This window comes from Kogia breviceps, chromosome 4 (genome assembly GCF_026419965.1).
Source record: "Kogia breviceps isolate mKogBre1 chromosome 4, mKogBre1 haplotype 1, whole genome shotgun sequence".
Classification (NCBI taxonomy): Eukaryota; Metazoa; Chordata; class Mammalia; order Artiodactyla; family Physeteridae; genus Kogia; species Kogia breviceps.
In genome coordinates, this window is record NC_081313.1 from 150,305,824 (window position 1) to 150,370,064 (window position 64,241).

At 39.4% G+C, this 64,241-nt stretch overlaps 1 protein-coding gene across 3 annotated transcripts; it reads left to right on the forward strand.

The window, feature by feature from the left end:
- Window positions 1-303: 303 nt before the first annotated feature.
- Window positions 304-30,970, forward strand: ZNF354B (zinc finger protein 354B). Of its 3 annotated transcripts, none has more exons than XM_059060525.2 (5): window positions 304-654; window positions 1,409-1,496; window positions 4,659-4,785; window positions 5,789-5,884; window positions 28,912-30,970. In XM_059060525.2, exons 2-5 carry the CDS (start codon window positions 1,464-1,466, stop codon window positions 30,492-30,494), a joined length of 1,839 nt encoding a protein of 612 aa, XP_058916508.1. In that variant the 5' UTR covers window positions 304-654; window positions 1,409-1,463; the 3' UTR covers window positions 30,495-30,970. The 3 variants fall into 3 exon arrangements, with proteins under 3 accessions (XP_058916508.1, XP_058916507.1, XP_066888302.1); XM_059060524.2 differs by having other exon boundaries at window positions 455-654; window positions 1,284-1,496; XM_067032201.1 differs by lacking the exon at window positions 5,789-5,884 and having other exon boundaries at window positions 455-654; window positions 1,284-1,496.
- Window positions 30,971-64,241: the final 33,271 nt, after the last annotated feature.

The window sequence follows — 64,241 nt, forward strand, 5'->3', positions numbered from 1 at the left end:
CTATATAATTATGTTCATGGCTTATTGTCTGCTCGCTCTCTTCTTCCCCCACCCCACCCCCCAAAAAAGCTCTCCAGAGCAATGATCTCTGTTTTGCTCACTGAGGTATTTCAAATTCTTTACAATAGGGCTTGGCGCGTAGCAGGTGCTCAATATACTTGTTGAAAGACTTAAGAGGAAATAGGTTTGTTTTTGGCGGTTGTCTACTTGCCTTACTATCATTTACGCAGATGCAGAGCTACAATACACTGTCCTCGGCGAAACTCCGTTTCCTCCCGGAAGAACAGGGAACCCAATAGCCGGCAACTCACGGAGCGCAGCCAGGAGCCCAGAACGAGTACCTGGGCACGTGACAGGCTCAGCCGGGCCTCTCCACACAGCAAGCCCGGAGAACTACACTTCCCAGAATCCTTGGGTTCTCGCGCGGACTACATTTCCCAGAGGGTTTAGCGACCGTTCCCCCGCCTACCCCACACTACCCAGCTCCGGAACCTGCACCGGGAGCCGGGCATTTGTTGCTGGCGTGAGCGGCGTTCTGGCCTGAGGTCGGCCCAGGCAGCACCCCGGGGGGTCCCGACCCGAAGTTGCTGTCCGGCCGTGGCAGTTCCGGAGCCTCCCGCCTGCGGCCCGCGGAACTCCCGAGGCCTGGGTGAGGTGAGCGGCGGAGGCTCGGCAGGATGCGGGAGGGAGGACCGGGCTTCGGGAAGATGCGGCGCCGGGGTATGGGACACAGGCCCAGGAGGCGCGAGCCGGGCCTTTGTGGGCGCCGGCGGGCCGAGGGCCGGGCACCCCGCTCTGTCCGCCTGCCGCCACCAGGCATCCCACAGTGCCCCTGAACGAGACAGGTGGGGCACTTCGTCCCCATTGGCTGGACCCGTTCCCACTGCGCTACCTGCCCAGCGCCTGCCGGACAGGAGGGGAAGGAATTGGGTGGGAAGGCTTGAGGTGGAGAAAAGTTGTCACATGCACGCAGGGAGGTTAGAGTAGATGCTCTGGAGCCCGCGGTGCTTGGAATCCTGGTGCCACCCTCTCTGGCTGTGTGGACTGGGGCAAGTTGCTCCCACTCTTCCCTCAGTTTCCTGATCTATAAAATGGGGTGCTGACAGTGCGAACTGTGCTGTGGGACTCGATGATGTATTGATAGGTAGTGCCTGACACGCGGTGAGGCTCAGGGAGTTGCTGTTACTGCTGATAAGAGTCCTAGGACCTTTTCCTCTGAGCCAGGGAAAGAACTGGCCCTGGACCAGGACCCAGCCCTTCTCTCTGGCCTTGTCTACTCCTAGCTCCTGACTTCCTTCCTGAGGGCATATGGCATCATTCTCAGGTGGTGTAAAAGTTTCAGAGCTGCTGATCCTGAGGGGTGCAAAGCAGAAGGGGCTTCCTCCTGGCTCCCATTTTCTTCTCTCAGATTTGGCTTCTGGAGACTTCTCCCATCCTAAGGGGAAACTGCCCAGAAAGAGGACATGGCTACTGAACAGAGGGAAGCAAGGTCTCAGGTGAGTGCATTACCATCTCAAGTCTTACGGACAGATAGGTTTGTTTTTTAACCCTCAAACTGAAGTTCTCTCCCCAGTACAGTCTTCGCCAGGATTTGGAGCCCATGTCCTTCTCCCTTTGAAGAGTTGATCCATCCTGGTGGATGGTGGATTGCATAGGGAATGCTTGCCTCCAACCCCCCAATCCATGTGTTGTGTTTCTCTTTTTTTTTTCTGATGGATATTCTTTTATTCATTAATCTCAATTCACTGTATGATTACTGAATTGACAGGTAAGATGCCACATGTCTTATACCACTTGGGGTCAGAACAAACAAACATGCGCACTTGGCAGACTTCCTTTCTGGCCTGCCTCCTTTGCTCACTAACGTCCCCCTCCCTACCCTTGGCCAGAATGCTTTTCTTTTTCTTTCCACCCCTGAGAATCCTCATGATACCTTATCCAGGCTTTTCCCAGTCCATAGTTTTTAGTTTTTTCTCCCTCTTAACTTTTTGGATCATGTGCTTTGCCTCTGTCACTCTCTTGAAAACTGATCTTGACCTGCCATTTTCATCTTTATTCTGTGGGAATGAGGGTGGGACCCCATCCAGGTGAGGCGGTGTGTGAACAAAGGATATCCATTTTGGTGGGGACACAGATGGAGAGGTCTCTTGACTTTAAGAGCTGAGAGAAGACTCCTCAGGAAGTGTCAGGGAGGGTTTTGTGGGATATCAGTAGTGGAGAAGCAAGGTATACAGGCTGTACAGTTAGAAGTGGGGCTCTCAAGCCAGACAGCCAAGTTTGAACCTGTATCTTCTGTTACCATTTATGGGCCTTAGGCAATTGCATCTCTGTGCCTCAGTTTCCTCACCTGTGGAATGGGAATAACAACCAGGCATACCTCATAGGGTAGATGAGAGGAATTGCAGCATGGCAAGTGTTTCGATAAGGGCCGGGCACATAGTTGATGTTCAATATGTGGTGGTTGTGGTAGTTGAACAATATTATTCTAGTACATGATACTATTACTGTTGATAGATAAAAATTAACTGTACAGTGTTTTTAGGACCCAGAAAATACTGTTCATTCTGTACTCATTTTCATCTAACAGTAATAGTTAATGTTGCTGGGGGAATATCCCAAGCGCTTTACCTTGGTTCTCACTCTCATAACAGCGCAGCAGTTATTACCTCCATTTTACACATGAGGAAACTGAGGCTTAAAGAAGTCAAGTGACCTGAAATCAAACCCAGATATGTCTGGCCTCTAAGTTCATGCTGGTTATTGTCCAGCGATTCCTCTGGTGCATCTCTCAGGACACGTGGCAGGCCCAGCCCCTGTGTTACCAGAGCTCTCTGCAGTGCGATGTTGTATATCATTTGGACACACGAAATGTGATGGTGGTTGATCTTCTGAGGCTATGGCTAGGACCTGCCTTTGCTTATTTGGACTGCTTTTTTCTAAGGCTTTTACATTCCATTTCAACAGAGCCAAGCTGCTCTCTTGCCCAGAATCTTCTCTGTCCCTGTGTGTGAGTCCTATGTGACATTTCTCCCTAACCTCACTTGCTGTGTGGACTTGTGTGTAAAACTCAGTAACAGGATGTTTAAGATCAGAGAGAGAGTATACCAAGTGCTGTGTTGAAAGAAAACTTCAGTTATCATCCTGTCTCTGCCATTAATAAAGTATGTGACCTGGAATCTTGACTGTCCTGGATCTTGTGTTCCTCGTCTCTAAAATGAGGATTAGCAGAGATGGTGTATGGTCCTACCCAGCTACACATTTTCCTTTTAGCGTTCAAATTCATGTACTTTTCTTGTCTGCTAGATTATAAGTTCTTTGAGAGCAGAGATCACTTCTTGTATTCCTCCCAATGTGCCAATAATTTAATGCTTTTTCTTACCATAAAAATATTGCATGATCATGGCGAAAAACTTTATAGAGAATAAAATATGCACATATATATGTATGGGTATATGTATATATGCTTGTAAACGTACATATGTGCATAGATGTGTGTATGTACATGTATTTGTCTATATATTTTTTCCGTATATGCAAAAAAAAAAGTAAAATCACCCTTAATCCCACCATCTGGAGATAATCGCTGTCAGCCATTGGTTATGCATCTCTCAGCATCACTTGCTATGTACATATATAATTTTTTTTCAAAAATGGGAACAAACTATACATACTGATATGTAACTTGCTTTTTATACTTAACATTATTATGAATGCCTTTTTAAGTCAAAAATATTAACTTACACCATCAATTGTAATGATTTCATAGTACTTTATATTGACATGATAATAGGTAAGATCTGAACCTTTAATATGAGCCATGTATGGTTTTAAGTACATTGTATGGATTATTTCATTTATTAACTAGTAGGTTTTGAGAGGCAGTTTTACAGAGTGGTTAAGAATAGAGCCTTAGACATCCACCTGGAATTGGAATCCCAGCACTACCACTGACCAATTGTGTGACTTTAGACAAATTTCTTATCCTCTCTGTGACTTCTTTTGTGTAAAACAAGGACAATAATAGTACCTTTTTCCTAGGATTGTTGTGAAGGTAAAATAAAGATTTACACTAAAGATTAATATAAAGCTCTAAGAATAGTACTTGTCCTGAAGAAAGCATTCAGTTAATGATCGCTGTTTTAATTTCCATTACTACTGTCCTCTGGCTTCAGAGAGCACACAGATAGTGTCTTAAATTATTTAACCGAGCCTCTGTCAGTGATTATTTAGGTTGTAGCTGTTTCCGTTTCTCTGCTGTTAACTAACACCATAATAAATGTCCTTGTGTGTGCATTTTTTTGCACTGTTCATTATCAAACAAATATAGTAATTGGAGAGTTAAAGAGTATGCACATTTTAAAGCTCTTAATATGTATTATCAAATTGCTATTAGAAAGATTATTCTAATTAACACTCCCACTAATGGTCTTAATATCTCCACCCATCTCTGTGTGGTTAACACAGGACCTGGTTCATACTTCATGCTACTCAGTGTGTATTTGTCACAGGTCAAGTGTTCATTAAACCAGTGACTTGAAACCTTAAGAACCTAGAGTAATATAGAAGCATTTCATGGTAGCCTGTCTACTTCCCACTGCCACCTTCTTCACCCTGTGTGATGGGTGGTCTTGCGTGAGCTGGGATGCTTGTCTCTACAGCTGTCAGTGACATTTGAAGATGTGGCTGTGCTCTTTACGCGGGATGAGTGGAGAAAGCTGGCTCCTTCACAGAGAAACTTGTACCAAGATGTGATGCTGGAGAACTATAGCAACTTGGTGTCATTGGGTAAGGAAATTTCCTGTTTAGAAATTGGGATAACTCAGCATCTGATTTCCTGGATAAAAGCCATGGATCATCAAAACTTTAGCTGAGTTTTGCCTTAGCACTGTACAAATTGGATCTCCACAAATAAATCTGAAAAACATTTTCCCCCTCATAGGCATGGATGCCTCATGCCCCACAGATGGGACAATCTACAGAGCTGCACATTAGAAATTCCCTCATAGTTCAGGCATTTCCCACTATGATTGTTCTATGATGTGTCTGCTCATCTCTAAGCAGAGAGCATCTTTCATCCCTCTTCTTTGACGCACCGCTTGCCTTTCCCATTCTCTTTTCCAGCTAGATGAACACTATATAATCCATATTTGAAAGGGAGCCAGATAGTGTTTTCTCAAAGTGTTTTCTCATTTTAAATAATCTACCTGGTATCCTCTCCATAGATACTTATTTATAAATATGAATTTAGTCTGTACATGTCATATATTTCCTCTTCTATAGAAAGCTAATGGTACCCTATTTCAAGGGTACATGTTTATTGTATTTCCCTGACGTGCAACTAATTATTACATTATTATGTTTTACAAGTCCCTTGCTTTTTCCCTAACACACCCCTCACATCATGAGGGCAGAACTTGAGCACCCTAAGGAGCTCTTTGTATCATCCTCTGAGTTTCCACTCAGATCTCAGATACCTCTTCGTGTCAAAACCAAGTTTGTTGTTTTGGGGTTTTTTTGTTTTTGTTTTTTGTGGTACGTGGGCCTCTCACCATTGTGGCCTCTCCCGTTGTGGAGCACAGGCTCCGTGGCCATGGCTCACGGGCCATGTGGGATTTTCCCGGGCCAGGGCATGAACCCTTGTCCCCTGCATCAGCAGGCAGACTCTCAACCACTGTGCCACCAGGGAAGCCCTTTGTTTTTTGTTGTTTGTTTGTGTGTGTGTGTGTGTGTGTGTGTGTGTGTGTGTGTTGTTTTTATTTTTTGTTTTTTGTTTTTTTTCTATGAGCAGGACTCCCATTTTCCAAACCTGAGGTGATCTCCCTGTTGCAGCAAGGAGAAGATCCCTGGAAGGTAGAGAAAGAAAGCCCTGGAGGCTCCTCTGTAGGTGAGTGGGTGGTGAATCTCTGCAGGCAGCAGTCTGGGAAAGGAGTACATGTGCAACTTGGAGATGTTGGTCAGCGAAATTTCTCTAAGTTCTCAGTCCTCAAGAAGTTGTGGAGAAGGGTCACAAACTTCTGCTTCATCTCTGATAATCACTTCACAGGTGAATCTCTCAGGATCTTTATTCTTTCCTCTTGTTTTGGAGGAGGGCTACATTTTCATATATTCATTGAGCAAACTTAGTCCATGTAAGGAACTGCAGATAATTCATTCTGACTGAAGCCCAGGGTTGTGGGAAAAGAAAGAGATGAGGAAAAGAAAGACATCAAAAAGCCAGGTGGGAGCCACATTCTGAAGTGCTTTGGTACAGTTCTTAGAGATGGGAACTGTCCGTGGGTGACTGGAAATAATTCAAGGATTTTAAGCAGAAGAATTACATGATCCTTGATATTGTAGAAAAAAATGGTCAAAGTCTGAAACACTTTAAATGTCCTTCAGTAAAGGCATAGCTAAAAGAAGCTGAGGTGGGTCCCTACACTGGCACACAGCACCACAGTCAGAAACAAGAAGAACTGGTGTGGGTGGAGCTCCAAGGCATGTGAAGGACTAAAGCAGGTTACGGCGAATGATTATGACATGTTGCCATTTATGTGTAAAAAAAATTATGTGGGTGTTTGTCTGTATGCATGATATACGTGTAAGTGCCGAGAGAAAGGTCGTGGGACACCTAAGGTGGTAACTAGTTATATTTGGATTAGGATCGAGAATGAGTATTGATGAAAGGGGACTTTATTTACATGTAATGTGATTAAAATTTTCACAGAGAATATATTCAAGAAGTCCTTATTATGCAATTTCAATTTAATAAGAATGGTCACTTTGGAAACACTGTTGGTCTTAGATTTGAAGTGAGGAAAAACTAGAGGTGGGAACCTTCTGGAGATTATTGTGTAATGCAGGCAAGATGTTACCTGCAGGAAAGCACGTGCAGTGGGTTCAGGAAAGAGGAGAGAGGGACTTCTCTGGTGGCGCACTGGTTAAGAATCTGCCTGCCAATGCAGGGGACATGGGTTCGATCCCTGGTCTGGGAAGATCCCACATCCTGCAGAACAGCTAAGCCCGTGTGTCACAACTACTGAAGCCGGCGTGCCTAGAGCCCGAGCTTCGCAACAAGAGAAGCCACCACAGTGAGAAGCCCACGCACTGCAACAGAGTAGCCCCCACTCGACGCAACTAGAGAAAGCCCGCGTGCAGCAACAAAGACCCAATGCAGCCATAAATAAATAAATAAAACATTTTTTTTAAAAAAGGAAAGAGGAGAGGTCCCTTTGTTAAGGGTTCAGGACGAGTTCGGTGTGGGATGGGTTTCATTTGAGATGTGAGTGACATATGGGTAGAGGTCACCAGTGGACAGCTGTAGAAGGTATACAGGGTTGGAACTCAACAGGGAGGTCAGGGAGCCATCAGTGAGAAGGTGGCATTTGAAACCTTGAGCTGAGCAGATGAGGGAACGGAGGAGAGGACAGAGTCCCAGGAAACCTCAATGTTTATGAGGTGGGTTGAGAAGGAAGAATCTGTGGCTGAGCCTGAAAAGAAGTCACCAGAGGAGAAAACTGGCAGATTCGGCTGTCATGGAAGTTGGGGACTGAGAGCTGTTGAACTGGGGAGGCCAGGGCTCTGGGGGAGCCAGGTTCTTACCCTCGCTCACTGCTTTCCTGTCCCATGATAAACAGCAGTGCAACCTTGGCCAGAAGGATGCAGGTCCTGCCCTGGCGGAGCTCAGTGGAGGGGAAGGCTAAGCGCATACAGGGCTGTGGAATGACAGACTCTGGTGAGGACCTCTGGGGAAGAGCCGCAGGTGCTGTGAGAACGTGGAACAGGAGGGGTGCTGTGGGCAAGGCTTCCCGAGGAAGGGCCAGATCACACATTGTGAGAAGTGTTCAGGCACAGGAAGAGCATGTCCGAGAGTCTAGACAAAGGAAGCCGGCATGTGGAGACGCGAGCAGGGAGAGGGGGACCAGGGACCTGAGAGCCAGGCACAGGCTCTGAGGAGTTGAAGTACCCTGGCCATGGGCCCAGGTTTATATTCTGCAAGGATCAGCCTGCAACCAATGTGGAGCCACCTGGCATAGACGTGGTAGGACTTGTCTGAGGTTGCTGTCGGGTCCAGACGAGTCAGTGATGACCCCTCACAATGCAGGTCCAGCAGAAGGGCTGTGGGACAGGCTGTCTCTATCCCTAAAGTGCCCTCTACCTTTAGTAGAGCTCATTCTTCCCCTTATAAGGTGAGATCTTTTGAGGTGGGAACCACACTTATCTCTCCTTATATCTTTTAACTGTCATTTGGGAGAAATATTCTAATTTTGTGGGAACTGCTGGAGACCACCACAAAGTAAACAGAGAACGCAGGCAGCAGGGAACCAGTGGAGAGTTTAGGAGGGATATTAGGTGTGGACTGAGTCTGATGTGAAAGATCAGAGGAAGAGAAGGAAGAATTGTTCACTTTCCCTTTGCCTCAGGAACCTCTGATCCCTGAGGGGTCCCCCTTCCTGAGTGAAGTGTTAGTTGGATTAAACTGAATAGAAAGTATGACTGGAGTCCAAAGCTGTCCAGAGATGAAGACACCTAGTGGTGATGTTAAGTCCTCAGGTTTGGGAAGCTGTCCCTGAAGGAAAACTCTGAGTGGGTGTCTGGAGGAGGTAAGGACATGAGAGCCAACTGTTGTGTGCATTTCTTTTGATGGGATGAACCTCCTCTCTTTGGTCAAAGGTGACAGTCAGATGGGGCGTCCTGGGAGTGCTGGCGTGTGGTTGTGTCTTCCTGCACCCCTGGCGAGTCTCCCATCTCCCTGGACTAAAGTGCCCTCAGAACAGTTTCCCTTCCAAGGTGAGCTCAGTTCCCTGTGAGCTCAGGTGAAGGATCTGGATGTTCTTGGAAGCACCTTGATCATTAACTCTAGACCAGAACCAAAAACCGACCCTTTGAACAGCCGGTGACGGAAAAGCTTATGCTTCCATGATAGGACTCCTAGAACCTCTAATTGCCTCCAAATGTGCTTTTAAAATATTATTTTCACATCAAAACTATTTACAACTAGGAAAAATAAAACGAACAGAGAAAACAAACTGTGTCACCCCTGGCTCTGTATGTTTTATATTCAGAGATGGGAGGAAATGGCTCAAAGAGACTCATCTGAGTCTCTTGCTTAAGAAATGAACCCAAAGTCTAATCACTTTTCTGGAATATTTTATATATATATGTATACATATATAGATATGTATTTCACATATATACATATATATAAAATATGAATAATGTGATTAAATCAGCTTGAGCATCTCATGAGTTTGGTTGACACCCAATGTGAAAATATTCTTTTTTTTTTTTTTTTTTTTTTTTTTTTTCCCGGTATGCGGGCCTCTCACTGTTGTGGCCTCTCCCGTTGCGGAGCACAGGCTCCGGACGCACAGGCCTAGCGGCCATGGCTCACGGGCTTAGTTGCTCTGCGGCATGTGGGATCTTCCCGGACCAGGGCACGAACCCGTGTTTCCTGCATCGGCAGGCGGATTCTCAACCACTGCGCCACCAGGGAAGCCCCGAAAATATTCTTAAAATCAAAAATTTTTTTAATTCAGGGATGATTAGGTAAATTATCTCCAATGAAAAAGTGTTTTTCTTTGTCTTTTTCTCTTTCTTTGTTATATTTATGCAAGAATTCATGGCAGACTGAACCTGGCAGGGTGGTCAGCTGGAGGGGTCCCTTGTGGGCTGCCTTCCACCCACCAAGATTTGCTGAGGCTGCATCTGCAAATTTTTTTAATTTGCAGAAAGGTGCTGTAAGGGTTAGAGCAGCAGTGGTTTTAAAATAACATGCAGTGGTTTTAAAGAGTTAATTTACAAGGTGAAAGTTGAGCCCAAATGCTCTGTAGTCCTGTTTAATGTTTGATTTAGTCTTGTTCTCATCCCCTGCCACCAACATCTATTGTCCTTGTAGCTGCCAGAATGGTCTATTTAAAAGGTAGGGCTTCCCTGGTGGCACAGTGGTTGAGAATCCGCCTGCCGATGCAGGGGTCATGGGTTTGTGCCCTGGTCTGGGAAGATCCCACATGCCGCGGAGCGGCTAGGCCCATGAGCCATGGCCTCTTGGCTTGCGCATCCGGAGCCTGTGCTCCGCAACGGGAGAGGCCACAACAGTGAGAGGCCCACGTAGCAAAAAAAAAAAAAAAAAAAAAAAAAAAAAAAGGTAGATCAGGTTATCTCACTCCCATGCTCAAAACCTTTAGTAGCTTCTATCACATAGAACACAACCCAAATCCCCTAGTGTGGCCTTCGTGGTCTGGCCTCGGCTACCTTTTCACCTTCACCTCCTTCCTCTCTGCCCTTCATTCAAGAACTCTAATCACCCTGGTCTCCTTGTAGTTCTTCAGACAGGCCACCTCAGGGCCTCTGCACTAGTTTTTTCCTCTCCTGGACCATTCTTCCTGAGCCACAAGCCCACATGACTGACTTCCTTGAGTTACCCAGGTTTCTGTTCAGATGGCACTTTGTCTATTAGACACAGCACATCTGAACATGGCCATCTGTCCTCCACATTCTTTTTTTTTTTAAATTGTATTGAAGTATAGTTGATTTACAATGTTATGTTAATTTTTGCTGTACAGCAGAGTGATTCAGTTATACATGTATGTATTCTTTTTCCTATTCTTTTCCATTATGGTTTATCACAGGATATTGATTATAGTCCCCTGTACTATATACAGTAGGACCTCGTTGTTTAGCCATTCTATATATAATAGTTTGCATCTGCTAATCCCAAACTCCTAATTTAACCCTCCCCCACCCCCTTCCCCCTTGACAACCACAAGTCTGTTCTCTATATCTGCAAATCTGTTTCATAGATAAGTTCATTTGCATCATACTTCAGATTCCACATGTAAGTGATATCATATGGTATTTGTCTTTCTCTTTCTGACTTACTTGACTTAGTATAATCTCTAGATCCATTTGTGTTGCTGCAAATGGCATTATTTTATTCTTTTTTATGGCTGAGTAGTATTCCATTGTGTATATATACCACATCTTCTTTATCCATTAAGCTGTTGATGGACATTTAGGTTGTTTCCTTGTCTTGGCTATTGTAAATATGAACATAGGGGTGCATGTATCATCTCTTTCTTTTTTTTTTTTTTGACAAAGGAAACACAACATTTTTATACTTAATGCATTCTTTAAAACATGCATGCAAGTTAAATGTGTAAAATCCAAGCAACAGACTTAAATGTTATAAGAAGGTCTCCATTCTCACAGAGCTAAAAAATAAATCTGGACATGAATTTTAGTGGTGTAATCTCCATTTCACTTATAGTTTTAATTTTGTTCATTTCCTTTACAGTTCCGTGACTTGACTCCTTTTTTGTGGAGGGGATGGCTAGCTGTCTATTTTTTTTTTTAATTTTTATTGGAGTATAGTTGCTTTACAATGTTGTGTTAGTTTCTACTGTATAACAGAGTGAATCAGCTGTACGTATACATATATCGCCTCTCTTTTGGATTCCTTCCCATTTAGGTCACCACAGAGCATTGAGTAGATTTCCCTGTGCTATACAGTAGGTTCTCATTAGTTATCTATTTTATACATAGTCTCAATATTGTATATATGTCAATCCCAATCTCCCAATTCATCCCACTCCCCTTTCCCCCTCGGTATCCATACATTTGTTCTCTACATCTGTGTCTCTATTTCTGCTTTGCAAATAAAATCATCTATACCATCTTTCTAGATTCCATATATATGCATTAATATACGATATTTGTTTTTCTCTTTCTGGATTACTTCACTCTGTATGACAGTCTCTGCATCCATCTAAGTCTCTATAAATTACCCAATTTCGCTCATGTTTATGTCTGAGTAATATCCCATTGTATATATGTACCATATCTTCTTTATCCATTCCTCTGTTGATGGACATTTAGGTTGCTTCCATGTGCTGGCTATTGTAAATAGTGCTGCAGTGAACATTGGAGTGCCTGTGTCTTTTTGAATTATGGTTCTTGGGGTATATGCACAGTAGTGGGATTGCTGGGTCATATGGTAGTTCTATTTTTAGTTTTTTAAGGAACCTCCATACTGTTCTCCATAGTGGCTGCATCAATTTACATTCCCACCAACAGTGCAATAGGGTTCCCTTTTCTCCACACCCTCTCCAGCATTTATTGTTTGTAGATTTTTTTTTGATGATGGGCCATTCTGACCAGTATGAGGTGATACCTCATTGTAGTTTTGATTTGCATTTCTCTAATAATTAGTGATGTTGAGCATCTTATCATGCATTTTGGGGCTGTCTGTATGTCTTTGGACAAATGTCTATTTAGGTCTTCCTCCCATTTTTTAAATTTTTTAATTTTTTTTTTGATACTGAGCTGCATGAGCTGTTTGTATATTTTGGAGATTAATCCTTTGTCAGTTGCTTCATTTGCAAATATTTTCTCCCATTCTGAGGGTTTTCATTTTGTTATGGTTTCCTTTGCTGTCAAAAGCTTTTAAGTTTAATTAGGTCCCATTTTTTATTTTTGTTTTTATTTTCATATCTTGCTGTGACTTATATCAAAGAGTGTTCTGCCTATGCTTTCCTCAAAGAATTTTATAGTGTCTGGCCTTACATTTAGGTCTTTAATCCATTTTGAGTTTATTTTTGTGTATGCTGTTAGGGAGTGTTCTAATTTTCTTCTTTCATATGTAGCTGTCCAGTTTTTCTAGCACCACTTATTGAAGAGGCTGTCTTTTCTCCATTGTATATTCTTGCTTCCTTTGTCATAGATTAGGTGACCATATGTGTGTGGGTTTATCTCTGGGCTTTCTATCCTGTTCCATTGATCTATATTTCTGTTTTTGTGCCAGTACCATACTATCTTGATTACTGTAGCTTTGTAGTATAGTCTGAAATCAGGGAGCCTGATTCCTCCAGCTCCCTTTTTCTTTCTCAAGATCACTTTGGCTATTCGGAGTCTTTCATGTTTCCATACAAATTGTAACAATTTTGGTTCTAATTCTGTGAAAAATGCCATTGGTAATTTGATAGGGATTGCACTGAATCTGTAGATTGCTTTGGGTAGTATAGTCATTTTCACAATGTTGATTCTTCCAATCCAAGAACATGATGTATCTCTCCATCTGTTTGTGTCATCTTTGATTTCTTTCATCAGTATCTTATAGTTTTCTGCCTACAGGTCTTTTGTCTCCTTAGGTAGGTTTATTTCTAGGTATTTTATTTTTTCTGTTGCAATGGTAAATGGAATTGTTTCCTTAATTTCTATTTCTGATCTTTCATTGTTAGTGTACAGGAATGCGAGATATTTCTGTGTATTAATTTTGTATACTGCAGCTTTACTAAATCCATTGATTAGCTCTAGCAGTTTTCTGGTGGCATCTGTTGGATTTTCTATGTATAGTATCATGTCATCTGCAAACAGTGACAGTTTTACTTTTTCTTTTCCAATTTGGATTCCTTTTATTTCTTTTTCTTCTCTAATTGCCGTGTCTAGGAGTTCCAAAACTATGTTGAATAATAGTGGCAAGAGTGGGCACTAGGGGTGCATGTATGTTTTCAAATTATAGTTTTTTCTGGATATATGCCCAGGAGTGGGATTGCTAGATAATATGGCAACTCTATTTTTAGTTTTTTGAAGAACCTCCATAATGTTTTCAATTGTGACTGCACCAATTTACATTCCCACCAACAGTGTAAGAGGGTTCCCTTTTCTTCACACCCTCTCCAGCATTCTTCCACAGTCTTTATGCCCTCACCATATGTTATTTTCTCTCAGAGTACTTATCACTGCAAAATAGTACATATTTATTTATAATCTGCTCTTCCTCTGAATTATAAACTCTCTTGTGCTGGGTTGTCTGTTTCATTTGTACCCATTTCTCCAGTACCTAAAATAGTGCTTGGTCAGAGTTGGCTTCCAGTTAATGAATGCATGAATGACTTGGCTAGGTTAGTGGTGATGGACACAGAAAGAAGGGAACCAGTTTCAGAGACATTTAAGAGATAAAGGCAGCAGGACTTAAAGATGAATTGGATATGGAAGATAAAGGAGATTGAGTTGTCAAGGATGCTTGCTTGGCTTGTGACTTGTTCAGGGATGGATAATGATATAATTCACTGAGATAGTGGTACTAGGAGATCAGATTTGGAGGAATGATGCCAATTTGATTTTTTACTTTAGAGGGAATTTTACTTTAAAAAAATTTTTTTTTTGATTTTAACATAATTGTAGATTCACATAAGAAGTAGTACAGAGAGATCCCATTGGTCCTTTACCCAATTCCAAAACTATAGTTCAAGACTGCAAACAAGATATTGATGTTGATACGGTAAAGATATGAAAGAATTCCTTCTGTCACCATAAGGATCCTTCCTGTTACCCATTTTTAGACACCCACTTTCTTCTTGTCCCTTGTCCCTGTTCCTCACCTCCTCTTGTTCTTAACCCTTTGTAACCACTAGTCCATTTCTATAATTTTGTCATTTCAGGAATGTTATTTAAATGGAGTCACACAATATGCAACCTTTTAGGACTGTTTTTTTTTTCACTCAGCATAATTCTCTGGAAATTTATTCAAGTAGTTCCTTGTCAGTATTTCCTTGTTCCTTATCAATATTTCATTCCTTTTGATTGCTGAATAGTTTTTTGTAAAATATATATACCACAGTTACATAACCATTCACTGTTGAAGGACATGAGTTGTCTCCAGTTTCTGCCAATTACAAGTAACATTGCTAGAAACATTTGTGTACAGGTTTTTGTGCAAAAGTAAGTTTTTATTTCTCTGTGATAAATGTGCAGGAGTGCAATTACTGTGTCATGTTGTAGTTGCATGTTTAGTTTGAAAGACACAGCTAAATTGTTTTCCAGAGTGGCTGTACCAATTTACATTCCACCAGCAATGCAGCAGCATATGAGTGATTCAGTTTCTGTGCATCCTTGCCAACATTTTGTGTTGTCAATACTTTTATTTTAGCCATTCTGATAGGTATATGGTGATATACACTGTGATTTTAATTTGCATCTTCCTAAGTTCTAATGATGTTGAACATATATCCATGTGCTTTTTTGCCATCTTTATATCTTTTTGATCAAATATCTGTTCGTGTCTTTTGTCCATTTTCTAATTGTATTGTTTGGTTTTTTGCTGTTGAGATTTGAGAGTTTTTTATATATTCTAGATGGTAGTCATTTGATGGATATGTGGTTTGCAAATATTTTTTCCTAGTCTTTAGTTTCCTTTCATCCTCTTAATTGTGTCTCTGAGGAACAAAAGTTTTAATTTTGAGAGGTCTGGTTCATCAGTGTTTCCTTTTATGGATTGTCCTTTTGTTGTCAAGTCTAAGAACTCTTTGCCTATCCTCAGATCTTGTAGATTTTCTTCTGTGTTTTTTTCTAAAAATGCTGTAGTTTTATGCTGTACATTTATTTCTGTGATTCTTTTGTATTTAATTTTTGTATTAGATGTAGGATTCGGTCAAGATTCTTTTTTTTTTGCTTATGGACAGTCAATTGTCCCAGCATTATTTGTTGAATAAGCTATCTTCCTCCACTCATTTCTTTTACACCTTTGTCAAAAAGCTGTTGAGCACATGTGTGAGTCTGTTTCTAGGTGTTCTGCTTCACTGATCTGTGTGTTTATCCCTCTACCCACATCACACAGTGTTGATTACTGTAGCTATATATAGGCTTTAATATTGGATGGGTTGATTATTTCGTTATTCTTTTTCAAAGTTGCTTTAACTATTCTAATTTCTTTGCTTTTCTATATAAATTTTGGAATAATCTTATTTATATCTACAAAAAAATCTTGCTGAGATATTGCAGTAAACCAAGTAAACTTGGAGACAATTGAGATCTTTACTATGCTGAATCTTCCAATCCATCAATATGGTGTATCTTACCATGTATTTAGCTCTTTCTTTTTTTTTTTATTTTATTTATTTATTTATTTATTTATTTATTTTTTTGCGGTACGCGGGCCTCTCACTGCTGTGAACTCTCCCTTTGCGGAGCACAGGCTCTGGGCGCGCAGGCTCAGCGGCCATGGCTCACGGGCCCAGCCACTCCGCGGCATGTGGGATCTTCCCGGACTGGGGCACGAACCCGTGTCCCCTGCATCGGCAGGCGGGCTCTCAACCACTGCGCCACCAGGGAAGCCCTTAGCTCTTTCTTGTTTTTGTTTTTGGCCACAATGTGCAGCTTATGGGATCTTAGTTCCCCAACCAGGGATTGAACCTGGGCCCTCAGGCCCTCAGCAGTGAAAGCGCTGAGTCCTAACCACTGGGCCACTACTAAATTCCCTATTTAGCTCTTACTTAATTTCTTTCATCAGTGTTTTGTAGTTTGCAGAATAAAGTCCTGTACATATTTTGTTACATTTATACCTAAGTATTTTTTGAGTAATTATAAATGGTATTGTAAATATAATTTCAGTGCCCACATGTCCATAGTAGATGGAAATAATATTGATTTTTGTATGTTTATCCTTGTATCCTGTGACCTTCCTAAACTCCTAATAGTTCTAGGAAATGTTTTGTAGATTCCTAGGGATTTTTTTAATGTACTATTATCTCAAGATACAGATAGTTTTATTTCTTCCTGATTGTATACTTTTTATTTCTTTTTCTTACCATATGGTACTAAGTAGGTTTTCAGTGCTATACTGATTAAGAGTGGTGAGAACAGACATTCTTGCCTTGTTCCCGACCTTAAGTATAAAGCATTTAGCCTTTCACCATCAACTATACTGTTAGCTCTAGGTTGTTGCAGATGCTCTTTATCAGGTTAAGATATTTTTCTGGGAGGCCAAATGACCTTCACTTCAGCAGATTACATTTATAACAATGATTAAAAGAGATTTAAGAGTCATACCAACCAAATGCAGTGGGTGAACCTTGATTGTTTCCTAATTGAAAAAATTTATGAAGCAATTAGGGAAGTTCAAACACTTCCATGTATATAAGATGCTACTAGTGAGTAGTGTTAATTTCATTGGCTGTGAGATGTTTTGCTTTTTTGTTTTTTTTTAAGACCTTATCCTTGAGAAATGCATTTGGAAACATTATTAGATGAAATGATATGATGTTTAGGATTTGCTTTAGCCAGTCTGATGGAGGAGGAGTAGAGCTTATATATGAAGTGTTGGTCGTCGTTGTTGCATTGTACAATTTTCTCTATTTTTGTATATATTGAAATTTTTCCATAATAAAAAGTTTTAAAAATTGGAGTTACAAAAAGCAAATTGTATAGACCAGCATTCCTTTTTTCACTAAGACACAGGATGTTCACAAATGTGCAGTACCACACCCATCTATAATTATACTGTTATGTGTAATTCCCAGCATACCAATTTTAAGTCTTTCAATCCTCTGGTTCTCAAGAAAGCCCTGTGAGAGTGCCAATTAAAGTCACATTTTTATTGAGATATGACTTTGAATCTGACCGATTATTGGATAAATCAGGGAAATACTTCAGGAAATAAGGCCAAAAAGCCATTTGGGGTAAAAAAAAATATTGATTCTGCCTTCAACCCTCACCCTTATTCCTGCATGTAATATTGGGGAAAGTTGGTTTTTTTTTTATCTCCTGCCAACCCAGAAAAACCTCTCCCAAAGACAGAAAACACTGTTACTATTGAATAAACAGTAAACCAGATTTCCGCATGCATCATAGGTAACCTGCTGATGAGATTTAAAAGGGTGGGGTTTCTTTCTGTTTATGTAATGTAGCTGAGCAATTATACATGTTCATGAGGTTAATTGTAATTTGTCCTCATTTAAGGGGACTGACAACACAGTTAGCGATACATTCTTTCATATTTATCCTAAATTCACCAGGCAGTTGGGCTGTCTGTGCTAGTGAAAAGAAAACTTCTGGTATAGTATGATGAGCAGGTGGTGACAGTTTGGAGCTAGGCACTAGGTAAACTTCCACAATGACAGAGAGATAGGATCACTATCTTTCTTGATGTTTACATTTCAAAGAGATGGCTCCCTGGCTTTCAAGAAAAACATTCCTCGTTTGTAATGCTCAGAGGCTTTACAAGTTTACATACGTATCAAAGGCATAGAGGAAGGATTTACAAATACAAAAGAAAAAGGGCAGGGGTGAGGGCACATATCTTTTCCCTTTTGGCAAAAGGGAAGATTCAATTTTTAAGTTTTCACTAGCAAACTGCTAATCCCCTAAAATCCTAGAAAACTGTAACCACTGCCTGTACCTCTTTCCTGCCTACAGGAAAGAGGTACTCTTTCCTTCCTACAGGAAAGAGGTACTCTTTCCTTCCTCCACTGTCTAAGGATAGTTTGGACTATTCAAAGCTCACATTTGCTTCTGTTTCTATCTTTTGTTTTTGTTGTAGAAATGATCACATTGTGTTGTGACTGCACGTTGAATTATTTGTTTCTAATGTTAAACTAGGCTCCTGGAGGAAATGAATTATTTCTTTTCATTACTAGATCCCTGGTGTCTTACAGAGCGCCAGTGCCTAGAATAGAGTCTGGCACATTGTAGCAACACAGTAAATATTTGTTGAATGAATAAAATAAAGAATAATCAGTGTCTTTTAAATAACAGAATGTAATAGGCTGAATAATGGCCCTTAAATATACTTGGGACCCTGTGATGTTACCTTTTGTTTTGTTTCTTTATTTATTTTTGTCTGCATTGGGTCTTCTTGGCTGCGCGCGGGCTTTCTCTAGTTGTGGTGAGCAGGGGTTACTCTTAGGTGGGGTGCACGGGTTTCTCATTGCGGAGCACAGGCTTCAGGAGTGCAGGCCTCAGTAGTTGTGGCACGTGGGCTCAGTAGTTGTGGCTCACGGGCTCCAGAGCACAGGCTCACTAGTTGCGGTGCACGGGCTTAGTTGCTCCATGGCATTTGGGATCTTCCCGGACCAGGGCTCAAATCCATGTCCCCTGCATTGGCAGGTGGATTATTAATGACTGTGCCTCCAGGGAAGTCCCTGTGATGTTAACTTAATATTGCCTTAAGTTACCTTAATATGATTGAATTAGGGATTTTAAGATGGTGAAGTTATCCTGGATTATCTAGGGGTGCCCAGGTGTAATCACAGTTGACTTTTTATGAGAGAGGCAGAAGGAAATTTAACAAGAAAGTAGAGGTAGTATAATGATGGAAGCAAAGAGAAATATTATGCTGTTGGCTTTCAAGATGGAAGAAGAGACCATGAGCAGCTCTAGTGGTTGGAAAAAGAAAGGGAGTGGATTCTCCCCTTGAGCTCTATTAACACCTTGGTTTCAGCCCAGTGAAACTGATTTCAGACTTTTGATCTCTAAACAGTAAGAGAATAAAATGCATTGTTTTAAGCCACCAAGTTTGTGATACTCTGTTACAGCAGCCATTGGAAACTAATACACAAGATGAGTTCTCTAAGGATAAAAACAGTGGAAAATAATACTGGATGGGTAGGAAACTGGGATCAAAGGTACATAGTGAGAGTCAGTAGCAGTAACCATTATAGGGTAGTGAGACCCTCAACCTAGGCATACTTTAGGGATGGCTGTTAGAGACATTTCGGTGATGGAATTTAATTAAGAGCATTTGGTGACTAGGCTTGGAATGCAGGGGGCAGAAAGTTTTGAGATGGGATTAAGAACTTATGACAGAGCAACTGTAAGGTTATGATGTCATTCTCAACTAGGGAAAATAGTAAAAAGGTTTGAAAAAAAGCATGTGCCAGGTTCAGATTTAGACAGACTGAATTTGAAGTATAAGAAAAATACTAAAATGGAAATGCTAGTAGTCAGTTAGAATTACCACTTGAAGTATTTTGAGGAAAGTTGGGATAGTCGTTCATGTAGCAGGTTTTAGAGTGGATAAAATCAACTAGGGAAAGAAGAAGGTTGAAAATAGAATCTCAGAGTCTTAAGAGCCAAGGAGAGAGAATCTAGACCTAATGACAGAAACTAGTCAGGGTGGTGACCATGCACAGATGACAACTGTTTGTCATTTGTTAGACCTTCTGCCCCCTGGCAGAGGAGAGATAAGCAAGATCATTTTGGTCTCTATAAACTTCTGACTTTTTCATGAGGTAGCTCAGGTTTGGTCTAAGATAGACCAATGTTTGATCTCCACTTCAGGAGATAGATTTGTAGGCCTTGCTAAAACCAAAATAAAAGGAAGAAAACCCTAAGCTGGTCATAAGGAACACTTAGGAGGGCTATGGTCCAAGGCTCTTCTTTGCTTCGGGGCATGGTCCAAGGCTCTTCTTTGCATGAATTTAGGACTCTGGTGTTGGCACTTTATGGTGTAGTTGGGATGAGTAGAACTGACACAGCACCTTGTAGATAGGCTTACAAGATTGGCATCCTATCTTGCAGATCATGACCTTTTTTCATCCAAGCCAATGATAAGGCCTCTTATCTGAATGGAATATCTTGATATGGTTTTTTAATGCTTTGTAATAGTCTACACCTTTATAATTTGGCATATAAAATGAGTATCCTTGACACTATTCCTTTTAGATTTTTGAAGCTGTTTTTTTCCCTTCAAACTTTTTATTAATGATGAATATACAAGTCTTTATGTGTGGGTAGTCATCTGTCAATCTTGATAACATACTTAAAACTGAATAATAATGTTCTCAAAAATATCAATCTAGTTATAGTTCCTTTTTTTAAATTAAGAATTGTATTTTTTTCTTTCTATTATTATTATAAACCCATGGCTTTTTATGATGTAGTATTTTTGATACAGCTTGTCGACTTAGTCATCAGGAACTCTTTTAAAGCTGGTCCCTATGTCCCTTGACACAGCCCTACACACACACACACACACACACACACACACACGTTTGTGTATATGTATTATATATTTTTGAATCTCAAGGGCAGAGGATTGAGTTAGCCATACTCTGTTTAATAACACATTTTTTACACTCACGTCTACAAGGCCCATTTTTTCATTCTTACATTTCTACTCCATTCTCTTCCCTATTCCCTATCTCACCCCACACCACACAATAGGCAAACATGCTAATGAATTTAATGTGTATCTTACTAACCTTATAAATTTTGTTAGCATCCTTGCTTTCTACCAATATCAGTATGTCCCACAGTCACTGTGTACCACCTTCCAAAGCCCATACAAAGAAATCTCACACGTATTTTGTACCTCTCATGGGCCATAAAGGAAATAGCCATCCTTCTAAGGAGTCCTCACTCATTTTAGTGTTAGAGATCAAAATCTTGAAGACTATAACATACGTGTACTGGTGGGGTGATATTGTTTAGAGCTCCTTTACAAAACAGAGCCAGAGATTTATTTACAGGATATTTTATTTTCCATTTTAATTCCAACATTACTTTAAAATTTACCTATTGAAATATAACTTTTTGTAAACTAAAACTGTGCTATCTTTTATAGTTCAGTGAACCATATAACTATCATTCTAACTGAAATCATTGAATTATGGCCTTAATAAAATTTTAATTGAATTCAGCTTTTTACTATTATCATGTTAGCCCTCCTTTACCTCCTTCTGTCCTTGGCTGTCCATATTACTGACCCTTGACTTTTCAGTGTTGCATGCAATTCATTATTGTCTCTTGCTTGAGGCACATACTGACTTTTCCTAGCCCACAACTTTTGGCTTCATCTTATATTTTGACACTTCCATACGCTACCTCAATAATGCCTACCTGTTTCCCTGCTTGGATTGGTCCTGAAACCTCCCCACAACCCAACTATTCTATAATGCAATTTCTAATATGAGCTTAAAAGATGTGTATATCAACTACGGGTATTTGACATTGTTCAAAAAGATTAAAAAACTGTGTTTAGAGAAGATTAGTAAAACAAAATTGTAATTTGAGTGCCATATTGAGGAATTTATAGTGAGTAGGAGATGATTTCTGGTCATAACCCACAGGGTAGAAGAGGAAACTATATGATATTAATGGATTTACTAATATTGAAGCAACTTTGCTTGCATTCCTGGAATAATGTGGTGTTGGAATCTGTTTGCTAAAGATAATTTTCTTAGAATGTTTGCATTGATATTGATAACTGATACTGTTACGTAGTTTTCTTTCTTTGTATTATCTGGTTTGTTTCCATATTATATTTCCTTCATAAAAGGAACTAGGAACTTTTCATTTATTTTAAATGCACTGGCATAATTTATAGAGCCTTGGGACTATCTGGTCCTTCAAGATTTGGTAGAATTCTCCAGTGCTTTTTTATAGGATTGCTCTTTAATAACTTAATTTTTTCAATGATAATTGGTCTGTCTCAGCTTTCTAATTGTAATGGGGTCAGTTCTGGTAACCTGCATTTCTCTAGAGAATTATCTGTTTCATATAGGTTTTCATAGATTTGAATAGAGATATCTATTCTCTTCATTATGAATTCCTGTTTTTATCCTTACTTTTTTCTTCCATGGTTTTCTTTTCATTTACTTAGTTTTTCTAGTGTTGTGAGCTGGGAATTTAAATTAAGCTGTACTTTATGTTTCCTGTGCTCCTGTTCTGATCTTCTTGGTTACTTTTTTCATATTTTTCAATTCAAAGTGGGATTAATCTTTCTGGTGGTCACTTCAGCTCTTCTTCAGGCTCTTTGCTAGAGTTCTTCCTTTCTTTGGCATTTTTTTTCAGTCTACCGTTGCTCATCACAGAGCCTTTTACCTGGGGAAGGGAGGATCAGGAGCATACAGGGCTATGATGCTGGGAATTGTTGCTTTTTCTCTGTCTCTTTTTTAAACAATTGTGTTGAGGTATAATTCACATACTATAAAATTCATGCTTTTAAAGTATACAATTTAATGGTTTTAAGTATGTTCACAAAGATCTTCAACCACGGCCACTAATTTTAGAACATTTTCATTACCCCAGAAAGAAATCCTGTACCAGTTAGCAATCACTCCACATTCCTGCATCCTCCTAACCCCTGGGAACTCCTAATCTACTTTCTGTCTTTATGGATTTGACTATTCTGGACATTTCATGTAAGTGGAATCATATAATATGTAGCTCTTTCTATCTTGCTTCTTTTACTTAGCATATTTTCAAGATTCATTCATGTTGTAATATGTGTCAGTACCTCATTCCTTTTTATGGATGACTAATATTCCATTGTATGGATATATCACCTTTTGTTTATTCATTCATCTGTTGATGGACATTTGAGTTTCCATTTTTGGTTATTATGAATAATGTTGCTATGACCATTTGTGTAAAAGTTTTTATTTTGACATATTTTTCATTTCTCATGGGTGTACACTTAGGATGAAATTACTGAGTCATGTGTTTAGGCTATGTTTAACTTTTTAAGTAACTACCAAACTGTTTCCCAGAGCAGTTGTATTTACTATGTTACATTCCCACCAGCTATGTATGTAGTTTCCAGTTTACCCAAATTCTCGACAAAACATTTTATTGTCCCCTAATTATTTTTTTATTGTGGTAAAATAAAAACAATGTAAAATTTACCATTTTAACTATTTGTAAGTATACACTTTGGTGCCATTAAGTACATTCACAGTGTTGTAACCATTATCATTATCCATCTGGAGAAGTTTTTTATAATCCCTTACTGAAACTCTCTACCCATTAAATAATATTTCTCCATCTCCTTTTCTCCCCAGCCTCTGGTAATCACTATTCTACTTTCTGTCTCTGCATTTGACTGTTCTAGAATCCTCAGAATTGAAATCATATAACACTTGTCATTTTGTGTCTGGCTTATTTCACGCTGCATGATGTCTTCAAGGTTCATCTATGTTGTAGCATCTATCAGAATTTCAGTTCTTTGTAAAGCTGAATAATAATCCATTATATGTATATACTACTTTTTGTTTATCCATTCATCTGTTAATGGACATTTGGGTTGTTTCCACCTTTTGGCTATTGTGAATAATGCTATTATGAGCATGGGTATACAAATATCTCTGAGTCTTTGCTTTCAGTTCTTTTGGGTATATCTGTAGGAATGGAATTACTGAATCCCATGGTAATTCTCTGCTTAACTTTTTGAAGAACTGCCATACTGGTGTCCACTGTGGCTATATTATTTTACATTCCCAACAGCAGTGCACAAGGGTTCCACTTCTCCACATCCTTGCCAACATTTGTTATTTTCTGTGTGTATACACACACACATACACACATGTATACAGAATATACACGAACACATGTATATTAGCCATATTAACAGACGTGAGGTGGAATATTGTGGTTTGAATTTTTATTTCCTGACATGTTGAACATCTTTTTATGTGCTTATTGGCCATTGGTATGTCTTCTATAGAGAAATGTCTATTCATGTCCTTTGCTTATTTTTTAATTGGATTGTTTGTTTTCTTATTGTTGAGTTGTAGGAATTCTTTATATATTCTGGATATTAACCCTTTATCAGATACATAATTAGAAAATATTTTTTCCTGTTCTGTAGGTTGCCTTTTTATTCTGCTGATAGTGTTCTTTGATGTACAAAAGCTTTTATTTACTTTTTTAAAATTTTTCTTCTTTTTTTTTGGCTACACTGCTCATCTTGCAGGATCTTAGTTCCCTGACCAGGGATAAAACCCCGGCCCTGGCAGTGAGAGTGCTGAGTCCTAACCACTGGACTGCGAGGGAATTCCCCCAGAAGCTTTTAATTTTAATGAAATCTGGGTTTCCCCGGTGGCGCAGTGGTTGAGAGTCCGCCTGCCGATGCAGGGGACGTGGGTTCGTGCCCGGGTCCGGGAAGATCCCACATGCCGCGGAGCGGCTGGGCCCGTGAGCCGTGGCCGCTGAGCCTGCGCGTCCGGAGCCTGCGCTCCGCAACGGGAGAGGCCACAGCGGTGAGAGGCCCGCATACCGCAAAAAAAAAAAAAAAAAAAAAAAGTAAATAAATTTTAATGAAATCCAATTATTTGTCTATTTTTTTCCTTTGTTTCCTGTGCTTTTGGTATCCTATCCCAGAAATCATTACTAAATCCTAAGTCATGAAGCTTTTACCCTATGTTTTTGTCTAAGAATTTTATAGTTTTAGATTTTACATTTAAGTCATGTATTCGTTTTGAGTTAATTTTTGTGTATGGTGTTAGGTAAAGGGTCCAGCTTCATTTGTTTTTGCAAGTGGATATCCAGCTTTCCCAGCACTGTTTGTTGAAAAGACTGTCTTTTCCCCATTGAATAGTCTTGGCACCCTTGTCAAAAATAATTTGCCCATATATGTGAAGGCTTATTTCTAGACTTCCTATTTTATTCTATTGGTCTATATGTTCATCTTTATGCCAGTACCACAATGCTTCAATTACTGTAACTCTGTATAAGTTTTGAAATCAGGAAGTATGAGTACTCCAACTTTGTTCTTTTTCAATATTGTTTTGGCTTTTCCAGGGTCCCTTGAGATTCCATATAAATTTTAAGATGGGTTTTACTATTTCTGCAAAAATAAGAGCATTGGAATTTTGATAGGGCTTACATTTAGTCTCTAGATCACTTTAGGTAGTATTGCCATCTTATCAATATTAAATCTTACAGTCTGCAAATACCTGATGTTTTTCCATTTACCTATGTCTTTCCTTTCTGCAGTGTTTGTAGTTTTCAGTGTACAAATCTTTTACCTCCTTTGAGTTAATTCCTAAGTATTTTATTCTTTTTGATGATATCGTAAATGAAATCCTTTTCTGTATTTCTGTTTTGGCTTGTTCATTGTTAAAGGATAAAAACACAACTTTTTGTGCTGATTTTTTTATCCTGCTACTTTGCTGAATTTGTATATTAGTTCTAACAGTTTTTTTTGTGGAACCTTTACATTTTCTACATGTAAGATCATCTGTTGTCATCTGTTGCAAACTATTATATATAGAATGGATAAACAAGATCCTACTGTGTAGCACAAGGAACTATATTCAATATCCTGTGATAAACCATAAATACTAGAAAAGAATATGAAAAGAATGTATGTATGTCTAACTCAAGTCACTTTGCTGTACAGCAGAAATTAACCCAACATTGTAAATCAACTATACTCCAATAAGATAAATTTTTTAAAAAGATCATGGGGCTTCCCCGGGGGCGCAGTGGTTGAGAATCCACCTGCTGATGCACGGGACACGGGTTCGTGCCCCGGTCTGGGAAGATCCCACATGCCGCGGAGCGACTGGGCCCGTGAGCCATGGCCGCTGAGCCTGCGCGTCTGGAGCCTGTGCTCCGCAACAGGAGAGGCCCGCATACCGAAAACAAAAAACAACAACAAAAAAGATAATGTCATCTGTGACTGAGATCATTTTACTTTTTGCTTTCCAATTTAGATATATTTTATTTATTTTTATTGCCTGATTGCTCTGGCTAGAAATTCCAATACTATGTTGGATTGTAGTGGTAAAGGTGGGCATCCTTATCTTGTTCCTGATCTCAGAGGAAAAGATTATAGTCTTTAACCATTGAGTATGATGTTAACTATGGGTTCTTTAAGTATTGTCTTTATTGTGTTGGGGTATTTTCCTTCCAGTCCCAGTTTATTGAGTGTTTTGGGTTTTTTTAAATCATGAAAAGGTGTTGAATTTTGAATTTTGTCAGATGCTTTTTTCTACATCACCTGAGATGATCATGTGATTTTGTGTCTTTCTATTAATGTGATGTGTTGCTTTAATTGGTTTTCATATGTTGAACCATTCTTGCATTCCGAAGATAAATTTCATGGTGTATAATCATTCTAATATTCTGAATTCTCTTTGCCTAGTACTTTATTGAGGATTTTAAAGTCAATATTCATAAGGAATATTGGTCTTTAGTTTTCTATTCTTATAGGGCTTTTGTCTGGCTTTATTATCAGGTCAATGCTGGACTCATAGAATAAGGTAGGAAATATTGCCTCCTCTTTAGTTTTTTTGGAAGAGTTTCAGAAGGGGTGGTGTTAGTTCATCTTTAATATTTGATAGACAGTAAAACTATCTGGTACAGAGCATTTTTACTGTTGGGAGGCTTTGATTACTGGTTCAATTGTTTTACTAGTTATATGTCTGTTCAGGTTTTCTACTTCTTCATAATTCAGTTTGGGTAAGTTTTGTGTTTCTAGGAATTTGTCCATATCATCTAGGCTATACAATTTTTTGTCATACAGTTATCAATGGTTTTTCCTTGTAATCCTTTTTATTTCTTTTGACTCCATGGTAATGTTGCCAACTTGCATTTCTGATTTTAGTACTTTGTGTCTTCTCTCTTTTATTTTTAGTTAGTCTCACTAAAGGTTTGTCAATTTTGTAGATCTTTTCAAACAACTGATTTTGCATTTGTTGTTTTTTTTCTCTACTGTTTTTCTATTTTCTGTTTTATGTATCTAGGCTCTTGTCTTTATTATTGCTTCCTTCTGCTAGCTTTGGGTTTAGTTTGTTCTTTTTCTAGTTCCTTAAGTTGTAAAATTATGTTGTTAATTACAGCAGGATTTAAAATATCTTTATATATATATATATATTTTTTAATCCTTATATTTTTATAACATTGAAGTGTTTTATCCAAGAATAGGAGAGGTTTTTCAGGTAACTTTAATATCATTCAGGACTGTTCTAGGGACTTCCCTGGCAATCCAGTGGTTAAGACTTAACCTTCCAATGCAGGGGGTGCAGTTTTGATCCCTGGTCAGGGAGCCAAGATCCCACATGCCTCGGGGCCAAAAAACCAAAACATAAAACAGAAGCAATATTGTAACAAACTCAATAATTAAGACTTTAAAAATGGTTCACAACAACAATTTAAAAATCTTAAAAAAAATTTTTTAAAGACTTTTTTTGTGTGTGTGGTACGTAGGCCTCTCACTGTTGTGGCCTCTCCCATCACGAAGCACAGGCTCCAGACACGCAGGCTCAGCAGCCATGGCTCATGGGCCCAGCCGCTCTGCAGCAGGTGGGATCCGCCCGGACCGGGTCACAAACCCATGTCCCCTGCATCGGCAGTCAGACTCTCAACCACTGTGCCACAAGGGAAGCCCTAAAGACTGTTTTAAATTTTTTCTCATATAAGTTTTTCATATTTCTTCTGAATTCATTTCCCTAAATCTTTGTATAAATGAAGATTATTGATTTTAGTGTGTTAATTTTATATCCTGGTATGTCACTGATCAAGGTTTATCATTGATTCTCTGAGGTTTAATTTCAGCTATAGAATTACATCATCAGCAAATAGAGATAATTTTATTTCCTCTTTACTCATCCATATGCCTCTAATTGATTTTGCTTGTGTACTTGTATTGGTTGATACATCGAGTACAATGTTGAATAGAAGTGAAAGTAATGGGCATCCTTGCCTTGTTCTTGATCATAGTGGAAATGTCTAGAGTTTCTTCATTAAATAAAATACTGGCTTTAGGACTAAAGTATATGTATTTATCTTGTTGAGGAAGCATCCCTCAATTCCTATTTTCTTGAATATTTTTATTATCAATGGTGCTGAATTTTTTAAGGCTTTCTCATTATCTCTAGATACACTCATAACTTTTTCCCTTAGGTACATATTATACTGTGGTTAAGTGGTATAATAAGGGGAATAGATTGTTGGAGCTCAGAGTCAGGAAAGGGTGCAAAGAGGAGCTTAACACTGGAACTGAATCTGAAGGCTACAGAGAAGTTTGACAAGTAGGAAAAGTAGGGAAGACATTCAAGATTAGAAATAATTACAGAAATGAGTGTGATATCATGGAGATAATGTATGAGTCTCTCATAGGCTTTGGATACTAGACTGCACTTCCCAATTCATACTCCTCCTCTTATGCCTTCCCTCCATTCTCCTGGTAATGTGTATACTCTCACCTTCTTTAAATGAGCATCTTTGTTTTATTCACCCTAGTACTCCAGCTCTCATCCATTATTATTTTATATGGTAACACTGTTACTTTCCTATTTTTTCCTCTTGCTAGTTTCTTTTAGCCAGAAAGCAATGCCTTATTTAGATATCATTAATATTTAGTCCTTCTACACATTTAGTCTCAGCTAATCATGTGAATCATTGGCAATTTCTTTCTTTTTTTGTTTTTTTCAGGATGTAAGAGCAGTCCTAAAACCACAAAGTCAACTCAAACTCAAGACTCATCATTTTGGGGGCCAGTAAGGAAAAGACTCAAAAAAAATGAACCCTGGAACTTCATATCAGAAAAACCCTGCATATATGAAGACAGAATAAAGAAACAGAAGGACAAAAATGAAAGTTTACAAATAATTTCAGTCACCCATACAAAGATCCTCACTGTAGAAAGAAGCCATAAAAATAATGACTTTGGCCAGAATTTCAGCCTGAAATCAGTGTTTGTTAAGCAACAGAAGATTGCTAGAGAAAAAACACCCTCAAAATATGAAATGCAAAGAAATAGCTTCAGGCAGGATTCAAATTTACCTAACCAACCAAAAACCAAGACAGCAGAAAAACGCTATAAATGTAACACTTGTGAAAAAGCCTTCATTCACAATTCATCCCTTCGTAAACATCTGAAAAACCATACTGGAGAGAAATTATTTAAATGTAAAGAATGTTTGAAAGCCTTCAGCCAAAGTTCAGCTCTTATTCAACATCAAAGAACTCATACTGGAGAGAAACCCTATATATGTAAAGAATGTGGAAAAGCCTTCAGCCATAGTGCGTCCCTTTGTAAACACCTAAGAACCCATACTGTGGAAAAATCCTATAGATGTAAAGAATGTGGTAAATCCTTCAGCAGAAGGTCTACCCTTTTTATACATCAAAAAATCCACGCTCGAGAAAATCCCCACAAATATAACCCAGGAAGGAAGGCATCCAGTTGTAGCACATCCCCTTCTGGATGTCAGAAAATTCATCTCAGAAAGAAGTCCTATTTATGTAATGAATGTGGCAACACCTTTAAGTCTAGTTCATCTCTTCGTTATCATCAGAGAATTCACACAGGAGAGAAACCTTTTAAATGTAGTGAATGTGGGAGAGCCTTCAGTCAGAGTGCGTCTCTTATTCAACATGAAAGAATTCACACTGGAGAAAAGCCTTATAGATGTAATGAATGTGGAAAAGGTTTCACTTCTATTTCACGACTTAATAGACACCGAATAATTCATACTGGAGAGAAACTGTATAATTGTAATGAATGTGGTAAAGCCTTAAGTTCCCACTCAACACTCATTATTCATGAGCGAATTCATACTGGAGAGAAACCATGTAAGTGTAAAGTGTGTGGGAAAGCCTTCAGACAAAGTTCAGCTCTCATTCAACATCAGAGAATGCATACTGGAGAAAGACCCTATAAATGTAATGAGTGTGGGAAAACATTCAGGTGTAACTCATCCCTTAGTAATCACCAGAGAATTCATACAGGAGAGAAACCGTATCAATGTCTGGAATGTGGGATATCCTTTGGCCAAAGTGCAGCTCTTATTCAACATCAGAGGATTCATACAGGAGAAAAACCCTTTGCATGTAATACATGTGGGAAAACTTTTAGGCAGAGCTCATCACTTATTGCGCATCAAAGAATTCATACTGGAGAGAAACCCTATGAATGTAATGCATGTGGGAAACTCTTCAGCCAGAGGTCATCCCTTACTAACCATTATAAAATTCACATTGAAGAGAACTTCAAAGTGGATTTGCATGTGTGAAATCCTTAAACCAAAGCTCATTAGAATACAGTTGGCCCTGCTTATCTCTGGGTTCCACATCCACTGATTCAAATAACTGCAAATTTTAAATATTCAGAAAAAAAATTCCAGAAAGTTCCAAAAAGCAAAATTTGAATTTGCCACACACCGGCAACTATTTTCTTAGCATTTACATTGTATTAGGTATTACAAGTAATTTAGAGATGATTTAAAGTATATGAGAGGATGTACATAGGTTATAATGCAAATTCTACACCATTTTATATGAGACTTGATCATCCTCAGATTTTGGTATCTGTGGGGGGATCCTGGAAACAGTCCCCCATGGATACTGAGGGACAACTGTATACATACTTGAGAATGATTTAGTAAATGTAACGAATATGACAAAACTTCTATTTTAATTTAGTCCTCACAGTTATTAAAGTCTAAGGATAAACCTTGACTGTGTAATAAATATGTGGGACACTTTCGTACCTGTGAGTCACTTTTTAAAATATCCTGAGACAAATAAATCACAAAATATTGATTTTGGCCATTTGTAAGATAAAAGGTAAGGTTTTTCTCTTTATACAGCATTATACACTTCATGCAACATATAAACAGAAAAATCTGAGTGCAGGGGTGCTGGATTTCTCATTAGAAACCAACTGTATAAGCTAATAGCATATTTATTACAACTAACATTTTAATAACAAACAGAATCTTAAAATATATGCATTTATAGAGCCAGGGACCAAATAATAGATAAAAATAAACTGCAAACTACCTCAGTCTGGAACTTGCCTTTTCCTAAACTGTTGTCAGACTTTGTGCATGGTTTTCATCAAAAGAGAGGCAAAACAAAACCCAAAAAACCCTCTGTTCTCTTCCTTCTTTATTTTTCTAGTTACTTCCAAACTATACCTGTTTCCCAAATTTTTTATGCAATTTCTAATTTTGTTTTCAGAATTATTTTCTTTGTTGTATTGAAGTCATATTTATTCTATAACTGTACTTGCTATGTTCTATACAGCGTGCTAATTTAAGTAGGAAAAATATACTTTGATTAGGTAATCACTTTAAAGTTAAAGCTATTTTTTTTAGTTCGCTGCAGAAGAAATCCTAAGAACCTATCACCTGTGGCAAAGTCTTAGAAAGGGATCAATGTCATGAAATAAAAGCATGTTTTCCCCACTTGAGGTTTTCTAGTTTTTAAAAATCTCAGACTCCAAAGGAAAATAAAAGAAGGGAAAGAATTCTGAACCTTTTAAAAACCAGTTTACTCAGTAAATGTTTGTTTAACCCCTGAGCCAGGTATTATTCCAGGCACTGGAAATTGTTCAGGAGAAAAGAACAGGCCTTCAAGAAGTCATGAATTGAGGGGCAAGAGGAGAGGGTTGAAGACGTAACAAAGTAAGTAAATTACCATGTGTTAGAGTAGTTTTCACAGAGAAATAGATGATACAATGATACTATGTTACAGAACACAAATGCTGTAGAGATTTGTGCAGGATGTGGAAAGAAGGAATGGACCTAGCAAAAGGAGCCTGAAAGGACCAGGGACAGTCATGCCTGAGCCCAGTTTTGGAAGAATAATGGGAATTCTCCAGAAAGTGAGATGAGTGCTTCAAGGGGAGGGAGCCACATAAGCGAAGGTAAAGGTGCGTGACAGCATGACACGTTTGTAGAACATCTGTTGAGTCGTGAGAATGACAGGTTGAAGCTTGAGAAGAAGGCAGAACTGAAGGTCTTACTGCCATCCTAAAGAACTTGAATTTGATTCTGAAATTTCTAGAACCAATGAAAGATTTTATATAAGGGAAATTGTTCTGGCAATAAGGTGTAGAGTCTGAATTTAGGAGGTCGAAGACAGCTGAGCAGACAAGCCTAGAAGACTAGAGCCAAAAGACTAGAATTCAGAGTAATTAAAATACACAGTTGGTAGTCAAAACCATGGTATGTGAACTTGGCCAGCAGAGTGTACAGACTAGAATGAGAAGCAGGCAGGGATCGTGGATAAACCCCACAAAAAATATCAGTAAATAAGGAGTTGGTGGAGGAAAAGGAATTTAACTAAGATGAAATGGAATGGTCCTAGAGAGAAAAGCCAGAAGAGTGATGTCACTGAGCCCAAAGGAGAACTGAATCTCCATAGTGTCGGGTGCCACAGATCACATAACAGAGTAAATTGGAATTGGTAGCTAGAATGTTGGGAGACCTTGGCAAGAGCAATTTCTGTTAATTAGTGTGAACAGAAGCCACATTAGGTTAGAAGATGAGAACTAGTGGGCTGTTTTACACTATGTTTCAAGAAGTTTAAATGAAGGGAAGAAAAGATGGTTGCATTTAGAGGGAGAAAATTACTTAGCATTTTTGTGTTAATAATTGAGGCAGTTGTATACACATGTTGAAGATGAACTAATGAAGAGATCATTGTGTGGAACATATTTTCTGAGAGATTATGAAAGAATTAGAGCATAGGTGGAAGAATTTACCTTAGGCTGGAAAGAAAGCCTGCAGAAAGATAGGAATGCAGATAAGTTTCTGTTTAATTTGGAGGTGAAGGAATTTCTATCTGCTGACCTTATTTTCTGTAAAGCTGGAGAAAGATTTCACTTTTTAAGATGTTGACTGTAGTAGCAATTTTTGGATCTTTGGGTGCTTAAAAATGTTAATGAGTTTCAATCTGTGTTTTGGAGACTGTTTAGGAAGTCACGGCTCTGAGTTCATTCTATACTCTTGTTTCAGTAAGAAAGCTCCACTTTTATTAGTTCTATATGTTTGATATCTGTGTTACTTTTTGTGTTTTTTTTTAAGAAAAGAATTTGCTGGTAAATTAAAGTTTAAAAAGTACTTAGATAAGAAAGAATGCTTTAAAAGAGTGATAAGTCTGAACAGAGACTAGAAAGGATTATAGGAGTTCAACAAGTGTGTGGAGGTAAATGGAAAGACATTCACATAGGGGAAAAGTTTGTGCAATGGAAAGGAAGCATAAGAGGACATGATGTCCTCACTGTACTCTTGTAAGTAGCATTTTTTAAACTTCATTTTCCAATTATTCGTCACTAGTACATAGAAATACAATTGATTTTTATATATTGACGTTATAGCCAATAACCTTGCTAAATTGACTTTTTCTAATAGCTTGTTTGTAGATTCTTTGGAATTTTCTGCAAACACAATGATCATCTGTAAATAATGACTATTTTATTTTTCTCTTCTAGTTGTAATACATTTAAAAATTTCTTCTTACATTATAGTACTATATACAAGCTAGTACAATGTTGAATATGAATGATAGCATTCATTTTTCACTATTTAATGATGTTACCTTTAATTTTTCTGTGGATATCTGTTATCAGAATAGAAACATACCCCTGTATTCCCAGTGTGCTGTGAGTTTTTATCATAAATGGGAGTAGTATTTTGTCATATTTATTTTCTGCATTTAGTGAAATAATCATAATTGTTCTCTTCATACTTTTAATTAATAGGTAATTATATGGACTGAATTTTTATGCTAACCATTGTTGCGTTCCTAAAATAAATTCTACCTGGTCATGATACATCATCATCTATGTTGTATGTGTTTATAAGATCAGGTTTCTTCCTTAATAAGTAGAAACTTGATGAAGTGACCAAGATGTGTTTAAGAACTCAGAGCAAATTTTTTTATCATCCAAATCTGAAGGATGGATAGAATCATAATACCTAGAGAGAGGAAGGGGCTGGCAAGGTACCACGGGAGTACCACGGGAGCAAAAGGCTCAGAAGGAGAGTGTATGTAGCATCTGTAGAGACCAGTAGGTAAACAAGCCTTGCTGATGTGGAGGATTCCTGATAGGATAAAAGAAAAAAATAATATTGGAAATGAAAGCTAGAGTTAGGTTATTAGAAACTTTAAATGCTGAGAGTACAGGAGGTTGGATATGATCCTTAGATATTAAATCAGAGTATATTTCTGAGGAGCAAATGGCCCATTTGAAACCTGTTTTAAGAAGACTGATGGGGCAGAAGGTTCAAAGTTTCTGGCTTGAGAAACTGGCTGAAGGATGGATTCTTGAGAATAGGAATTTGGGACAGTCTGTGAGAAATGTTTAGTGAGAAGATAAAAAAACAAAAACAGAGGCTAGCTCTGCTCTTGGTGCCTGACAGTTGTCCTGCACAAGTTGATATACCACAGATGCTAAAATTCTTCAAGCTGACAGAGTTACTTTCTTTTTAATTAAGGTGCAGTTATGCTTTCAAAATGAGAACATACAATTTCAGTTAGTATTGTAAGTCAGTGTGCTTCAGGTTATAAAAACAGTTGTTTAAGGAATAAAACTTTCAAGAACTATTTTTAAAGTTTCGTTTTGTTTTCTTTGAGAGTGAGAACTTTCAATGAGAGCATTGGACAAAAAGTCAAGACATCTGTGTCTTTTCCTGCCCCCATTCTGGTTCAAGTTACATAGTCCCTGGCCTTTTCAACCCTAGAAATTCCACTTTGTTTTTTCATATACTGCTTTACAGTTCCTAATGGTATAGATTAACTCAAATTTTTAAATGTTCATCTTATGTATTTTGGGGGTAGAGACATCATTAGTTAGTAACAATATTAGCATATATTGTTGGATAAAATAATCCAGTTATATATTACAAGCTAAAATTTTCAATCTAAAAATCAAATTGTTCTAGGAAGATGGAGTAGGCAGATATATACTTTCTGCTATTTTCCCACTAAGTACATTTAAAACCCCTGTATATTATATTTAAAATAATCATAAGACTCTGAGAAATGGAGAAAAGCATATAGGCCAGCTAGGAACCTCAGGACCGGTGATACAGTAGTTCTTTTTGCCTCATATATCCCAAATGTAGAGCTGAAGAAGCAGGAACCCAGAAACAGCAAGAGACATAGACACACAAAAATTTTCAAAACCCCAACAAAGCCTACTTTCATTAGCCAAAGGACCAGGAAAGGGGTGCCCTAGCAAGACAGAAAACTCTTAGGTAATAACCACTCTACTCCAGCCAAACAACACGGAAAATACTGGTCCCATCACTACATACATCAGCAAAGGCTGAGTGGAGAGCCTAGACTTCCACCCTTATAAGACTGTAAAGAGGGGCCATAAAACTTTGCTGGTGCTGCCAGAAAAGGCCAAAAGCTAAGACATTCATTCATGCCCAGTGGTAATAAACAACCTCTCTTCCCAGCAATAATAGTGGACACTACATGGGGAACTGGGACACCCCCCTCCCTTCCACTCAGTAGTAAGAGCGTCACATCCTCTCCCTGCTGGGGTGGTATCAGAGGGGGCCTAGTGTAGGGACAGAATTTTTACCACTGCCCAATAGTGATGAGGCCACACTCCCACCCCATAGTGCCATTGGAGGCCAAGTAGGGAGCGAAAAAGGCACTCTTATCTGTCTCAGCCAGAGTGATATTAGTGAAGGCTTAGGAACTAGAAATCCCACCCTCCTCAAGGAATAAAAAGGAGACCCTTAACTCCTTGGGTGTCTAGGGAGGCCAAATGGGAAAGATGAACTTCTACCCCACATGGCCATTATGAGGTGGAACTTCATAATGCCATCTTTGCTGTAGCAGTATCAAAGCAAGTCAGCTGAAGCAAAAGATTCAAATAAGATCCAGTTTCATAACATAATAACGCAAATTTTCCAGGATTCAACAAAAGACTTTCATCATACCAAGAACCAGGAAGATCACTTGAATGAAAAAGACAATTAGTAAACATCAACAATTAGGTGACAGAGATGTTAGAATAATCTAACAAAGATTTTTATAGCAGCCATCATAAAAATACTTCGATGAGCAATTTCAAAAATGTTTAAAACAAAAAATAGAGCTTTATCAAAGAAATTTAAGTCTCAGCAAAGAAAAAGAAAAGATAAAAAAGAAACAAAAGGAAATATTAGAACTGAAAACATGCAGTAACAGAAATTTTTAAAATTCACTGTATGGGCTCAAGAACAGAACTGAGTGGATAGAGAATATGTATGAACTTAAAGCTAGTTTCCTGAGTCCTGTTTAAAAATATTGGTTCCTGGGACTTCCCTGGTGGTGCAGTGGTTAAGAATCTTCCTGCCAATGCAGGGGACATGGGTTCGAGCCCTGGTCTGGGAAGATCCCACATACCACGGAGCAACTAATCCTGTGTGCCACAACTACTGAGCCTGCACTCTAGAGCCCACAAGCCACAACTACTAAAGCCCACGTGCCTAGATCCCATGTTCTGCAACAAGAGAAGCCACCGCAGTGAGAAGCCCATGCACCACAACAAAGAGTAGCCCCTGCTCGCCACAACTAGAGAAAGCCCATGCACAGCAACGAAGACCCAACACAGCCAAAAATAATAAATAAATAAAAATACATAAATTTATTTTTAAAAATCCTTTGTTCATTTAAAAAGATTATATCAGAAAATGAAGACATTATTTATTAATGAATTAATTTACTTATTCAATTTATTTTACCATCAGAAAGAACAAAAACAGTCCATTCTTTGCCCATTCGTAATTGGATTATTTGTCTTATTATTGAGTTGAGTTCTCTGCATGTTCCAGATACTAGTTCCGTGTCAGATATATGATTTACAATTATTTTTTCCTATTGTGTGAGTTAACGCTTCATTTTTTGATGGTATACTTTGAAACACATTTATCTCAAAGTACTTTCTAATATCTCTTTTGAATTGTTCTTTGACCCATTGATTTTTTTAGGAGTGTGTAGTTTAATATCCACATATTTGTGACTTTTCCATATTCTTGTTATTGATTTTTTCATTCTGTTGTGGTTGGATAACATACATCGTATTACTTCAATACTTTTAATTTATTGAGGGTTATCTGTTTTGTTTTTGTTTGTTTCTTTTTTGTCTAATACGTGATTAGGTCTAATTTGTTTATAGTGTTGTTCAAGTCTTCTCTTTCCCTGTTTATATTCTTCCTGGTTGTTCTGTTGTTGAAATGGGATATTAAAGTCTCCAAGTATTAATGTTTAACTATTAGTTCTTCCTTCACTTCTGTCAGTTTTTGGTTCATGTTTTTGGTGCTCTGTGGGTTTTTTTGTTGGTTTTTTTTTTTTTTTTTTTTTTTTTTTTTTTTTTGTGATATGCGGGCCTCTCACTGTTGTGGCCTCTCCCGTTGCGAAGCACAGGCTCCGGACGCGCAGGCTCAGCGGCCATGGCTCACGGGCCCACCCGCTCCGCGGCATGTGGGATCTTCCCGGACCAGGGCACGAACCCGTGTCTCCTGCATCGGCAGGCGGATTCTCAACCACTGCGCCACCAGGGAAGCCCGGTTTGTTTTTTTAATGTCTTTATTGGGCTATAATTACTTTACAATGTTGTGTTAGTTTCTGCTGTACAACACACAAAGCAAATCAGCTATATGTATACATATATCACAATATCCCCTCCCTCTTGAGCCTCCCTCCCACCCTCCCTATCCCACCCCTCTAGATCATCACAAAGCATCGAGCTGATCTCCCTATGCTATGCAACAACTTCCCACTAGCCATCCATTTTACATTTGGTAGTGTATGTATGTTAATGCTACTCTCTCACTTCGTCCCAGCTTCTCCTTCCCTCCTGTGTCCTCAGGCCCATTCTCTATGTCTGCATCTTTATTCCTGCCCTGCCACTAGGTTCATAAGTACACTTTTTTAGGTTCCATATATGTGTGTTAGCATCTGGTATTTGTTTTCCTCTTTCCGATTTACTTCACTCTGTGTGACAGTCTCTAGATCCATCTACCTCATTACAAATAACTCAATTTCATTCCTTTTTATGGCTGAGTAATATTCCATTGTATGTATGTGCCACATCTTCTTTATCCATTCATCTGTCGATTGACATTTATTTAGTTTCCTTCCATGTCCTGGCTATTGTAAATAGTGCTGCAATGAACATTGTGATACATGTATCTTTTTGAGTTATGGTTTTCTCAAGGTATATGCCAAGTAGTGGGATTGCTGGGTCATATGGTATTCTATTTTTAGTTTTTTAAGGAACCTCCATACTGTTCTCCATAGTGGCTGTATCAATTTACATTCCCACCAACAGTGTAGGAGGGTTCCCGTTTATCCACACCCTCTCCAGCATTTATTGTTTGTTGATTTTTTATTTTTGCAGTAAGCAGGCCTCTCACTGTTGCAGCCTCTCCCGTTGTGGAGCATAGGCTCTGGACACGCAGGCTCAGCAGCCATGGCTCGCGGGCCTAGCCACTCTGCAGCATGTGGGATCTTCCCAGACCGGGACGTGAACTCATGTCCCCTGTATCAGCAGGCGGACTCTCAACCACTGTGCCACCAGGGAAGCCCTGTTTGTACATTTTTTGATGATGGCCACTCTGACTGGTGTGAGGTGATACCTCATTGTGGCTTTGATTTGCATTTCTCTAATGATTAGTGATTTTGAGCATCTTTTCATGTGTTTGTTGGGAATCTGTGTGTCTTCTTTAGAGAAATGTCTGTTTAGGTCTTCTGTTGATTTTTGGACTGGGTTGTTTGTGTTTTTTATATTGAGCTGCATGAGCTCCTTGTATATTTTGGAGATTAATCCTTTGTCAGTTGCTTCATTTGCAAATTTTTTCTCCCATTTCTGAGGTTTGCCTTTTCGTCTTCTTTATGGTTTCCTTTGCTGTGAAAAAGCTTTTAAGTTTCATAAGGTCCCATTTGTTTATTTTTGATTTTACTTCCATTACTCTAGTAGATGGGTCAAAAAAGATCTTGCTGTGATTGATGTCATATAGTGTTGTGCCTGTTTTCCTCTAAGAATTTTGTAGTGTCTAGCCTTATATTTAGGTCTTTAATCCATTTTGAGTTTATTTTTGTGTATGGTGTTAAGAACTGTTCTGATTTCATTCTTTTACATGTAGCTATCCAGTTTTCCCAGCACCACATATTGAAGAGGCTGTCTTTTCTCCATTGTATATTCTTGCTTCCTTTGTGAAAGATAAGGTGACCATATGTGCGTGGGTTTATCTCTGGGTTTTCTAAGCTGTTCCATTGATCTATATTTGTTTTTGTGCCAGTACCATACTGTCTTGATTACTGTAGCTTTGCAGTATAGTCTGAAGTCAGGGAGCCTGATTCCTCCAGCTCCATTTTACTTTCTCAAGATTGCTTTGGCTATTCGGGGTCTTTTGTGTTTCCATACAAATTGTAAAATTCTTTGTTCTAGTTCTTTGGTTCTAGTTCCGTGATAAATGCCATTGGTAATTTGATAGGGATTACACTGAATCTGTAGATTGCTTTGGGTAGCATAGTCATTTTCACAATGTTGATTATTCCAATCCAAGAACATGGTATATCTTTCCATCTGTTTGTATCGTCTTTGATTTCTTTCATCAGTGTCTTATACTTTTCGGCATACAGGTCTTTTGCTTCCTTAAGTAGGTTTATTCCTAGGTATTTTATTCTTTTTATTGCAGTGGTAAATGAGAGTGTTTCCTTAATTTCTCTGATTTTTTGTTGTTAGTGTACAGGAATGCAAGAGATTTCTGTACATTAATTTTGTATCCTGCTACTTTACCAAATTCATTGATTAGCTCTAGCAGTTTCCAAGTAGCATCTTTTGGCTGTTCAGTGTATAGTATCATGTCATCTGCAAACAGTGACAGTTTTACTTCTTCTTTTCCAATTTGGATTCCTTTTATTTGTTTTCTCTGATTACCATGGCTAAAACTTCCAAAACTATGTTAAATAATAGTGGTGAGAGTGGACAACCTTGTCTTGTTCCTGATCTTAGAGGAAATGGTTTCAGTTTTTCACCATTGAGAATGATGTTGGCTGGGGTTTGTCATATATGGCCTTTATTATGTTGAGGTAAGTTTCCTCTATGCCTACTTTCTGGAGGGTTTTTATCATAAATGGGTGTTGAATTTTGTCGAAAGCTTTTTCTGCATCTACTGAGATGATCATATGGTTTTTCTCCTTCAATTTGTTAATATGGTTTATCACATTGATTTGCATATATTGAAGAATCCTTGCATTCCTAGGATTAACCCCACTTGATCATGGTGTATGATTCTTTTAATGTGCTGTTGGATTCTGTTTGCTGTTTTGTTGAGGATTTTTGCATCTATGTTCATCAGTGATATTGGCCTGTAGTTTTCTTTTTCTGTGACATCTTTTTCTGCTTTTGGTATCAGGATGATGGTGGCCTTGTAGAATGAGTTTGGGAGTATTCCTCCCTCTGCTATATTTTGGAAAAGTTTGAGAAAGATAGGTGTTAGCTCTTCTCTAAATGTTTGATAGAATTTCACCTGTGAAGCCATCTGGTGCTAGGCTTTTGTTTGCTGGAAGATTTTTCATCAGTCTCAATTTCAGTGCTTGTGATTAGTCTGTTTATATTTCCTATTTCTTCCTGGTTCAGTCTCAGGAGAATTGTGCTTTTCTAAGAATTTGTCCATTTCTTCAAGGTTGTATGTTTTATTGGCATATAGTTGCTTGTAGTAATCTCTCATGATCCTTTGTATTTCTGCAGTGTCAGTTGTTACTTCTTTTTCATTTGTAATTCTATTGATTTGAGTCTTCTCCCTTTTTTTCTTTATGAATCTGGCTAATAGTTTATCAATTTTGTTTATCTTCTCAAAGAATCATCTTTTAGTGTTATTGATTTTTGCTATTGTGTCCTTCATTTCTTTTTCATTTATTTCTGTTCTGATCTTTATGATTTCTTTCCTTCTGCTAACTTTGGGTTTTTTTGTTCTTTCTCTAATTGCTTTAGGTGTAAGGTTAGGTTGTTTATTTGAAATTTTTCTTGTTTCTTGAGGTAGGATTTTATTGCTATAAACTTCCCTCTTAGAACTGCTTTTGCTGTATCCCATAGGTTTTGGGTCATCGTGTTTTCATTGTCATTTGTTTCTAGGTATTTTTTTATTTCCTCTTTGACTGCTTCTGTGGTTTCTTGGTTGTTTAGTAGCATATTGTTTAGCCTCCATGTGTTTGTATTTTTTCCAGTTTTTTTCCTGTAATCAATATCTAGTCTCATAGAGTTGTTGTTGGGAAAGATGCTTGATACGATTTTAATTGTCTTAAATTTACTGAGGTTTGATTTATGACAGAAGATGTGATCTGTCCTGGAAACTGTTCCATGTGCACTTTAGAAGAAAGTGTATTCAGTTGTTTTTGGATGGACTGTCCTATAAATATCCATTAAGTCCGTCTGGTCTAATGTGTCATTTAAAGCTTGTGTTTCCTTATTTATTTTTTGTTTGGATGATCTTTCCATTGGTGTAAGTGGTGTGTTAATGTCGCCAACTATTACTGTGTTACTGTTGATTTCCCCTTTTATGGCTGTTAGCATTTGCCTTATGTATTGAGGTGCTCCTGTGTTGGGTACATAGGTATTTACAATTGTTATATCTTCTTCTTGGATTGAAGAAGAAGATATAACTACTCCAGCTTTCTTTTGATTTCCATTTGCATGGAACACCTTTTTCCATCCCCTCATTTTCAGTTGATATGTGTCCCTAGGTCTGAAGTGAGTCTCTTGTAGACAGCATATGTATGGGTCTTGTTTTTGTATCCGTTCAGCCAGTCTGTGTCTTTTGGTTGGGGCATTCAGTCCATTTACATTTAAGGTAATTATTGATATATATGTTCCTATTACCATTTTTTAAATTGTTTTGGGTTTGTTCTTGTTTTTAATTTTTTATTTATTTTTGACTGCGTTGTGTCTTCGTTGTTGTACGTGGGCTTTCTCTAGTTGCGGCAAGCGGGGGCTATTCTTTGTTGCAGTGTGTAGGCTTCTCATTACATTGGCATCTCTTGTTGCGGAGCACGAGCTCTAGATGCGCGGGCTTCAGTAGTTGTGGCGCATAGCCTCAGTAGTTGTGGCTCGTGGGCTCTAGAGCACAGGCTTAGTAGTTGTGGCGCATGGGCTTCGTTGCTCCACGGCATGTGGGATCTTCCTGGATAAGGGCTCAAACCCGTGTCCCCTGCATTGGCAGGCAGATTCTTAACCACTGAGCCACCAGGGAAGTCCTTGGGTTTGTTTTTTAAGTCTTTTCCTTCTCTTGTGTTTCCTGCCTAGAGAAGTTGCTTTAACATTCGTTGTAAAGCTGGTTTGGTGGTACTGAATTCTCTTAACTTTTGCTTGTCTGCAAACCTTTTGATTTCTCCATTGAATCTGAATGAGATCCTGCTGGGTAGAGTAATCATGGTTGTAGGTTTTCCCCTTTCATCATTTTAAATATATCTTGCCACTCCCTTCTGGCCTATAGAGTTTCTGCTGAAAGATCAGCTGTTAATTTTATGGGGATTCCTTTGTATGTTATTTGCTGCTTTTCCTTGTGGAGCACAGGCTCCAGACGCACAGGCTAAGCAGCCATGGCTCACGGGCCCAGCCATCATGGCTCACGGGCCCAGCCACTCCGCGGCATGTGGGATCTTCCCTCACCGGGGCACAAACCCATGTCCCCTGCATCGGCAGGCGGACTCTCAACCACTGCGCCACCAGGGAAACTCCTCCTTGCTGCTTTTAATATCTTTTTCTTTGGGTTTAATTTTTGTTAGTTTGATTAATTTATGTCTTGGCATGTTTCTCCTTGGGTTTATCCTGTAATGGGACTGTCTGCACTTCTTGGACTTGGTTGACACTTTCCTTTCCCATGTTGGGGAAGTTTTCAACTGTAATCTCTTCAAATATTTTCTCAGACCATTTCTTTTTTTCTTCTGCTTCTGGATGCCTATAATTTGGATGTTGGTGTGCTTAATGTTGTCCCAGAAGTCTCTGAGCCTCATGCTCTGTTATTAGGTTCATATATGTTTTGAATTATTATATTTTCTTTTTCTCTGATTAAGGGTTTTAACACAGAATGTATAAAGAACATTCACAGTTAAATAAGAGGGCAAATAACCCCCCAAAAAAGATTTGAACCCTTTACCAAAGAAGATACATAAATGTCAATTAAGTACATGAAAAGCTATTCAAAATAGTTTTTGGAGAAATGAAAATTATGAGACTGTTGTGGTGCCTACTTCACTAAGGAGGCAAGTTTGGAGAAATGCAAATTAAAACCACAATGAGACACCACCATGCACACACCAGAATGACTTAAATGTTAAAAACTGATAATACCAAGTGTAGTCAAGGATATAGTACAGTAGAACACTCTCACACAGCTGAGGGGTTAAAAATATTTCTCACACCTTGAATTATTTTATATTCTCAGTGGATTGGCTGTTTTATCACTATAACTGTCCTCTTCATCTCTACCAACTTTTTTGTTTTGAAGTTTACCTTGTCTGGTTGTAGTATAGCCCATTGCTCTTTGCATGAAATATATTTTTCATCCTTTTACTTTTAATCTCTTTGTATCTTTGAATCTAACATTTGTCTCCTGTGGGTAGTATATAGATAGATCTTGTTTTTTTATCTAGACTGCTGATCTCTGCCTTTTTATTATGTTTTGTGTAATTTACTCATATGTAAAATATTTTATTTACAAACTGCATTTTACTTTTGGACTTCTATGTCTCAGGTATTTTTTGTACCTCTATTCCTCTTACACTGCTGTCTTTTACATTAAAGTGGATATTTTCCGAAATAGCATTTTAATTTGTATGAATTTTTCGTTATAATTTTTAAAGTTGTTTCCTTCGTGCTTCCTCTAAGACTTACCTTACACATCTTATCAAAATCAGCTTCAAATTTATTTTAACTTAATTCCAGTGATGTATAGAAACATTACTTCTATATAATTGTATTCTCTTTTCCCCCCTTTTTGCGGTACTATTGTTATACATATTACATCTATAAATATAACAAACCCAACAGTACATTGTTATAATGATTATCTTATGTAATGTTATGACTTTTAAGAAGCTGAGAAAAGAAAGGAGTACAAGTAAATGTTTGTAGCTTTTGTTATATTTACCTCATTATTTATCATTTCTAGTTCTCATCATTTGTTCTTGTGGATTATCATCTGGAATTATCTTCTTATCCCAGTACAGCTTTGTTTCCACCCACCTTTTTTGTACTATAGTTGACAAATATAATACCTTTCTAAATTTTAGGCTTGACAATACATTACATGATTACTGTTTTATTCAGCTACTTTTAAAAATCAGTTGAGACAAATAAGAAATATGTATATGTATTATCTATTAGAATTACATAATTACCTTTTCCAGTGCTCTGTTTATTTCATTTGGATTTGAACTACCATCTGAAGAATTTCCTTTTAAGTTTCTTGCTAGGTGGGTCTGGTAGAAACAAATTTTTGTTTTTGTTTATCTGGGGATGTCATTATTTTGTCATCATTTTTTAAAAGATAGCTTTGCTGAATATATGATTCTTGGTTGACAGGTTTGTTGTTTTTCCTTTAGCTCTTTGAATATCCCACTGTTTTCTGGCCTCCATTGTTTCTGATAAGAAGTTAGCTGTTATTCTTATTAGGTTTCCCTTATAAGTGACAAGTGGTTATTCTCTTGCTGCCTTCAAGATTATGTTTTTGTTTTGGGTTTCAGTATTTTTAATGTGATGTATATAATTGTGGCTCTCTTTGCACTTATTTTACTTGGAGTTTGTTGAGTTTTCTGAATGTGTAGGTTATTGTGTTTTTAAAATAAATTTGGGTTATTTTCAGTTATTGTTTCCTCAAAATAATTTTCTGCTCCCTTCTCTCCTATCCTTCTGATACTCCCATTATGCATTCATTGGTGTACTTAACCATGGCCAACATTTATGTGAGTCTCCTTTTATTTTTCTTCATTCTCTCTTCTCTCTCTTTTTCAGATTACATAATTTTTATTATCTACATTCAAGTTTGCTAATTCTTTCTTCTACTAGTTCAAATCTGTTGAGACACTCTAGCAGGTTTTTCATTTCAGTTGTACTTTTCAGCTCTTTTGAAGTATTTTTCTGTTTCATCTGACATCTGTTCACAGGCAGTTTCTTGTGCCTGCTTATTTTCCAGAGTATGGGCCATGCTTTTCTATTTTTGTGTGTGTCTCATATCTTTTGTTGTATTTTGGAGTATCTTGTTGTATTTTTGGAGTATTTCCAATCCCTGTAGATCATTACTTTTATGTTCCTATTTATACTGTTAATGACTGGCTGGATTATTTTAGCGAACTCTACCACACACACACACACACACACACACACACACACACCCCACTCACAGTGTTAACCTTCTGATATTATACAGTTCAATGGATGCCACACTTGTCTCTCAAACAGAATTGGGATCCAGGTTTACATGACTTTAAGTCCTGTCTTTAAGACCAGGATCTGGTTCAGAATCAGATGGAGTCTAGCACTGCTGCTGGGCCTGAGGTCTGTCAACAGAAGACCAGGAAATGGGTGTTGAGGTAACCAGACAGGACCCAAGGTTCACAGAACCCATAACAGTACTCAAGTGTCTCAATATAGTTCACTTTTGAGGGGGTGGATCCAGAGCTCTGACACTCAGGAATGTGGATGGACCAAGCCTGGACCTGGTCCTGGGAAGTGGGAGGTGGCCATGTGCACAGGGAAGAGCTGGCTGGAATAAACACCATCAGGGCTGAGTTAGGTGGCCCGGATCTACTCCTTGGCTCTCTGCCTCTGAACCTGCCTTTCTCAGGGGCCATGAACACTCTGCACAATATCCCCAGATGATTCCCTCAGCATTGTTGCTTTGGGCCGCAGTTGTTGGGGAGCAACTAGGAGAGAGAGGCAGGGCAAGCTCAGTGTGTGAAGTCCTTTCCAGTCTTGTGAAGACAGGACCATGGGCAAAGGCTGGTCTCATAATTCTCTACTCTGCCCAGGGCAGTGTGATGAGCTGGGCCAGCCCATGTTGGTCACCTAAGGATCATGAAGTGGAACATAGAAGAGACATACACCTGAGGGGATATGTTCCTCCTGGTCTGCTGTAGAACCTCCAGGTTCTGCTGTAGGGCTCCTCCATAATGATGGGCCAGTGTTCACTTGGCCTCTTGAATATTTAAGTCTTACAAACTAATCTGGGGACATTGTTTCCAGTTCTTTGTGGCCCTGGGCTTGAGACTCTGGGCAGTTGTCTTTACTGTACATGATTCTTCTTCCTTGACACAGGATGAAACTTCCAAAGGATTCCCCATTCTTACAGCAAGGACTGGCCAGGAAGGGATAGAGAAATGTGTATGCAACCTTGGCATGACTCACTCTGTATATTTGAGTGGTTTTCAGAGACCCTCCCTCTACACTGACAAGGCCCACACATGACTTTGTGTCTGTCAGTGGGAGAGAATAAAACATTAACAAGAAAGTCAGAACCCCACATCACTGGGAGAAGTAATGTCCAATCCCTGTACTCAAGGGCTTGTCGGGAAGCATCTGTGTGCCTGGGTATTGTTCAAGTTCACTAATGAATAACAAAATCTGAAAACTGACAGAACACAAGCACTTTGACTAAGTATTTCACGGCCTGAAAGGGCTCATTCTTTGTTTCAGGAATGTAATCTATCCTCAGAAGGGGCCTTGATCACCCTCTGCTTACCACTCTGTAGACAGAGCTCTAGGTACAGGGAGCCACGGGCCCTGTCAGCCTCAGAGATGCCCCTGTGGGCCTGGGAGGGGAATTTAAAGCTGGTGCAGGTCCTGAGGCTGAGACAGAAAGTTTAGAGAGAAAGAAAAGTGACTGATAAAATGTTGTAACCAGAAAGCTTCTCTTGTCCCTGAGTTTCCTTTTCTTTCTTAATGACTTAAAATTTTTAATATTTCAGTCATCACCTAATTTTTTAAAATGAAGATATTTTGGGCTTCCCTGGTGGCGCAGTGTTTGAGAATCCGCCTGCCGATGCAGGAGACACGGGTTCGTGCCCTGGTCCGGGAAGATCCCACATGCCGCGGAGCAACTAAGCCCGTGAGCCATGGCCGCTGGGCCTGTGCGTCCGGAGCCTGTGCTCCGCAATGGGAGAGGCCACAACAGTGAGAGGCCCGCATACCGCAAAAAAAAAAAAAAAAAAAAAAAAAAATGAAGATATTTTAACATGAGGTAATCACTATTAATTCACAATCCTTGCTTGTGAATCTGTTAAAATATGGAAAATCACTATTGAAAATAAAAATCTAACATTCTTAACACTAAGAAGTAAGCTAGAATTACATTATATAAAAGTAACAGGACTTCCCTGGTGGCGCAGTGTTTAAGAATCCACCTGCTAGGGGCTGCCCTGGTGGCGCAGTGGTTGAGAGTCTGCCTGCCAATGCAGGGGAGACGGGTTCGTGCCCCGGTCTGGGAAGATCCCACATGTTGCAGAGCGGCTGGGCCTGTGAGCCATGACCGCTGAGCCTGCGCGTCCGGAGCCTGTGCTCGGCCACGGGAGAGGCCACAACAGTGAGAGGCCCTCGTACCACACCAAAAAAAATTAAAAAATTAAAATTAAAAAAAAAAAAAAAAAAAAAGAATCTACCTGCCAGTGCAGGGGACATGGGTTCGAGCCCTAGTCCGGGAAGACCCCACATGCCACAGAGCAGCTGAGCCCGTGCACCACAACTACTGAGCCTGTGATCTAGAGCCCTCGAACCACAACTACTGAGCCCATGCTCAGAGCCCATGCTCCGCAGCAAGAGAAGCCACAGCAATGAGAAGCCCGTGCACCCCAATGAAGAGTAGCCCCCGCTTGCCGCAACTAAAGAAATCCTGCATGCAGCAACAAAGACCCAAAGCAGCCAAAAATAAATAAATAAATAAATAAATTTTTTTTAAAAAGTAACAAAGATTCTCAGTCCCAAGTTAATAATCAAGAATTTATTTCAAAATCCTTTCAGAGCCTCCCCTTCAGCCTGTAATGGAACAACAAGATCCAGACTTCCTTCCAACATCAAATGAGTAAAAAGCCAGATGAACTATGTAAAGCAAATATTTCAGACACTGGATGAGAAGAGTGCAGGACAGTGGTCTAGAGGCAGGAAGCAAGTGAGGGGAGGCCCACAGCTGCCCAAGCTCAGAGCCTTCAGAGCTTTCAGGATACAGTGATGAGGAGATCCAGGCAGAGAGTGAATTAACTTAAGGAAACAGGGATAAAATTTTGAGGAGGGAAAGGCAGCTATAAATCTCGGGCCACAGTATAAAGAGAAGGTTGCTGCACACAGAGAGAACTCTGGAGATCTTCATGGGTGTTTGCTGAACTCTTTGCACAGGCACTAATGAGTATATGCACATGAAGAAACTATCCAGGCTGGATAAGAACCATGGAAAGGGGAGCAAGCTGAACAATCCCCAGGGTCACTCAAGTGTGTCATTCTGTGTCCGCAGAAGTCAGAATGGAAAAACCTCCTACCTGGTGGGTCATGCTATAGAGTCCTTAGAAATGTATTGCCCCAATAGCAAAGCCACATTAGCCTATCCTGGTCCTGCCTTACAAAGCTTTTATAGTATCCTCAAAAGACCAAGCTCTTTAAAGCAACTGCAGGGCTTCCCTGGTGGTGCAGTGATTGGGAGTCCGCCTGCCGATGCAGGGGACGCGGGTTCGTGCCCCGGTGAGGGAAGATCCCACATGCCGCGGAGCGGCTGGGCCCGTGAGCCATGGCCACTAAGCCTGCGCGTCTGGAGCCTGTGCTCCGCAATGGGAGGGGCCACAACAGTGAGGGGCCCACGTACTGCAAAAAATAAAATAAAATAAAGCAACTGCATCATTTTTAAAAGTCTAAAAATATTTAAAATAATTCTGTGATGGTTAATTATATGTGTCAACTTGTTTGGGTGAAGTGATGCCCAGATAGCTGGTAAAACATTATTTCTGGGTGTCTCTGTGAGGATGCTTCCAGAAGAGATTAGCATTTGTATGGTAGACTCAGCAAAGAAGATCCACCCTCACCAATGTGGGCGAGCATCATTCAATCTGTTGAGGGCTGAAATAGCACAAAAAAATGTGGAGTAAGGGTGAATTTTCTTTCTCCCTCCTTGACCTGGGACATCCATCTTCTCCTGCCCTTGAACATCCAATCTTCTGCTTCCCAGGCCTTTGGACTTGGATTGCATTATACCACCAGCGTTTCTGGTTCTCCAGCTTGCAGACAGCAGATCATGAGACTTCTTGGCCTCCAAAACTGTGTGATCCAATTCCTATAACAAATCTCCTTTTATATATAATATAATATTGGTTACAGAACCAATGGGATATATGTATATTACATATAATAGGTCCTCTGGAAAACCCTAATACAAATACACACACACACACACACACACACACACACACACACACACACACACACACACACATATACAATCTACCAACCACCAACATAAAATTAATGATGTCTAGCCTCCAGGCCAAAATTACAAGGCATGCAAGAAATCCAATTCATGACAAGGAGAGATACCAATCAATAGAAACAAAGTGATACTTATAAAAGAATTAGTAGACAAGGACTTGAAATAACTATTACATAAATAACTGAGATGTGAAAGACAAACTGAGCTAAAAAATCAAAGCACCTTCATATTCTCATTAAAATTAGAATGGTAGCATAGTACAGTGGTTAAGGCCATGCACTCCAGGACCAAGTGGCAAGTTCTAGTCCCAGCTCTGAAAATTACAACTGTGGAGTCCTCCTCCAGTGAGGAAAACATGCTGGACCTTAGTTTTCTATTTTGGAAAATAGGGATTGTAATAATACCTTCCTTGTAAGTTGCTATGAAGACAAGTGACTTAATATTTGTTATAAACATAGAAGATATTTCAGGACTGTAAAAATACATATGAAATAACTGAAAGACACATAAGCCAGTGACCTGCCATAAGCGGAGTAAGTAGATAGCTCTATTTTACCTCCTTTATTGCTAAGATTTCAGCTGCACTTAACACTGAAATTCTGGAGAGCAGTCTGTATTTCTTTTCTCTGCATCTTCAAGGCCTATTCTATTGCCCAGAGGACAGGCAATGTTCTCTTAGTGGACATTTTTATTGATACTGTTTGTTGTTTAAAGGTTTTATTTTTTATAATCACAAATAATTGCAGCTGATGAGCATCAAAGCCATCACCTATAGAGACTGCTCCAACTCGGGCATAGGTCCCCACTGTGCAGAGAGGAGTGGCTGCTAGGAGAGCTGGTGGCAAATACAAGAGCATATGGCAAAAATCTTAAAAGTTCAAAGTCCACACTGGTGTCAGAGTCAGGGCCAGAGTGGTCTTAGGCACAGCAACCCCTGCAGCCACAGGGCACATGCCCAATGTTCCTGCCATCTTCTGGCTGGCTTTGGGGAACCCAGCAAAGGCAGCTGGTTCCAGAATTGGTATTCTGAGTCTATTCATTTAGATACACAAGCTTTATGTGTTGTTAATGTTTCAGTCAAATCTCTTTTCTTTTTTAAAAAAACTTATTTATTTATTTATTTTTGACTGCATTGGGTTTTTGTTGCTGCGTGCGGGCTTTCTCTAGTTGTGGTGAGCAAGGGCTATTCTTTGTTGCAGCACGTGGGCTTCTCACTGTGGTGGCTTCTCTTGTTGTGGATCATGGGCTCTAGGCATGTGGGCTTCAGTTGTGGCACACGGGCTCAGAAGTTGTGGCTTGCAGGCTCTAGAGCATAGGCTCAATAGTTGTGGCGCACGGGCTTAGTTGCTCTGTGGGATGTGAGATCTTCCCAGACCAGGGCTCAAACCCGTGTCCCCTGCATTGGCAGGCAGTTACTTAACCGATGCACCACCAGGGAAGTCCCTCAAATCTCTTTTCAACTTCAACCTTTCAGTATTTCTTGTTTTAGATGTTTTGCTTATAAAATGCATATAATTAAATATTGTTTACTTTTTCAACTCTAATAAGTCATTTAACTGGAAGATTTAGTCCACTTACATTGAGCATAAATACTGATACGTTTATATTTAAATAGGCCATATTACTTTGTGCTTTCCATTTGTTCTATCTGTTCTGTGTCCCCTCTCTTTTCTCCATCCTTGAATTCTTTTGGATTAATAACTTTTAATCATTCTATCTTTTTTCTCTCTTCCAAGCAGAAGTTACTCACTCTGTCATTTTAATTTTAGTGATTAGCCTAGAAATGCACCACATGCATTAGTATTTATCAAAACCCAGTATCAATTGATGTTAACTGAGGATTAATTACTATCCTCCTAGAAAATAAAAGGACTAGATCTACAAAACACTTTCCTGCATGTGTTTTGGAGAGTATATGTATCCATAACTGTTGGAAATAGGAGTGAAATTGCTGAGTAGTAGGGTAGACATATGTCAGTTTAATATTTAATAAACACTGCCAAACAATTTTATAATGTGATTGTACCAATTTATATTTCCCTCATCATTGCAAACAAGGTGTTGCCTATCTATTATTTTAATGGATCTGGTGGGTGTGTATTGGTACCTCATTGTGATTTTATTTTATGATTTCCTGGTGTCTAATCAAGTTGAGCATCTTTCCCTATGTTTATTGGTTATTTGGATATCCTACTTTTTTTTTTCCATTTTGATATCCTTGTGTATTCATGTTTCATGGCCATCTTTCTATTGGGTTGTCTGTTTTTTACTGATTTCTAGGAGTCCTTTATATTTCATGAATTCAAGTCTTTGTAGACATTTAAGTATTACAAATATCTTCTCCCACTCAACTGCCTGCCTCTCATTATCTTAGTTGTCTGCCCACTTCCTCAAGTACTAATTAGGTTACCTTTTGGAGGACTGCTGGTGAGCGGTTGCTAGTTGTTTTTGAAGGCCCTTCTTAGAGGCAGCTTCTAACTGCATTTCCAGATTTGAGTCCAGTTCTCTTTCAGATTTCACAAACTGACTTTCTGAGGGCATACAAAGATGAGCATACCCTTGGTGACAGACTCATACTATTAAAAATCAAAGAGTCTTATGGACATCTTAATGGAATTGCTGGCTCATAAGGATGTAAATGTTCAATTTGAGTAGTTACAGCTAAAGAGTTTTCCAAAGAAGTTGTACAATACACATTTTGTATCCAGCCAGCTACTGCACATCCTCATGAACACTGGATATTGTCAGTCTTTTAATGTTTCCCATTCTGCTGGGGAGGTAGTAATATTGTGTTGTGATTTAAATGTGCATTTCCCTGATAATTAAAAAAGTTTATTGGCCATTTTTATATCTTTCTGTTCAAATTACTTGTTCTTTTTAAATTGGATTTTCTGCTTTTTTTCTCATTTATTTTTAGGAGCTTTTCATATTTTCTGGATGTGTCCTTTGCCAGTTAAGTGTGCTACAAGTATCTCTTCCCATTGTATGTCTTGCATTTGAATTACCTTAACTATCTTTTGATAAACAGAAAATTCTAATTTGAACGCATGGTGATGCCAACTAAAAATTGTCACTTGCCATCTGCCTCTACAAGGATTAGGTCATTAGCCACTGCAGTCACTGACCTTCAATACACTCTGAAAAGAGTTCAGGGTGGAGATCAGGAATGAGTCACTCTGTACTCTGGGAAAAAACCGGCAGAACAGGCCTTCAGATAGTTATATATTTTCAGGAGAAGATTTTATGAGCCCAATTTCTTGCATCTTCTCATATCTAGAAAAACACTACAATCAATGGACACATCTGCTCCTGGTGACTAGCAGCAACCTTCTCATGTCTACCAGCAAGCCTCTGCCAAAATGTGTGCTTGACTGCACGTACCCCCCTTCACCAAAATCACGTATATACTGACCCCCCCCACCTCTTCAGAGCAGTTCCTCAGAGCTACCCGAGATGCTGTCTCCCAGGTTATAGTCCTCATTTTGCCCCATATAAAACATAACTCACAGTTCTCACATTGTGTGTCTTTTTTCAGTTAGAAGCAGTTTAATATATAGTCTAATTTATCAAGTTTTCTTTCCTTATGATTAGTGCTTTCTGCAACCTTTAAAAAGGAAAACACTTTCCCTATCATAAAGATGGGGACTTCCCTGGTGGTAGAGAGGTTAAGAATCAGCTTGACAATTCAGGGGACATGGGTTTGAACCCTGGTCCAGGAAGATCCCACGTGCCGTGGAGCGACTAAGCCCATGTGCCACAACTACTGAGCACATTTGCCTAGAGCCCGTGCTCTGCAACAAGAGGAGCCACCGCAATGAGAAGCCCATGCGCTGCAAAGAAGAGTAGCCCCCGCTTGCCGCAAGTAAAGAAAGACTGTGCGCAGCAACAAAGATCCAACACAGCCAAAAATAAATAATAAATAAATAAATAAGATATCCATAAAGTTATAAAGATGACCTCCTATTTTATCTTTTAGAACTGTACTCTCTAATATGGTAGTCACTAGCAGCATATGGCTATTTAAATTAATTAAAATTACATTAAATTAAAAGTTCAGTTTCTCATTTGCACTAGCTACATTTAAAATGCTAAATATGGGACTTCTCTGGTGGTCCAGTGGTTAAGACTGTGCCTCCAATGCCAGGGGCCCAGGTTCGATCCCTGGTCAGGGAACTAGATCCCGCATGCCCCAACTAAGAGTCTGCATGCCACAGCTAAGACCCTGTGCAGCCTAAATAAATAAATATTTTTAAAAATTAATAAAATACTCAATAACGGCATACAGTAGGGATTATAACATTGGAGAGTGTGTAACAGGGAAGAGCTAAATTAGACTCCACGTTGGATCTGTTTCTTTGACTTTAACCTTGGCTTTTCGTTGCTTTTGTTATTATAATCATACATAATGGCCTGCCTCCGGGAACCGTGCCCAGCTGTGAATGGCTGCAAGAAAAAAGAAACTAACACATCCCCTCACCAAGGCTGGTCATTCCAAGAGATGTTTTGCAAAAAACATCTCAGAGAGAAATGTCAAACTAGGTTTATTTGGTATGTTAAACTACTTCAAAAACATTGTCAAGTGATTGGAGATGAACCTTAGGTTATAGTGTATGGATAAATGTCATTTATATAGATATTCCAAAATTTATATGGAATCCCTAACATCTGATATGTCCTGATATGTTATCAGTCATAATACTAGTTATTTTAAAATGGTATATCCAAGTTTCCTGCTAATTGCACTGTACTCAAATCTTTAACTATGCTATTTTAAGTTTTGTCCTGATGCTTTTACAAAATGAAGATTTTCAAGAAGGCTGATGAAAAAGGAACTTTTAAACAAATATAAGTTTCTGATAGCCTTTAGATAATATCACTGGACTGGGTAACAAGACAAGTAAAGACAAGACAAGACAAATAGGAAACATGATTATTTCATCCAGATCAATGGGAATTAATTACATGGTGCTGAATGAACTGGTAAATATGATTTATGACTTTGGGAAATATACTGGCTTTAATCTTTGTTTTTCGGAAAAACCTTTTCTCTTATGCTATGACCTACAACAAGTTGATAAAGTATGCCTTTGTAAACAAAGATGAAACCTTTTTTTTTCTCTCTACTTGATCCTGCCAGAATTTGTTGTCTCTAGCTGGCTCTCCTGTGGACTTGATATTATGCTAATCATTGTTTTAATTTGTTCTTTGTTTCCAAATTGTTTGTGCTTTGTGTATCCCTGCTGCACTATGTCTTTGTCAATGTTACTAGCTACATTACTTATATACTATTTTATAAGATTGTTGCTTCTTGTAGTACCTAGTGTGTAACCAGGCCTCCAACAAAACTTCTATGGCTAAACATCTTAAGGAAATAGATCACATTTATAACATAAAATAATTGTAATAATGTGATGCTAGGTATGGGAAGAAGCAACAAGGGAAAATGTCTTCTGGATCATAATTAGACAGAGGATCCAGAGAATCTTTAATTATCAATAGGGCCTAATCTGAAAATTAGCACCTGGAGCATATCAAGAATTTTCGCCTGGGCTTCCCTGGTGGCGCAGCGGTTGAGAGTCCGCCTGCCGATGCAGGAGACACGGGTTCGTGCCCTGGTCCGGGAGGATCCCACATGCCGCGGAGCAACTAAGCCCGTGAGCCGTGGCCACTGGGCCTGCGCGTCCGGAGCCTGTGCTCCGCGATGGGAGAGGCCGCAACAGTGAGAGGCCCGCATACCGCAAAAAAAAAAAAAAAAAAAAAAAAAAAAAAAAAAATAGCAAAAAAAAAGAATTTTCGCCTGACCTCAGATAAGCCTCCCAGCACTGTGGGACAAAATTTGGTCATAAAGTGTCTGCCAAATATTGGTTAAATTCCTGACCAAGAGGAGAAGATCAATCATAGGGGATTGCAGCCCTCCAACGTGAGCCAGTGAAGCCTGAGAAAACTCCGGACGGAGAAGAATCCCTGCCATCTAGCAGCCATCAGACTGCAACCACTCCCTATGGTGAGTCCTGAGGAAACTCAGGATATGAAAATACAGGATACAGGCCCCAGATAGCTGTAGTATATATCAAAGAAATTATTTCATTGAGCCCAGACTCTTGCGTCTCCCCATACATAGAAAAATGCTAAATTCCTTAACTTGAGATGTGGCCTCCTGAGCTAGAAGCCCTCAAAATTCCTGTTAACTCTCAACTTTTAGGCTGTAAATATTTTTAAGTCTACAGGTGTAAAGTAGACTCTTCCAAAGCGGAACAAAAGACAAATCTCAACATCTGGAACTCTGACACCGATGGCAGACACTCCCAGAAAGATCCATCTTACTGAGCAGTTAAAACGTTGTCACCCCTTTTTCCACAAGAGTGTGGAATGGACATTGACAGTGCGGAATTGTAACAGGGAAGAGCTAAATTGGACTCCATTTTTTATCTGTTTCTTTCACTTTAACCTTTGCTTTTCGTTGCTTTTGTTATTATAATCATACATAATGGCCGGCCTCAGGGAACCCTGCCCCTCTGCCTGAATGTTAAACTAAAGTGCCTCTGTTCGGCTCACCGAAGACAATCTGACCCCGCCCACCTTTGGATGGCTGCAAGAAATTTACACATTCCCTCACCGAGGCTGGCCACTCCAGGAGATATTTGCAAAACTTATGGCCTTTTTACTTTACTTCCTCATCTCCTCCCCCTCTCTGTGCTATAGAAGAAACTGGCATCCAAACCCTGAGAAGACGGTTTTTCAGAGACAGTAATCTGCCATCTGCTCGGTCGGCCGGCATTCCGCATAAAGTTGTATTCCTTGCCTCATCACCCCTCTCCGATTCATTGGCCTGTCGTGCAGCGAGCAAAGCGAGCTCGGACTCGGTAACATGGGGATCTGCTCACGGGCAGGCTGCCCCACAGGGCCGCTGGGCTTGATCAGAAGCTCGGGGATCTCTCTCTACACCAGCCTCGTTCAGGAGAGCAGAGGGTCGGAGAATATCTCCGAGCCCAGATTGCCAGGGACTCCCTGCCACAGGGCGGTGTCCGGTTCACACCCGGCCCGCCGACTCGGCTGTGGAACTCCGAGGCTGCGGCGTAGAATGGGGGAGAGGCTAACCTAGCAGTTGCCGAGGCTCCTTTTGCCTTGATGACACCTCTTCCCATGCCCGCGTTGGCCTGGACTTCCACTCCAAGAAAACACTAAATATTGGAGGATCAGAAAGGGCGTTTCGAAGTCGAGACGCACCTGTCAGCACCTACAGTGGGTCTACCGGAGTGCACTCCATGACCTTTGACTGTCCCCGTACGGGAACTTCGGTTCCAATTTGGGAATTTCCCTGCAAGGGGAAATCCTTATGTGGAATTCTCCCTGCAAAGGGAACATTCTAATGTGGAATTCTCCCTGCAAAGGGAACATTCTGATGTGGAATTCTCCCTGCAAAGGGAACATTCTGATGTGGAATTTTCCCTGCAAAGGGAACATTCTGATGTGGAATTCTCCCTGAAAAGGGAACATTCTGATGTGGAATTCTCCCTGCAAAGGGAACATTCTGATGTGGAATTCTCCTTACAAAGGGAGATTCTGTTGTAAGGCGCCGCTTTGGGGCAACGGTCCAGGTTGAGTGAGACTCGGAAGTCACGTTTGGGCGCGTCTCCGCCATGTTTCTCCTTTTTCTTTTTGAGCATCCCTTTGCTGTTTCCTTTTACGGTTTATGTTTTATGTGCGACTTCCAGCTGACGAGGTGAAGGTTTATGTTTTGATTTGAGAGCGCTAACATCTAACGTCTGCTACCAACTGCTCGAGCCAAAATGGGAAGCGCTTCCCCTAAGGTTCCACCCCAAACTGGGAACCCTTGAGGAAAATGTTAAATGACTGGTTGACCTATAGCTATGATCCAATGACAAAGAAAAATGGCCTGAAAATGGGTCTCCTGCAATTAGATCTCTATTGCCACAGGATGGGAAAATGGACTGAGGTTCCCTTATGTTCAGGAATTTATGTCCCTTTTATTATAATCCTGCTCTGGGTGGCTCCATAACCAAAAGCCTGAGGGAAAAAAACCCAACTCTCCTAACATTCTAAATGATCCCCTTCTCACTTCTCCCAACTCTCAGGGCGGGGGAACCAAGCTTCCCCCACTCCTGCAAGTTCCCTCACTCCTTCAGATTCTTCTGATCAAACTAAGACCCCACCTCCCCAGAGGGACTATCCCTGCTGGGACAACATTTTATCAGCCAGTCTGCTCCTGTTATCAGAGCCAATTTGAGCAATATCTGGTTTAAATTTTAGCTATGAAACCATGACCACAGAAAGAGAAAGATGATTTTCGACAGTATGGCCACAATATTCTTTAGACTCTGGAGAAAATTGGTTAAAATAAAATTTTTTCTTAAAATTGCAAAAACCAGTCCTTTTTGCATGTGCAATTAGGAAAAGCTACCTTGTTAAACTACTTCTTTTCAAAATTCTGACCCTGAGAGAACAAAATATACCTAGGACAAAGCTTGAAGTTAACTCTTATCATGTCCTTGAGCTACGAAGCCCACATTACCTGAGACTTCAGCCTTGGGTTAATTAGTAGAACTTCAAGCCAAGAAGAAGAAAAAAAAAAAAAAGAGGCAAAGAGACATTTTAAATCTCAAGTGAAAACTATGAGAGCTCTCTCTGTCTGGATATATGTGTATGCCTCAGTATGTGTTTTTGTCTTTGGATAATATTGCTGAGGTTAATTTGTAAATGAGCTCTATTTAATTGGCTTAAAAGAAAAGTAAGCGCTTACAAATCAAACAATTCTAAATACAAGAAAAATTAGGCTAAATAAATTTGGGGTTCATGTGACCTGGGAAATACTCAATATTAAATTAATACCTAGTATTAATGTTTGTTTGTTGATCTAATTAATATAGACATGTCTTTAGAGCCAGCAACATTAAGTATAATACTTTTATTGTGCCTAGGTTTAATATAAACTAAATAAGATCTTATTATATCTGTTACAAATTTGTCAGCAATGAAAATAACTCGATGTGAAGAAACTTCCAAGAAAAATATGCAAATAAGGTAAGAGCCTTGGGTGAACTTTTTAGGAATAATTATGCTTTAGGAACGTCTACTTAAGAATAATCTCTCTAGATATTCAACAACTTAAAACATTTAGAGTTGTGCTAAATTAAGTTAAAGGATGGAAGTTTATTAAATAACTAGTCCATTTCCAAATAAAATAAGATACTGAAACTGTAATTACTGAACATTGGCTTCCTTTTACAGAGAAACAAAAGGTTTAGAACTATTAAAAAATGTGTTTGGTGCCACACTGTGATGTTTTCTATAAGAAAGCACATTCTTCAAAAATTATTATTTGGATGTATATTTACCAACCTACAGAGTGCTGATATAAAGGATAGTTCATGGTTGCTTAAGGAAAGTAGGATGTATGTTTTTACTAAAAAAGGTATGAGGGGGCTTCCCTGGTGGCACAGTGGTTAAGAATCCGCTACCAATGAAGGTGACATGGGTTCGTGCCCCGGTCCGGGAAGATCCCATATGCCGCGGAGCGGCTGGGCCCGTGAGCCATGGCCGCTGAGCCTGCACGTCCAGAGCCTGTGCTCCGCAACGGGAGAGGCCACAACAGTGAGAGGCCACGTACCGAAAAAAAAAAAAAAAAAAAAGTTCACTCTGAGACCCCTTAGAAAAATTTCAGCAAGCAAAAAAGCCTATATGATCAATTACAGTTATATAAATCATCAGGCCAAGTTTGTTGAGACCAGACTGAAATTTGGTTCTCTCTGTTAAGAGAGCAAAGTTTTCTTGGAGTGCTGCTTTTAATAACAGACTATGTAAATTTCTTTGCCTTCAAGTGATTTGTATGTGCTTTTAAAATCTCTCGTTATTTTGGTTAAGTAAATAAGTATTATTTCACAATGATCTATGAAGGTTTTGGCACAGGTAGATAAAGTTCATTTGGCTTCTACACAAATTAACCCCTCATTGTCAGACTTTTGCTATCCTGATGTCTTTGTAGCATGGCAACAGTCTGTTCCTAAGTCAGAGAGTTTAAAATGGGTAAACAATAGCTGTAAATTAAACAGTCAGGGCTATGGAAAATCCAAGATGGCCACTTGGCTTTTTCTGGCTCCCTGAGAAATCTCATTTTATTTGATGGGATAAAGCCTTCCCTGGCTACAAGATTAATGCCCTCACAATGGAAAAAAAAATATGTTTCACTAAATATTAAATTCTAGTTTTGTTAATTAAGGTCTGTGTTTACCAAGACTCACTTCCCAGATAGTTCCTTGTTGTTATGTTATATTGCTAAAAGTTTAATTAGATTATTAAAGGACACTCTAAGTTTGTTTCTAAAGCTTATCTCAGTAGTCTATCTTTAGATGAAGATCGGATGCCCTGTGACTTACAACCAGGGGATTATACATACTGGAAAAGACACAATTTAAAGGACTGTCTCCAACCTGGATGAAAGGACCCTTATCAGAGAGAACAGCTGACCTCAAAATCACCTTAAAACTATGCTCAAACAGAGGAGAAACTACACTCACACCAGGATGAGAAGAAGACATAAAAAGTAGACAGCTTACCCACAATCCTGGACCTGACTTGTATGATCATTTATAATGTTTTCTTGACTCCTTGGACCTTTGTATATGAATCAAATGTTTTTCTATCATAGGCACGATCCTATGCTAGTTTTAAAAATCGATCCAATTGTTGATTTATGGCCAATTACCTATGTCTAGTACTTCTGGGTTACCTGAGTAGATTTCTCTACTCCAAGGCTATAATTGGTTGACTCTTAGGAAATTTATCTTAAAAGAAAAATTATAGTCATGTTCAGGCCACTATTGATATTACTAGATGAGATCCCCTTACCTGACCAGTTAATAGTACATGCTCTGACACTGACCATAAAGATGAATTTTCCTCTATTACTCAAAGTTCAATCAGAACAACAATCAAAATTTCAGCCAAGGAATAAAACCTACAATTATGGGATGGATTTATGTAATTAACACCAGGCTATGGTAATTTAAGTTTAAAGAGTCCCCTATGCTAGGAACAAATAAATCATACTAAAGATAATCAGTCTAGTAACGCCTTATGGACAGTGCCAATATATAGTTTCCCTGAAAGATAAGGATTGGTACAGAACACACTAATAAGTTAGATGACCTGGGATATACTGGGCTGCACTTAATGGAAGTTCTTGGCTTAATTCTTACTTATGACTTTACTAATACTGCTAGCTATGTTGTTTGTATTTTGCCTATTTCAAAAGAAAATTGTTGTTTCTTACGTTACCAAATGTGTGACTGATCCTCTGAAAAAATGGTGATATATAGTTCCATATGAGATCAGTGATTGCAGTAGTCTAACTCTAGATATGGGGAGAAGCAACAAGAGGGATTATTTTCCTGGACCATGAAAGACTAGGAAGACAGGTCCAGAGACTTTTGGATACAGTAAAGGCCTAGTCCAGTAATAGCACATGGAGTGCCCTATCAGCAAAATCTTTGCCAGAACTGGGAATGTGCATTCCTAGCACCATGGGACAAAATGCACCAAACCATGGTTGAACTTATGACCATAAAGAGGCCCTGCTGACTAAAAACTGACACTTGCCATCTACTTCTACAAGGCTTAAACCATGAGCTGCTGTAGCTGGTGACCTTCAACACCCTCTGAAAGGAATTCAGGGTAGAGATCAGGAATCAGGCCCTCTGTGCTCTGGGAGAAACAGAACCATCCTTCAGATGGTTAGATATTTTCAGGAAAAGATTTTATGAGCCCCAAATCTTGCATCTTCTCATACCTAGAGAAGCATAAAAAATTGTTAATGGTGACAACTGCTTTGTTTTATGTGTTAATACCACATCAAAGATTAAAACCTACTTGGATAAACCTAGCCAACTGGCTATCTGCTTACAGGTCTCCTCAAAGTGCCAGATCTCGACTGGGATTCAGGCTTATTCTCCTAAAAAGAGATAAGATCTATTTTGTCTATAAATGTTCAGGTTGTCACTCCTCCAACTACTTCTGAGTCTGTTACACTGACATCAATCACACTGGGTTAATAAAAAGGACATCAAAAATGTACATGACCATGCCAAATGGCTCCATTCCTTTGGACAGGTTAACCCAAGTGCTGGCTTTATCTGGACTAGGATCAAAATTACTACCAAACGAAACGTGGCTCTTACTCTTGCTTGGGCCCCTGGTTACGATAATTCTTTTACTAAACTTTGGCCTCTTTTTTTTTTTTAAACTACTTGTTAAATTCTGTCTCCTCCAGATTACAACAGGTTCACATCAAGATAATGATGATACAAAGATTCCAGCCATTTCTAAGAACAGATCCTGCCAAAATAACAGCAGAAGTCACCGTGGGGCCCCTTAATAAAACAGGGCGAGAGCTCCATGACCCCAACTAGGTGGGGTCTACGAGCCCCTTGCCAGCCTGACGAAACTACGGAATACAGACCGTAGTCCCTCATCCTCCCAATAAAGATTTCTTGGGGTTCATGTCTCAGGGGGGATTTGAAACGGAAGATAGATGGGCCCCTGGGCCCGACAGCTGGTGTTTGTCAAATGGAGCAAAACTGAAGTTTTGTCCTCAGTCAGACAAGAAGGACGCCCGTTTCCCTTCCTCCATCGATATGGAGGGAATGAACTAGCAGTGGGGAATTAAAACAAGGAAAACAAGCAACAGTGAACAGGCTGGGAAAACAGCATAAACAGGCCTGAAAGAGTTAAGCAATCTTGGTTATTCTTTAGCTGTTACTACTAATGAACACTTGTAACTAGACTTGTACTTCACAAAACTAAACAAAGCTAATTACTCTGATTCCATATGAATTGTTCCCTGCATTCTCTTGTAGCAAATCACCCCTTGTAGCTGTTTACATTTTAAGAAAAAAAATCGCAGGCCATAACCCAGAGATAAACGGACCCAATTACCAGGTTGCCTGAGCCAGCAGTGACTGTTTTAAAATACAGCAAGAGGAAGAAGAATGCAAGACCTTCACCACTTTGATCCTTATCACTTATCCTGGACTGCGAGTTCCACCTATAAGACACCCTGTGATTCCCCAGGACACGAGGGCACAGTTCTTGTGGCGCTAGCCTGCTGTGTCTTCCCTTCTGCCTGGCAGAAAAATAAAGCCATCTCTCTCTTCCTCCAAAATCTCTGCCTCCGTGTTTCTGTTGGGCATCGGTGCACAGGGAAGCCGATATTTTGGCAACATCAACACCTCGTCTCCGATTCACTGGCCTGTCTGCGGCGAGCAGAGCGCGCGTGGAGTCGGTAACAAGTGCAGGTGTAAGATAAGTCTATTATTACAGAAAGTTTTATTGAACAGCACTGATTTAGAATCTACATTTCTTTAACATTCACCTTTAGATCTATAATCCACATACTATTGAAACTGAGTCCTCCTAAAATCGAGTTCCTCTGACAAATTTATGATTAACTTCTCTATCCAAAATGTTATTCCCTTTCTTGTTCAACACCTGTTCCCCTCAAGACTGAAGAGTATCAAAGAAAAGGTGGGGGCCGGGGGTTGAAACTGAGCAGGCCCCTGTGGGGCCCTCTTGGGCCCCAAAGACTCTGTGTGCCCCGTTTCTGGTTTGTAGGAAAAAGGTTTTCAGCCTCCTAGACCTTACCTGAGTTCCAAAGAGCATATTCAAATAGTTACTAATTAGGGCAGTGAGAGAATGCAGAAAGGAACGGGAGTACAGCATGGGGCAGGGTCCTGGTTCCTCCTCAAGTGATATACATAACCATATGTCTCTGCGTTCTTCTACAGGAACTAGCCCCCCACCACCACCACCAGGTGGAGGATGGTAACTTCAGGCTGAGCACAAACACATGGGCCCAGACTGGTTGGAACCAGGAGGCTGATGATGAGATTCTTGGAAAACTACCCTGTTACCTCACCACCAACCAAATCAGAGGAAGGTTACACACCCTGCAGCCCTTCCCTCAAATTTTTCCTGTAAAAAACTCTTCCTTGAAAACTATTGGGGAGTTTGGGCTTTTTGAGCACAAGTCACTCGTTCTCCTTTCTTGGCCCTTACAGTAAACCTTTCTCTGCTCCAAACTACGATGTTTTGGTTTGTTTGGGATCATTGTGTGTTGAGCACACTAACTAGGGTTCGACAACACTATTAAGTTTGTGAATACGATAAGGAAAGGATCAAGTTCTATTTTTAATTTTTTATATATATATACACGAAAAGGCAAGTAAAAGAATATTCATAGCGGCATTCTTCTTAATATCCAACAACTGGAAACAATCCAGATGTTTGATGGGATAAATAAATTACGATGTATTCACATAAGAGAGCAATGGGCTGCAATATACAACAATATGAGTTTATCTCCAAATATTATGTTGAATGAAAGAAGCCAGACACAAGAGAATATATACTGTATAGACCTGAACGGTCTCCGAGGGATCCCAGCTCGCCCAAGAACCGCCAAGAGTCGAGAGTCGCTGCAACACGCAAGAGGTTTATTAGGAGCCGGTGCACCGGGGTTCCTTGGTCCTCACGCAGGAGGCCGAAGAGGAA

What these genes read in the sequence shown, in the direction of transcription:
- ZNF354B (XM_059060525.2), top strand. Translation starts at nt 1,464, where the DNA reads ATGGCTACTGAACAGAGGGAAGCAAGGTCTCAG. An exon ending in TAGCAACTTGGTGTCATTGG is followed by an intron (nt 4,786 to 5,788) that starts GTAAGGAAATTT and finishes TTCTATGAGCAG; the next exon opens with GACTCCCATTTTCCAAACCT. An exon ending in CCCTGGAGGCTCCTCTGTAG is followed by an intron (nt 5,885 to 28,911) that starts GTGAGTGGGTGG and finishes TGTTTTTTTCAG; the next exon opens with GATGTAAGAGCAGTCCTAAA.